The following is a 70759-nucleotide window of genomic DNA, read 5'->3' as shown; positions in this document are numbered from 1 at the left end:
CTGGCTGCTTGTGCATTTTGTAAGTCGAGAGAGCCAAGTAGCTGGGGTGGAGACTTTGGACCTTAGAGAGGGCCAAGGTGCTCATCACCGCAGAGGGATCTCAGGCATTGCCAGCAGCCTTGGGGGGTAGGCCTTTGTGTGGGCGAGGAGGGGTTTCCCCAGCACCCTCAGATTTCCCCTTACTGATGGCCTTAGCTACAGTAGCCCCAAGTCCAGGCTGGTTGGCTCTGGGATGGGTCTCTTCCCCTTCAAGGCTCCAGATTTGCCTATTGGCAGACAGGCAGAAGGGACCAGCTCTCCAAGCAACACTCATAACTGAAGCTGAATCAACACAGTTTTGGTCTGAACTAGAAGAGCAGACGTGATTCTGAATGTCCTCCCCCAAACCCCTCCCAAGGTCCCTCCCAAGTCTCTGGGGGGCGGCAGCTGAGCCCACCCTGCGTCCTCAGTGGGATGTTCTTTCATTGAGGAAAGGAGCTCTGCAGTCAGTGATGCGTTGGGAGGAGCGGGCGAGGATGAGGTCATTGTGGCTCAGCTGCCTGCTGATGAGGTGCATAGTGTCCTTAGGTCAGACAGACCATTCTCCAGCCGCATGACTTTGGTCAGAGCTCTTAACCTTCTTGAACTTCAGTTTCCGTATCTCCAAAGTGTTGATAATACTAGTACCCACTCTTGGGGGTTATTGATAGTGCGGATAAAATAAGAATTAAAGAGAAGTGTGTCCATAAAGCATTTGGGAGAGAGCCTGGTATGTAGTCAGCACTCAACAATGTGGCCTTGATGACAAGATAATGATGAGAGTGAGGGAGAAGCGCAACAACAGTTACGTCAGACAGCATGAGACACCGCCGCACCCTCTCCCAGCATGTGTGTGCTCTCTGCTTCCAGGCTTTGCACTGACTGCTCCTCCCTGGCTACCATTCCCGAGACCCTCCTACTCCGGTTCCAGAAATGCATCCTGAGCAAATGAGGGCCCTCGTGGCCCCGGGCCCTGCGGATCTGAGCCTGGATGAAGATCTCATGCAGATCAGCACCCAGCACCTGCGCCCAGGGCGAGTGGGAGCACCCGGTTTGGAGGAATTGGTAGTCGGTTTCCCAGGGGAGGCCCGAGTCTTGATGCATGAGTAGGAATGGGCTGGAAGAAGAGACTAGGATTTCTTTTCCCATTTAAAGGCATTCCAGGCAGATGAAATAACATGTGCAAACGCAGAGAGGTGTGAAATAGCAGGCTGAGCTTGGAAAACTGCAAGAAGCACAGAACGGGTGGAAAGTTGGAAGCAAGTGGGGAGGGGTGAGAGATGAGAGCGGAACGGAGAGGATGTCGGGGGCAGATGGTGCAGAGCTTGTGTGCTAAATAAGACATTCCACATGTATCTTGAAAGCAATGGCGACTTATTCTTTTCATCACGAAACAAACATCTCTGAGGATCTACTCAATTCAAAACGCCTTTGTAGTGGGCCCAGCTGCCTAGGCCTCTCCCCTCAGACTGGAGCACTGGTCCCTCGACTGGCTGACAGTTCGCAGATGAAATTCTGTTCCTACCATTGGCTTAGCCTGAAAAGATGCTCCCATCTAATGTCACTCCTCTTCTCTGGACAAGCCCGCATCCAATGATTGCTCTCCATGGGGGTATTAAAGCCAGCCTCTTTACCCCAACTTGGGACAACTATGAACAGTCATTTCAGCTCCAGAGCTCCCTGAGAGGTGGGCTGAGGCCTTTGTAGTCTGCATCACAGCCCCAATTGTCCCACTGCCCAGTCCTGCGTCACTCACTCCCCCACAGATATTGATCTTGAGGTCAATCCCCAATAAACATTCTATCAGCAAGTCTTCATCTGAGAATCTCCTTGCCTAAGAACCCCAGCCTGTGACAATCATCATTGAAGGCTGTCAACAATGGTTGCCATCTCATTGAGGGGCCAAAGAGAGACCCCTGCTTTTGGAAGGTAGCTCTGCCCACCATGTGAGACTGAAAGAGAGGGAGAGGCTGGAGCTCAGAGGCCAGTGAGGAGGTTGTTCCGATTTAGCAGAAGAATGATGAGGATACAAGGTAGGTGGGGATAGGGAAGGAGGGATGGATCTGGGGAACTTAGAGGACACAGAATTGCCTGACAGGGTACAGACTGGGAACGGAAGCCACCTGGAGCAGTTGGGCAGAGGTGGAACCAGTTCCCGGGATGGATTGAGCAGGGCTCAGCTCAGTTTGGGAGTGGACAGCATGCCATGCTTATGAGACATCCAGGTGGAGCCTAGGAGACAGGGCGAGTACCCAGGATCAGGAGAGGGATCTGAGCGGGAGGTGTGGCTCTGGGGGTTCACCAGGGCGGGCAGTTTACAAAGCATTTCTGCATAGCCATTAGATGCATATGGGCACTAGCCAATCAGAAGGGTCACCAGGGTCCTGGAGACCCCTAGATGTTCACCCTTTAGTTGCTGGAGTATGGTGCGGGGTGGGGTGCTGGATGTGAGGGGCCCTGCGGGGGATTCTGAGCAGGAGCTATTGACCAAGCAGTAAGTTAGCATCTTTGTATGCCCGCTGAATACCTGTGCTCCTCACAAAATCCTCCCAGGAATCTGCTGAGGCAGATATTAGAATCCCTTCTTAAAAGAGGAAACCAGGGCTCAGTGAGGGGAGTGAGTGTCTTGCCAGGAACCAGGCAGCTCCTAAGCCTCAGGGCTGCAGTTGAACCAGGTCCATCTGATCCTGCGTCCTATGCCTGTGGGGATCAGAACCCAGAATTCTTGTGTTGTTGTTGTCTTTTTAAATATGTTTTTATTGAATTCAGAGAGAGGAAGAGAGAGATAGAAACATTGATGAGAGAGAAACATCTATCGGCTGCCTCCTACATGGCACCCACTGGGGATCGGGCTGCAACCCGGACATGTGCCCTGACTGGGAATTGAACCAGCAACCTTCTGGTGCTTGGGATGACGCTCAATTAACTGAGCAGCACCGGCCAGGCACAGGATTCTTATCTCTTCAGTCAGCATTCTTTCCTCTTGTTCAAATTACCATTTCCGGTGCTGAATTCCAGAACTTCTATCACCAACCATTGTCTCCTTCCAAGAAACGGTGCTGAGAATGTCCAGGCCTGTGGGAGAGGCAGGGTGGAGTGGGATAAGCCCAGGGCCAGACACGAGGGAATTTCCAGATGTGGGGATCCCCCAGATCCTGGTTTGGAGCCCAGTGTGAAGGAAGGCTCATGGCCTTGCTCATGGGGAGTGGCAGGAGACCTGGGGACTTGGCTGTCCCTGCCTCCTCCGGGGCCCACCACCTCAGGCCTGATTCCTTCAGGAAAAAGAGCAACTTGTGAAGAAGTGAGCATCTTGTTCCTGAAAATGTTAGTCACTTGTTCACCCTTTATTTACTATGGAACAACTCTTTAGGAAGTACTCCCCATGTGACCTGTGCCCCCTGGTCCTGCCCTCACCGGGGTCCAGGCTGGTGGAGGATGTGGGTGCTAAACAGTGAGCCAGACTAGGGAGTCTCCGGGGCTGCTCTGTTTGTCCCTGTGTCCCGAGGCCAGCACCGCTATGCTGTCAGGGGCTGTTGATTATTGGATAAAGGAAGGGCTGAGGCTGGACAAAAGGGTTTCCTGCCCGACATGAGAGAAAGCCCTGCAGGGGGAGTTAGGGGCGGGTGGCATCTCCATCCCTGGAAAGCACCAGCCTCTGCACTCAGTGTTTGACAGACACCCATGCAGGGGAAGGAGGCCGGACTCCGAGGTGCCGGGGGCTTCTCACATCTGCCTTCTTCAGTTCTGCGATGGCTCCATGTGGCATCCAGCTGCTAAAAGAACATTTTGGGTTGTTTGCTCAGCTGTGGCCCAGAACACATTGAACCGACTTTCTTGTTCAGTCCTGCTCAGGGACCCCGGGAGAGAGCTGGCAGGGAGAATGGAAAAGGGAGAGGCCCCATCTGCAGAACTTGGGTCTCCTATCCCCAAGCCCACCAAAGCCCCAGGCAGGACTTACTAGCGTTGCACTCTGTCAGGTTTCCAAAAGCATGACTTGTTGTTTCTTTTTTCATTTCTTTTAATTTTTAAAACTTTTTAAAAATATATATTTTTATTGATTTTTTGAGAGAGAGGAAGGGAGAAGGACAGAGAGAGAAACATCGACGTGTGAGAGAAACATCCATCGGCTGCCCTCCTGCATCCCCCCTCCTGGGGATCGAGCCCACAACCCATGCATGTGTCCTGACCGGGAATCGAACCAGCAACTTTTCAGTGTCCAGGGCAACTCCCAACAAACTGAGACACACTGGCCAGGACTTTTACAACTTTTCTGAGAAGATGATTATAGAGGCTAGCTCCTTTCTCTTTTCCCATTTCTGTCACAATTTCCTCTTCGTCCCCACGGGACCATGGTTCTCAGCAAAGAGGTCAGGTTCCTTTTTGGCCGCAGAAGAAATGACTGCATGAGAAGGGGAATGAGATGGAGGACACCAAGCTTCAGTGAACACCCACTATGTGCCATTTTTGGGGATGAGGAGACAGAGATAAATATGTACAAGAGTACACAGTTAACGATGACTATGCTAATACAAATACAATGAATATTATTAGGTGAAACCATTATTTGAAAAACCAACAATTTCTGATGGTTCAACCTAATGCATGTTATTCAGGCACAACACAGGATGTTCTGTCTTCTCTGCAAGGAAGGTTATTATTCTGATTTCAAAGCTGAAGAAATGGAGGCTGAGAGAGTGTTCCAGTAACTTGCCAACACCTTCCAGCAAGTCAGTGGTGGGGCCAGGCCGTGAATTCAGGTCAGTTTCCAAAGTCCTCGATTCCCTGACCTCAAGCCAAAAGCCACTTTGTACAGTCCCCTGTCCTGAAACTCATGCTAACTCAGGAGTGGAAAGACACTGGCCTGGGAGCTGGGAGGAACAGGGTCTGTCCCAAAGCGCTGGGTGGCCTTGGGCAGGTCTCTGCCCTCTCTGGACGCACTGTTCACATCTGTAAAGGGAGGGATGGAGCTCAGCTCTGCCTCACTGTGGCCACCTCTGGCTGTGTGATGCGCACGAAGGCTGGGACCACGTCTGCCTCATATGCGCTCCCAGGGCCTGCGGTGGGCCTTGGTTCAGAGAGGGCTTCCGTGAACCTCCCTGACTGTGGGCAGAAGGGAGCACATGTGGTTGGACCGGGAGTGGGTGGCTTGCAGGCACTAGGGCTGCTCCTTGTGGTGAAGGGAGGCTGCCTTCCTGGTGACCAGGAGTCCTTCCTGCCCCGCCCTCAGGTCTCTGAAGGGAGAGATTCTGGGAAATCCCTCCCAGCCTCACTGGGATTTGCAGCCTAAGATGCCCCTCAACAGAAGGCCCACTGCTCTTGACCTTTATTGGATCTTCTGAAAGGTCGGAGTTGGAAGCTTGCTAGGAGGCTGCAGTGTCTAGAGGCTTCCCCTGAACTGCCACAGTCACTGATGCCACCAAGTACTCAGTCCTGTTCCTCCACCCCCACTCTGGAGAAAGAAGACCAAGCCCATGGTCATGACCAGCTGGAGACAGAGCTGTCTGCCTGCCAATCTCAGGTACCCGCCCCCTGCCCTCAGCTCAGAGGGGAGGAGTGAGAAACAAGCCAGTGCTTCCTCAGCCAGGCTGGGGGAAGGGAGGGAAGTCTGGTGGCCCCCAGGGAAAGAGCTCATATGTCTTGTACATCATGACCTGGGTTGACCTCCTGGTTCATGAACTTGAGGTGGCTCATGAGGGAGGCATTATGGGCCTTCATGCAACCATCTGACTGGCCAGCCATAGTAGCAACTATGACCATTTATTGAGCACTTACTGTGTGCCAAGCAAGATGCTCAATTCCTTGTATTTATTCTCACATTTGATCCTCACAACAGGCCTGGGAGAAAATTACGACTTTAATTCCCATTTTACAGCTGAGAAAACAAATTCTTTTTTTTAAAAAAATATATTTTATTGATTTTTCACAGAGAGGAAGAGAGAGGGATAGAGAGTTAGAAACATCGATGATAGAGAAACATCGATCAGCTGCCTCTTGCACAACCCTTACTGGGGATGTGCCCGCAACCAAGGTACATGCCCTTGACCGGAATCGAACCTGGGACCTTTCAGTCCGCAGGCCGACACTCTATCCACTGAGCCAAACCGGTTTCAGCTGAGAAAACAAATTCTTAGAGATACTATATAACTTGTCCAAGTTCAGACAGCTAAGATACAAATCAGGCAACAAAACTTGAACTACTACATCCATCCAACCAATCACCCATTTGTATTAGACAGGACCCCAGTAGAAAACAGATTCTCATTTAATTGGAGTTCTAAGAGGGCTTACCACAGGGATTATGCATAAAACTGGGGAGGGGGTGGTATGAAGGGAAACCACACAGGATCCTGCAACATCCTAGAGTCAGGAAAAGCAAAGCTGATATTACCCAGAACCTGAAGGGGTGAGGGGAGGAGGTGTTAATGGAACCTGGGGGGAGAGAGTCATGTGGGAGGGGCCTGGCGGGAGCCGTGCCCTTTGCCCAGAGGCAGCGGTCTGAGGCAGCACTCTGAGAGGGGGCCTGGGGAATAAGTGCCCTGGCTCCCTCCCTTCCTCTCTCATTCTCCCATCTCCTGCTGGGCTCCCCTTTGTTCAGACCCACCAGAAGCCAAGAGGCACTGGAGTAGTTGATGCAGTCCCTTCAGGTCAGCATCTGGGGCACGGAGCAGGGTGCTGAAAGTGGACAACCGATCTGGAGGGGCAAAGGGAAGACATCCCCCATCCACCTAACATGTCTCTCCCGGCACGGTGCAGTGTGAGGCTCTGCTATTGGTATGAGGATACTATTCAAGGCAAAACAGATGTTGTTAGTTCGTTCGTTCGTTCATTCATTCATTCATTCATTCATCATTCATTCATTCATCAAGTGTCCTTGAGGCCTCTGTGAGAAGCTAGGGGCCCAGGGAAGCGTGGGACCCAGATCCTGTCCTTGGGTTGCTCAAATTCCACTGATAAGTCCTTCTGAAATGTGATCTGGGCTGCCTGCTTCCTTGTGTAGGTCCAGGGGATGGGAGGTCAGATGGGATGGAAGCAGTCTAACCAGCAGAAAATCTATTTGCTGACTTTGCCAGTTTGACCAATTCTCCTCCTCCTCCTCCTCCCTCTCCACCTCCTCCTCCTCCTCTTCCTCCTCCTCCTCCTCCTCCTCCTCCTCCTCCTTCTCCTCCTCCTCCTCCCCTCTCCCTTCCTCCTCTTCCTTCTCCACCTCCTCCTCCTCCTCTTCCTCCTCCTCCTCCTCCTCCTCCTCCTCCTCCTCCTCCTCCTCCACCCCCTAACCAATTATTCTTAGGTTATATTTGTCTTTTGGGGATGGGAGCTGTAGCCAGGGCCAAGGTGAGGCTCGGTGCCTTGGTCTCATTAACATCACTATCTTATGTTGAGGAAACAAAGCCCAGCCATGTGAGAGCAAGTCACAGCCCCATACCTTGTAGGGTTCCTGGGTACACAGGGAGGTAGGCAGAGCTTATTGATCACAAGACCTGGCTTCTACTCCAGCTCAGCTACGAGCCCTTGAAGGAGCTTTGCCTCCCTCTGGGACTGCCTCCTTAGCTGTACAGAGGCTGCTGGGACCTCCAGCTCTGAGGTTGGCTGATTCTGGGAGGAGGCCACAGCTGTGGACTCCTGTCCCTTTCCCCACACCATCCCCAGAGCTTTGGACAGGCCCACATAAATGTAGGAATGCCTCTGTACTTCTGTTTCCCTTCAGGACCTTGAGGTTGCCGCCTCACTTCCCTGCACTCAGTCAGCACCTGCTCTCCCTTGGCCCTGATTTAATTACTGCGCCGAAACCCCTCCAATCTCATTACCTCTGGGTGCTTCACGTGCCGTGAAGTTCCTGGTGCTAGTAGTGCCGCTCCAAAGGGCCCAGGCGTGCTGGGGGCAGCTGAGAGTCCGCCTGGATATGTGTGTGTGTGTGTGTGGGGGGGGAGGGTTTCACTTCTCTGATGCTCTTTTGCCTCCTGACATCTCAGTGTGTCCCACACAGGAGTGCCTGATGCTCATCCGCGGAGCATTCTCAGCCCTGGAGTCTCTGGCCTGGTGGGGATGGGGGCCACTTGTCCCTTACTTCCTTCTCTGTTTTTTGTTGTTGTTTGCTCAATCATTTAGTGGGCTTCCAAAATAATTTCTTACAAGACTATACGTATCTACGTCTGTATTTCTGTCTTCGTGACATGCACGAGCCTCCAGAACACCAGGCCTAGTCAGGGGCCCGTGGCAGACGGCCGATGTGAGCGTAGGTACCATCAGATGGGAATGTGGGCCCTTCAACAGAGGCCAGTGCGGGCAGATGTTGGTGACCAGAGCCACCCGTGGGAATGAGAGGGCAGTGGGGGACTGACGTTATGGAATGAGAGTGACCCAGAACAGGTGGCCCTTGCCGTTGCCCTGGCCCTAGGCACCCTCCCCACCTCCAGAACTCCAGCACCCCAGATAGGAGGGCCGGGGGGAAGCCCTGCATTGTCTGAGAGGACCCTGAACGGACCAGAGTCGTTTCCATCAGTAGCAGACGTGAAGCCTCCAGTTTGCTCCTGTGCACCCATGAGCACAGCTGACGAGGCCCATCACTCTCTTCAACCTGAGCCCGGGGTCCTGTGTCAGGGGTCCTGCCAGGCCAGCACCTTCTGTTTTGCTCGGATGGCAGGGGCCTCGAAGCCCATTCCAACTGGAAGTGCCACTCCCTTTCTGGAGAGGGAGCTGAGCCAGAACCCCACTTGTGCAGACTTAGGACCTCTCCCTTGTCACGGAGTTCTGTATCCTGCCCAGCCGCTGCCAACCGCACTCCCTACTCAGTTGGCAGTAGCTGACGGCTTGGATTATACATCCTTGGCCGTGACTATGTGTGACTGTGAGCATAGCGAGAACGAGTTTTGCCTGTGAGGACGTGCGCCCACACAAGGAACCTCATCCACATTAAAGAAATCCGAGCACACTGAACCAAGACCGTCACGTGCTCCTGGCCTTCAGCTTTTGAGTCGAGGTGCATGTTTCAAAGGGGGAGTCAGCAGTCAGCTTGCTTGGTGGGCCAGTTCAGCGAGTTTGAGCCCCCAGACCGCAGTTAGAATTCCAGGGTCTTTGGGTGTCTGGGGAGGAGAGGCCCCGCAGGCTGAAAGGGGAGGGGGACACTAACGGCAGAGGCCAAGGTTAAGTTCTGGGTCACCCGAGGCAAACATGGCCCTTAGGTCTCACAGCAAAGGCCGTCTTTGGATCAGTCCACACAGAGGACCTGGCCTCTGGCGGGAGAGGGGGTGGGGAGGACCAAGCGTGGAAGAAGGAAAGAGCAGAGCTTGCCTGGACACTGCACTTGGTCCTTCGTGTGTAACTCAGTTCCCCTTCCTCACTGTCCCACTTTATGGAGGGAAAAAAAGCAGGCGCTGCAAGAGGGGGAGATAGCTTGCTAAAGGCCACACAGCCAGGAGGAAACTCCATCCTATCGTGGTGGCTCCCTTACCCCCTAACACACGACAGAACTGCTTTTGAGGAGCAGATGGGGAAGGGACAGGTCCTGCACAACGGAATGGAGTTCACATGTGTGACATTGCAGGCACAGGGGCTGACGGGTGCTCCTCTGAATGTCTAGGCGCAGCTCAGAGGGCACCCTACAGTTCAGAGGGCCACAGGGGGTGTCCTATAAGGAATTAAGTTGTATTTTCTTTAATGAGAGAAGTTATAGGGGGACAATCACTTTGGAATCCTCAAGTGTGGCCTTTCTTAGAACCCTCATTTTGAGAAGCTCCCTCCCCGGGCCGTCCTAGGAAAACGAGAGGTCCTGTGGGGAGAGGGGCAGTGGGGCAGGGTTGCTGAGAAGGCAGACACTGGAAGCAACCTGAATGCCTGGCTCTGGGGTTTCCTGGGTTTGAAAACTGAGAAAGCGCCCATAAGAGTTGCCACACTGTGGGCTGAGGCTGCCCCGTGTGAGGGGCTGCGAGGTGGGCTGGCGCATTCCTCTGTGCCCCGCTCTGGGAAACACAACCACCCTTTCACTGGCGTGGAGAAGGAGGTATGGAGGAAAGCCGGCCCTGGGTGGGACCAGCAGCGTGGTCAGGGAGAGGGAGTGTAATTAGAGTGTAATTAGCATGTTTTGTGGGTTGAAAAGGAAAAGCTGCCAGATCCCGGAGGAGAAAAAGGTACAATTGCAGGCCAAACCTTGTCTTGCTAGAACCGCCTGTGGCCACGGGCCCAGCACAGGAACCTGCCAGGCATGGACCCCAGGTGTGTGTGCGATGATCTGAGCACGGCGTGGAGGAGGCAGACTGGCCCTTCGGAGGGACATGAGGCCTGGCAGAGGGCCCTGCTCCTGCTGCAGATCGTGGGGGCCAGCTGTCTGTGTGGAGGTGCTGGGTGGTAGGCAGGAGCCGTGGGGGCAGAGGCTGCTGGGGACAGGTGCTCTGACACTGCTGGGAAGATTGGACTGTCCTTTGTGTGGGGGACAATTCAGGAGGTCCCTTCCCAGGAAAGAGAGACCAGATTGGAGACCTGAGCAAATTTTTATTTTTAATTTTTTTTAAAAGCTAATAGTCCTAAATATCAGTTTGCTACATTTGAGCAACTTCAATTAGAAACTTCTTTGTAACAAAAGGCAATCTAAGGTTAAAATGCAAAGGACAAATCAAGAGAAGTATTTGCCACGTGTATGAGAAGAAATCAATGTCTAGGAAATAGAAGGAACTACAAGTCAATAAGAAAAGTCAGACAAGCCGATAGAAAACTGGACAAAGTGAACAGGAGAGTCACAAAGAAAGAAAAAGAATTTCCTCATGCAGAGATGCCCACCTTGCTGCTCCGCAGGGAAAGAAAGCTTAAAATGAACATTGATTGGGAAATTAATTTTGCCTATAAGATTGACAAATTCTGAAAAATATTGATGATACTAAATGCTGATAAAGAGTTTCTGGCAATGAAAGTTGGCAAAGCTGTTTTGGCAGCCAACTGGCAGACTCTATCCGAATTTAAACTATACATGCTTTGGTGCATTTGACCTAGCAATTCAGCTCTTAGTATCTACCCCAGAGAAACACCTGCAGCTGTGCACCAAGAGGAAGGTACAAAGAGGTTTATTACAGGACTGCTCATAAGAGTAAACATTGGAGGAAAATGTACAAGAAAAAGGGATGGTACATTCACCCTATGAAATACCAGCCAACCACAGGGACGTGTAGCCTTGCAAACTTGGACTTGTAGGTGGTCCAAGAGAAAGAGGCCTGAGTGTTTGCTTCCCCGGGGCTGTCCTGCGTTCTAAGGGGCCTGGAGGCTGGATTGAGAGCCAGGAGCTAATAGAGCAGGAGGGTAAAGGCAAAGGCTGAGGGGAGCCCATTGGCAGGAGGCTAATGTGGTTCTGCAGGCATCCTGAGCCAAGGTGTGGCCAGGTGAGGCGTGTCCTGGGTTGACCTCACGAACTCAAGACCTCGCGTGAGAAGCTCAGCAACCAGGTAGGTACAGGATCACCCTGGAGGGATCTGGACTGCACCCGCCTCCTCAGGGCAATCCTGTCCCTGCCTGGTGGCTCACACGAAGGCCCCTCCACACATACACACCTGGGAGGCAGGTGGAGGTAGCAGCTACCCGAGGAGTAGGGCATTTTTATGCCAGACAGACGGAATCTTCCCTAGCCAGACAGTTCAAATGGCCAGGTCAAAGACCAAGCTTTAAACCACATTAGATGACATTATGTAATTTTTCCTGCCAGCCGAGGGAGGAGTGGTTTGGGAGGAAAGTCAGTTGAGTAAGAAACAAAACATTACCGCTTCCTTCTGCGTTTGGAGCTGCGTTCTGGGTCCCTGACACGGTGCACTCTGTTGAGTCCGTTTCCTCGGCCTGGCATATGCTCCCTTCCCTCCCCTTAGCTCCTGTTGGCTTCTCCATTTAGCCCTGGTTTCCTCCTCAGGGAGCTGCCCTTGAACCCCCAGACTGGCTTCCACACCTCGAGCTTCCCTTTGTCACAGCATTTAGCTCACTGTGTTGTCATGCTCGCCTCCCCCATCGGACGGGGAGCGCTGGGGGGCAGAGGCCATCCACTGGGCTTCACGGTACCCTCAGCACCCAGCACAATACTCAGCACAGGGCAGCTGCTCCGTCAGTGCTTGCTGAATAAAGGAGTGAATAAATGAATCCGTGCGTGAGAGGGGCTGCGTTTCTGGTAGACCTGACACCACAGGACCTTGGGCCAGTCATTTCCCCCGCCCTGGGCCTGTTTTCCATCTTCAAAGAGGTGAGGGTGGAGGAGCTGGGCTTCTCTCTGACAACCTCACCCACCCAGTCCTCTCTTGCCCGGGGAGCCCAAAACTTCCGGTGTTCTGTTCTGTCTGCCACTGAGAAATCCAGACTAGAGATCCCTGCCTGTGCAACCGCCCTGCCCCCTCCAAGGCAGGCCTTTGCAAAATCCTGCCGCTTCCTCTTTCCAGACACGGCTCACGTCTGGGTTCCTCCCCACACCGTCCTCCTTGAGGGACCCTGAAGCTTCCAGATGGGTGTGGTTTCTGCCTTTTTCCCGGAGTCCAGCAGGCAGCAGTCCAGCCCCCTCCGAGGAGCTGCCCGAAGCTTCTCTCTGCCCTGGCAGGGGGGTCCCTCTCCTCTTCTTAGACTCTTCCTCTTTCTCAGAGCCATTCTCCCTCCTGTCTGCGCCCCCTCCCCTCTCCCCTCTCCCCTCTCCCCTCTCCCCTCTCCCCTCTCCCCTCTCCCCTCTCCCCTCTCCCTCTGTGTGTCTGTCTCTTGGCCGTTGTGCCTCTGGCTTTGTTTCTTCTCTCCCAGCCTTTATCTCTACTTGCTCTTTGTACCTTTCTTTGCTTTGTTGACGTAAGAACATCCAAACCTGTAGAGAATTTTTAATTAAAGTTTATTTGAGCCAAACAGAGGATATGGCTGGAAGCAAGATCTCAGCAGATGGCAACATGTGCTTCTCAGGATGGCAGTTTGCAGCTTCTTTTGTGCATTTGGAATTAAGGAGGGAACGTAGGGAAGATTCCGTGAAGTGGGGAGAGAGCAAGGTGGGGATGAGAGTACAGGATAGTTAACAAGATCATGTGCTTTCTTGAGAGCGGTTTTTCTTTGTTAAAAAAATTTTTTTTAATTGAATTTATTGGGGAGGCATTGGTTAATAAAATTATATAGGTTTCAGGTGTACAGTTCTACAATACGTCATCCGTATACTGTATTGAGTGTTCACCACCCCAAGTCAAGTCGCCTTCCATCACCATTTATCCCTCTTATCCCCTTCCTACATCCCCCACCCCCTTTCCCTCCGGTAATTGAGGGTGATTTCTCCTGAGGGGTCTGGAAAGAGGCATGTCCAAGGTGTGTTAACCTTGATGTACAGAAACAATCAATGGACAGGGCTTGCTAAAGACAAAGGTAAGCCTTTTATCAGAGAAGTTATAGGTCTGGGATGTGACTACCCACCACGTCCTGCCCAGTTAGGAATTTATGATCAGATCACCCTGTGAGGTTACTTCCTGTAGAACTCCTTTTCCGTTCACACCTTTCCTGTCCCTCTCTCTGTGTCTTTGGTTGTCTGTGTTCTTTTCTCCTATTTCTTCTCTCCAGACCCCTAGCGGCCTTTTGTCCCTCCACAGGCCTTAGCCTCCCCGACTGGCTGAGGGCTGCTCTCAGTTTCTCCCTGAGCCCCTTCCTGGCTCCTGACTCCTCTGCCCCAGCCCTGGCCACCCTGAATCCCCACCCACGTTCCTCTGCTGGGAGGGCACTCCGGGTCGGCCACTGGCCCCAGCACAGTCTAGGGGGCATGCTGGGCTCACACATCCTAGCATTGCCTTTTTGAAGAAGAGGAAGGAGGTGTCATGACCCATGGCCAGGGTTGTCTGGGCATTCTGGCCTGGAGAGACCCTGCTCCCACCCTGTGTGAAGCAGCCTCACCCCCTTTCTGTCCCTGACTGCCCCCGTGGTCTCCCCAAGCAAGGGCTGCACTCATGGCTCCCTGAGGGGCTGCTTTCCTCTGCTGGCTTCTTCCCACAGAGCCTGCTGGGAGCTGGGCCGTTTGATAGCAGGACTGCTTCAGTTGAGAAGAATTAGACCCCAAGGCCCAGACACAGAGATGTAAGAGCCCAAGAACAAACATGAGACAGCGATGGTGAGACTGGAATGTGAAAACTGACGTGGGAATTAAACGTGGAAGATTCCACCAGGTTGGATCCTAGGCTCTGCCCCTTACCCGTGGGGCAGTCTTAGGCAAATCACTTCCGCTTTCTGAGCCTCTGTGTTCTTTCCTGTAGGACGGGACAGCCAATTCCCTCCAGGTGTGCTGTTATGAAAATTACCTGTGAAGACATAGATAAAGCATCCAACACGGAAGGCTCATGATAACAATAAATGCTACTGGGCATGGGATATAAATGTCTGACAAAGAAATGAGCTCGGGGTCAGGGGCTCTGTGTTAAAATCCCACTTATGCCTTCTGAGGCTGATGCAGGGGCTGGGAGGAGAGATGCTCAAAAAGGGCTGAAGAGTAGATGAAGGGATGAGGGGATGAATGACTGAATCTCAGTCACCGATCAACTGTGGCCCTGAAAAAAATCACGGGTCCTCAATAAAATGGAGAGATATGTTTTACCTTGCAAGGGTGTTGTAAGGATGAAATTAAACAAGGAATGTGAAAGTGCATAATTAGTGTTCAACAAATCTTAGCCTTTATACAAATTATAATAATCATAGCACAAGAATTAAAGTGAAAAATTCAGTGTGTATGGCCAATCCTTATTACAACATAGGCCAGTTGCCCCATTTAAGCTCACAGTGCTGAGAGCATGGACAAAGGGCCTGGCTTACTTTTTGGTGGCCCCTGTGCTCAGAGCAGACTGAGTGAAGATGCTGAACGTTGTTTTGGCGGCTCTTGACCAATGGCTGCTGAGGAACCCGAGCTCCAAATCCAGGGACACTACAGCCTGGGGGCAGACCCAAGGAGGCCAGGGTCTGGGGGCCAGTCCTGCCAGGGAGGGCAGAGGCCCAGCGGGGAGGCTGTTTCCATGACTACAGGCTTCATCCCATTTCGATACTGAGACTGGATACATCCTATCTCCAGGCTGGGCACCAGAACCCTGTCCCTGTCCCACCTGAGCATAGACCACAGTGGCAAGACCTGCCCTTACCTGATTCTGGCTGCCCTTGAACACGTCCCACGTGCTACTGAAGGGGTACAGAACTGGCTTCCCCAAGATGTGCCACTTTGGCATGTGAATTATTTTGAGCCGAAGGTAATTGAGACCCTGTGGGCTCACAAGAAACGTTTGCCTCTCCCTCAAAGAGTCTAAATTAGGGGCCTTGCCCATAATAAGAGTTATCACCAGAAATAACCTCGTATGGCCTACCTATAGAGCAAGGAAACATCTAATTACTGAACATCTGCTCATCCTGCAATGAACTTCCTTGCCTCTGAAGCCCCAAGGCAACTATTCCACATATACTTAGCTCAGAATTCCACATATACTTTCTGTCTATGAACCTGTCATATATGTGGTGGTGGTGGGGGGTGCTATCTCTGACCTTCTCATGTATGTGGGGTTTCCATACATGCATATGTAATTATATTTGGTTATTTTCTCTTGTTAATCTTGCTCATGTAGATTTAATTTTCAGAAAGAACCTTGAAGGGTAGGGGGACTTTTTTTCTTCCCCCACACCAACCCATCTGTGCCTTGGCTCCCACCGTCCCTGCCCCCTGAGACGTGCAGTCCAGCCTTCTCTCTCTGTTACTCTCCTGCTCACCTTTCAGCTGCCAGCTCTCCTGCAATCCTCTAAGATGTCTCTAGGTCAGAAGGACTCACTTACTAGCCTGACCTTGGGCAAGTTACCTGACTCACTGAGCCTCAGTTTACTCATTTGTAAAATAGGGCTGTTTATACCTACCCGTAGGTCTTATGAGCCTTTAGTGAGAAAACACTTAGGACAGGGTCCAACACGATTTTGGCCCACAAGTTCTCCCTTATCATGACACTTCCTTTCTCTCTCCAATAAGACATTTGTCTTGTTATTCCCCTTATGTTAGTTGGCATGTGTGCACCTTCAGAATGGGAAGTCGTTGAGGACAGAGTTGTTCCCATGCCCACTGCTTAATACAGGACCCAACCCAACACAACATGCACCAAGGGAAGTGGCCATGGCCCTGACCCTCATAAGATACATTAAGCCACATCCTCTGAGGACTTGCTACGTGCCAGGCAGCATTCTCTAAGCGTCCTTCAACCACTCAACGACTGATTTGGTGAGCATCTACCATATGTCAGGTTCCGTCCATGGCACTTAGGCAACATCAGTAAACAAGAGTCACAAATCCTGTGCTCATGGAGCTTGTCTTCTAGCAGAGGGAGCAGATGACAAGCAGCCGACAGTGGGTGTTAGCAGGTGACAAGTGCTATGAATGAAAACAGTGCAGTAACCAGGGGGAGTGTGGGGGGAGGAGAGTAGGTTACAATTTAAATAGGGAGGTCAGTGTGGGCCTTTGAGCCAAGATTGAAAGGGGTGAGGGAGTTCAGATATTGACATATCTGTGGGAGGCATGATCCTGGCCAGGGGAACAGCCAGGACAAAGGCCCTAGGTGAGCTGGCCTGACCTGTTGGGTGGAGAAGGGGAAGAGGGAAGATTACGTGACGGGTCCAGGGTGTTACTGGGTCAGTGCACCGGGGCCTTAGAGGCCATTGGAAGGACTTCTGCCCTGAATAAACTAAGAAGCCACTGGAGATTTTGAGCAGAGGCATGACACAATTTGACATATCTTTTTAAAGGATCGCCCTGCATGACTATTCTGTGGGTTTAAATCCAGGTCCATCTCTTTGTAGCTGCATCGCTGGGCAAGACATCTTACCACTCAGCTTCAGTTTCCTCTCCGTGAAAAAGCAGAGTAAGACTCTGTGTCTAACGGATCCTTGGCCGAAACTCCCTTCTGCTTTGAGGCCTAAGAATAGCAGTCTTTCCGAGCAGTTGGTTCGTTTCAATCTCACGAACACGGTGGAGGCATTTCTCATGCTCACGCTTGTTGGGAAGCTGAAAGCAAAGCGGGTGTCCATCCAGAGCCAAGGCATCGATCTGGAGGCAGTTGCAGCTTTATTCTTGCGCTTGTTCCTTTCCATGCCTGCTTAAAAAAAAGCCACTTTAAATGTTACATGCTTTAAATAATTTCCTTAATATAACAGATTACAAAAATAATACATGCTAATGTTAGATATTTTGGGAAATGAGCATGTAAAGTACCATGAAGAAAACATAGGTGACCCAAAGATAACGACTTAAAAAACACACACACAACTTTATTGTTGAAGGAATACAGATGTTTCCCCTTTTTCCCCATTGACCCCTTCTAGCCCACACCCTCCCATCGCCCCAGGCCTTCACCACACTATTGTCTGTGCCCATGGGTTATGCATACATACATACAAGTTCAAAGGTAATGACTTTTACTCCGTCATGTCCTCGCCCAGGCTGCCAGGGAATTGTACCTGCGTACCATGGTGGAACACAGATAATAAAGGCAGAAAACAGTTGGCTTTTGAGGTTTGAGTGTAAGCAACACATTTGAAAAAATTGATGAAGAGTTAGATTCCAGACCAGACAAGGAATGTTCTAATGGAGAGGAGAGAGGTGGAGGGAAGGTGAAGAATTGGGGGGGGGGGTGCTAAGAAGGGGCTCAGTATCATCCACACACACTCCCCCACCCCACCTTGCTTTTCCCCCAGAAAGCCAGTGTGCTGGACCAGCCCCAGGGAGGCAGAGGAGTGTGGTGGGACTCCATGAGCTGGGAGGAGGCCAAGACGCTTGACTTCTGGCCGAGGCTCTGGGTAGCAGAACAGAGATGGTTGCAGAAACCCAAGCAGAGGGGCCACGGGAGCCTGGCAGAATGCCCCAGGAGAGGCTTGGAGGTGTAAGAGGGAGGGCCTGGCCCCAAGGGTGTGTGTGTGTGTGTGGTAGGGCATTATGGAAAGCTCCCTGGGGTCCCCTTGGCTCACTCAGGGTCAAAAGTGCACCTGCTGTGTAGCTGTATCAGTTTCCTGCGGCTGCTGCAACACACTGCCACACATTTGCTGGCTTAAAACAACAGACATTTATTCTTTCACTGTTCTGGAGGCCTGAGGTCTGAAATCAGCTTCCCCGACCTGAAATCGAGGTGCTGCCGGCCATGAAATCGAGGTGCTGCCGGGCCATGTTCCCTCTGAGGCCCTCGGGGAGAGCATTCTCCTTGCTTTTCCAGCTTCTGGTGGCGCTGGCATTCTTTAGCTTGTGGCTGCATCTTCCTCTGTTCCACCTTCGTGTCTGTCCACTCTGCCTCCGCCTCTCTCTCATGAGGATGCACGTGATCACAGTGAGGACCCATCTGGATAATCCAGGATAAACTCCTCTCAAGATCTGTGTCTGCATCACCTATTTTGCCATTTCATCTCCTGCTATATCAAGTAGTATCACAGGTTCCAGGGGATTATTAGACAGTGACTATGTTTGGGGGGAGAGGAATTTTTTTTCTGCTACCAGTGCAGTGGCCAAGAAAGCTGCCTGGAACTGAAGGGCAAGGCCTGACCAGGCAGCACCCACTGAGGACTAGCAGCCGGGGCTCAGACAAGCTGACGGGAGGTCTCAGGGGACACCATTGTGGACAGATTGACGACACTTGTAAGAACAGGACCTCCCTGTAAGAACCAGGTAAAGGAGATGGGGTGGGTTGTGTGGGTGGGGGATCCACAAATGACTGAGATTAAGTTTTCATCTCATAAAATGGGGGTCGCAGTAGACATTAAATTAGGGGGGGGGGGGGAAATGAAGCAACCGCTTAGTTTTGCACTGCTGAGTCTGAGTGGCCTGCGATTGGAATTCACTCCATATACTCACCTACATGCATGATCACGCATGCACTCTCATCTATACATACCAATTTTTAGGCTCTGTTTTAAAACTTAAAATCCTGTAACCATATTTCCCTGTCATTAAATTAAATATTCTTCTACATCATCATTTTTACAATTGCCTTTAGCCTTCCATCGACTAGTATACAATCTGATGTAGACGCCATACAATTTTATAAGACTGGATTGAAAACAGGCCAGAGGTGCATGGGGAAGCCTCAGGACATCAGCCTTTATTTGGTTCAGGCTGCACGGGAAAGTTGGGTCCTTAGCCTCTGATGAGAGGGGGAGGCCACCCGGAGCCCACAGCGGCCACGGACAATCCACATGCAGACGAATGAGAGCTTACCCTGTGGCTCCGACTCAGGCAGGAAGGGTCTGAAGATGTATGCAAATCAGCGTTGATGCCAACTAATCTCCCCATGTATGCCTGACGATCTCACCAGATCAACAAGCATGCCAATGTTGGAACACTGCCAATGCTGGGAACTAAGTGAATAAAGGAGGGACTCATGTGTATCATGAGACCAGCGGAGAAGGCAGCTGCCTGGAAACTGGTGACTTTCCCCAGCAGCCCCGTGACTCTCTTGGACTCTGCGGGCAACACGCTGCGTGGCCTTCAGCCACAGCAGACCCTTCTGTGTCCTCTTACAGGAACAAATGTCATTATATGCTCATTAGAGCAGTCGGTCAGCAGCCATTTCCTGGTGCCTGCTTTGTACCAGGTCCTGGGCTGGGTCCTGGGACACATAGGTGCTTCAGACATGATTCCTGCTCTCAGAGGGCTCACCCTCGGGGTGCCTGGGTGGGAGACAGAGTTCAGTCCTGTGGTGGAGGGCAGCCTGGAGACCCTGAGTCGCTCGATGAGTCAAGGTAGACTTCCTGCAGGGGTGATGAACAGGATGGGTCTTGATGGATGAATAGGAGTTTGCTGGCCAGGATCGATGTGGGGAGGAGGGGAAGAGGGCATTCCTTCCGCTCCGTTTAGGGAGCACCTGCTCCATGTGTGAGCCCCGCTGTGAGGCAGTGGCTGTATGAAATGAGAAACACAAGAACGTGGTGCTGAGGGACCTGAGTCCCAGAGAACAAAGTGGCGTGCTCAGTCACACAGCACATCAGGGCTCAAACTCTCCACGTCCCAGCCTCACCCCACCCTTCCTGGGCATCACGCTGGAGGACAGCACCAGGCAGCTACCGGGGACAGGCTCCCCACTCTGAGGGTACCCACGCAGGCTGGCCCCGGGCCACCCTATCCCCGACTCTGCAGCACAAATGAATGTTGACTATGTCTTTGATTTCTGTTTTCTGTGCCCGTGAGGTTGGAGGCTGTGAAAGTGTCTGCTCCCAGGTAAGACCAAAGTAGGTCTCCAGGCCAGGTGATCCTGGGGGCAGTGGGGGTGGGGTGGGGGGTGCTGAGACAGCTGGAGAAGTCAAACCCAAGGAAACACTATCCCATTAGATATGGTGAAGCCCGGGTCGGGACCAGAAAGCAGCTGTGTCACCTGCCCAGTGCTAGGGGCTGGGGCATGGGGTGGGGGAGAGAAGGCCAGAGCGGGGGATGGAGGTTGACCTGCATGGCATTTTATGACCGAGCCTTGGAAGTCCCATCACATCGCTTTGGCTGTACTCTATTGGTCCAGGCAGTCACAGGGACCTGCCGGGTCCACGGGGAAGAGGGTACAAACTCCACTTCTTGATGGGGCGTGGCAAGGTTCTGAAGGAGCCCTGGGGTGGAGGTGCTGGCACCTCATCTTTGGGAAATGCGATTGGCTGTCCATACCACTCTGCAGCTTGTGTTTTCACTTTCTTTATGGCACCTTTTGATGGAGAGAAGTTCTAAACTCCATAGTAGTCAAATTTATTGCACGTTTCTTTCCCTTGATGTTTGCATTTTTTAATGTATCTTTTAGGAAGTCCTTCCCAATCTTAAGTTCATAAAGGAATGTTCCTATATTTTCTCCTAACATTCACAAGAACATTGGCCTTCACATTTCAGTCCTTGCTCCTTCTGGAACTGGCTTTTGTGTACGGTGTAAGGTGCAGATCACATTTCAGTTTTTTCAGGATAACAAGAAGTGTCAGCACCATTTTCAGTGAATTGTCCATTCTTCACCTGCAATGCGGCTCTCCTATATCAAGTTTTTTTAAAAATCACAAATGAACATGGAATTTTATTGACTCTCTTTCTTTTTCATCTGAGGTAAAACTATGACTTTTCTCCTTTAATCTACTATTGTTGGATATTAGTTAAGACAAGATTTGGCTGTGAATGGCAGAACCCCCCAAATAATAGTGGCTTAAACGTAAGAGGAGTTTATCTTTCTCCCATACAAGTCTGGAGAATGCAATTCGGGGGTGGTTTGGCAACGGTGCCCCAGAAAGTCCTCAATTTTCCAAGCTTCTTCACAGGAAACATACTGCAGAAAATTATTCATTTTTCATTTGTAATGAATAAGTATTATGTGGGGAAGTATTCTGAAACTATATAAACATTCCATTCCTCATCAAATCCTCCCTCGCTCCTCCTCCTTCCCTCCCTCCCTGACAGTTTGGATTCATGGTCTCTTACTTTATTCAGTGAGTTATAATCTGTTGCTGTCACTATTTATTTTGATGCACAAATCGTCCCAGATTTGACCAGAGACTTCTGTGTCCTTTTTATATATCCCCATCATTGTTTGAGCACTTCCTTACTTCCCTGACTAAGAATCATGGTGACTTCTGGTATCTGTTTTCCAAATTACGCCATTTCCTTCTTCGCTGTCAGCTCACGTCTCTTAAGCCTGCCAGCGTGCCTCCTCCAGCGTGCCTCCTCTGGATTTACCATTTAACCTGAGGAGCCAAATCACTAGGATCGATAAGAGCATGTGGAAATGAAAATCACTGTGTTCATTTTTGTTCAGCCTACACCACACTTCCGTTGCTCTGCCTGTGGCCAGGACCTGGATCAGGCAGAGGTTCTCGGGCCTGTGGCCATGCCAGATCCCCAGCTTAGGGAGAGGCCAGGTGTTCTCTGCTCTGGGTGTCCTGGGTCTCCCTGCCACAGCACCCAACCTGTGGGCCAGGTGCTGGCCCTCTCCCTCATCCCTTCCGGCTCCTCTCCCATTTGGGGCTTTCTTTCAGGCTCTCAACTTTTTGCCAAGTTTCTTTCTCCTCTCACTATCTCTGTTGCCTGTCATCTAAGCCTGGTTCTGCTACTGATTTGCTGGGCCTCAGTTTTCTCATCTGTAAAATGGGAGAGGGATGACGGTGGTAGAGCCTAAAGCCCCTGCTGGCCCTGCGCTCTCCTAGCTCCTGACTCTGGCACCGGCCTTTTATTTGCCCCTCTCTTGCGCTCCTTGTCTGACTTATCATATACTCTTCCCCTCTGCCTCTGATTCTCTTTAGTCTCTCTCCTTCCCCTTTCTATGACTTTATTTCCCTTTCTGAACATCTACTTCCTATCTTAACTTTTCTTTCTTGAACCTATTTCTCTCTTTCTCCCTTTCTCTGTTTCCGTTGCTTCCGACTCTGCAGTCTCTGTCTCTCTCTGTCCTCTCTGGCTTTCTACCTCTTCCCCATCTATGAGAAATTTGTTCTGAATTCTGTGTCTCCTTCTTATCCCATTACTACTTGACAACCGCTCCTGGATTCCTTGCCCAACATTGCTTTCTCAACCTATTCCTGAGTCAATGTTTCTGGGTTCCCACCCTTTCCTATTCCTGCCCAGAGTCCCCTTTCTCATTCGTGCCCTGGCCTGGGGCTGGGAGCCGGGAGCCCCTACCAGAGCCAGGTTCCTCCCTGTAATGGAAACGGCAGCTGCGAGACTGGCTCCAGGAGGCATGTTGGGTCCAGTTGGCTGCCTCTGTCTCAAAGAAGCTCAGAAAATCAGACGCAGCTCTCACTCAGACGCGGTGTCCCATTCTGCCAAAGCCCAAACCCAGGGAGCAGGCACCAGCTGCACAAGCAACCTCATCCCATGCTTGCATGCACCCGCGCCTGTACACACACACACACACACACACACACACACACACACACACACACAGCCAGGCCGTGAGCACTGGCAATCACCTGTCATTGGGAAATGCTGCTGGCACTCAGCTTCCTCTTGGAGGCTACTCTGGCCTGAATTGCCAGTTTCCAGCCTTTGGAATGTTCTCCACGTGGACTTGGATCAAGACTCAGTAGGAAGAGAGAATTCTGACCCATCCATGGATTAGGATCTGGCTTCGTTTCCATCAAACCCACAGGCTCTGCACCTTGCAGCCTGGCCCTATGCTTTGCAGAATCTAGATTTAACATTCATTTACTGGGCAACTTTCTACCAGTGCCAGGAGCCCCTGTCACCCCACACACACCTCACAGCAACCCCGGAGGCAGGCACAATGGCCCTCCATTCCACAGTAAAAAGACTTAGGCTCCCAAGGCCACAGGCCAGTCAGAGGCAGGATTTACAACCCACACACGTCTGATCTGCCCACATTGTCCGTTACCCACTGTGACAACCCAACAGTGGCCATTTGACAGTGGGAGGAGACGCGGAGAGATCCTGTGGGAGCCGGCTGTTGGCAGCCGGCTCAAGTCTTGGGAGAAGGAACAGCAGAACTGAATGCGGTCGGGTCTGATATCCCAGTGGGGGCCAGGCTACAGTCATATTTCTGACGAAAGGCTCTGCTCTGCATATCAGGGGTGAGGGAGTGTGGCCCTCAGGGTTGGAGGGCAGGCCCCATCATGGGTATCACACCCTTAAAGGAAGCCAGAAGGCCTCAGATGTCAGAGCGAGGAGTGGCAGTGCCTGTTTGGAGATGCCCAGCTGGTGGTCCGATGGTATAGGAAGGAGCAGCCTTCTGCTTGACTCACTGCCCAGACCCCTTGACATCGAGTCAGAGTGGGCGCCTCAGGCCTCCAGGGCTTAGTGTTGGCTCTGTGCACGCGGTCCTGCCCCCAGCCCGGGGTTAGTTCTACAGACACTGTGCGGCCTGCCCTGCCTGGGGCCCTGGGGCCATGGACAATACTTCGACAGTCTTTGGGCTGCAAACTCTCAGGCCCATGCCCTCCAGGGTGCTGACCAGGACCCGCCTGACAAGCATGGCTCACTTCCTCACCATGCTGCTGCTCAAGGTTTTCTAGATGCTCCCATGTACTCCTGCTATTTGCCGCTGGCTCTCTGTCAGCTGGTGGGTCTCGCCAGCTGCCCAGTGTTGCTTCTCTCAGCTCCGGCATTTTGCTGAGAGTGAGATGAAACGGCAGGCCAGCTCATCAGCCGCACACGCTTGAGGGAGGGCGGGGCTGAGGTTCACCAGACCACAGAATCCATTCCAAAGCGAGTTGTTCCCACCGCCTTTTGTGCCGCCACCTTCCCTGGGTTGCAACCCTCTCCTTCCCCCACTAGGCTACAGCAGGGGCCTTGGCCTAGTCGCCTGACTTCCTGGGAACTAGGAACAGAGTTGACATAGAGCAGGGGGATCAGAAACAGTTGAAGTCACAGATGAATGAAGAGGCGAATGTCAACAAGCTGGACTAATGAATGGGAGGTGCCCAGAGTAAGTTTATTGAGAATGAGTGCCAAGCTCCTGCTCGAGCTGGGACAGGGGAGTGGGCATGTGCTGCTGGTGGGAGAGCAGACCCCGCAGGTGCCACTCCACACTGTGCCAGCACTGGGGGCTGCTGAAGCCCAAAGGCAGCCTTGGGCCCCGGCAGCCCACGCTTGGGCCTGGCCTTGCTCGACCTGCAATAGCCTGCAGCACCGTGGCAGGCCCCAGACACCACCTTCTGAGTGGAAAAAGGGCAAACCTCTTTGGTCCTCTCCCAGTCTCGAGGCCTGGCCCGCGCATGCCACCTTCTGAAATAGGGACACTGGTGTGGACAAGCTTCCTCCTCAGGCTCAGGGCCACAGCCCAGGCCAGGGGCCAGCTTTCCATCTGAGGCCCACTGGCTCCTTTGTGTTCTGGGCTGGACACTCCCGCAGCCCAGCAAGGCCACTTGCTCCAGAAAACGTTGGTTTTCTGTTTTTTTGTTTGTTTGTTTGCTTGCTTGTTTTTTTTTAAAGTGTGTGGAACTGCGCCCTAACCAGTTTGGCTCAGTGGATAGAGCGTCAGCCTGCGGACTCAAGGGTCCCAGGTTCGATTCCAGTCAAGGGCATGTACCTTGGTTGCAGGCACATCCCCAATAGGGTGTGTGCAGGAGGCAGCTGATCAATGTTTCTCTCTCATCGATGTTTCTAACTCTCTATCCCTCTCTCTTCCTCTCTGTAAAAAAAAAAAAATCAACAAAATATATAAAAAAATAAAATAAAGTGTGTAGAACTGGGCTTAGCTTTCTGCAGGGTGCCGCCTGCCCACACACTCATTCCGAGGCAGTTTTATCAGACCTGGTCCCTGTGATGAATCCCTGGCAGAGATCAGGAATGACAGTAGCACATGACATAAACGCAGCAGGAAAAGTGCAGCCTCCTGAAACACTTCGTTCAGATGGCAAATTCACACCTAGTGGCCGGAGGAGGTGAACATCAAGTTCTACCTTAAAAATGTTAATTTCCCACATGAAGAAGGGGCACTTGCAGCTCCTGGGTGGGCTGTGAGGTGGGTATTTGGTATCCACCCAAGGTGGCAGGATGAGCTCACTGAATTCTGTCTCCAAGAACCTTCCCCGCCCCTGAGCAGCTGCCCCCACAGAACTCCCACACTGGCCCAGACCTGCCTTCATTCCCCAGAACCACTTGTATCCTAACTCTCTCTATTCGCCTAGAAACCCCATTGGGGACTTTAGAGGCCCCTTTACTTCCCCCCTTGTACTTGAAAGTCATACAAACCCGTCAGCCATGAATGCCTCACCTGTGAGTGTTGAGGGCCTCCGGCGTACTGAGCATTGTGTGGGGTGTATCTCGTTTCATCCTCATGACAAGACCAGGAGGTACACTTATTTCTCCATTTTACAAAAGGGAACTGGGATCTGGGCTGTGAAGTACCCTCCCCGAGGCCCCCCTGCTCCTGGAGGCAGGGCAGCTGGGTCTGTCTCTAAGCCTGTGCTTCTCCCCTGTCCCCCTGCTCCTCACAGACTCTGACCCGGTCCTCTGTCTTCGATTCTTTCACCCGCCAGAGCTGCCAACAAGCTACAGCCAGGCCCAGTGCTGGCTGCAGGTGCGCCCTCCTGCAGGCAGCTTTCTACGGCCAAGAAACTCTAGTCTAGGCCAATTATTGGGGCCTTGGTGCCCTCTGCTGGATAAAGACTTCTTCTGGCTCCGTGCACACCTTGTGCTCCTACCAGGACCTTCTCTGTGGAGGCGAACGCCAGACCATAGCCCCTCAGACACAGAAGTGTGTCTGATTGCAGGGTTGGGCCCCCAGGACAAGTTGGTTAGAGGCTAGGTTTGGTCAGATGAGCCCTGGCAAGAGCTGGACCTGAAAGGCCATGCCTACTGGGTGGATGGCAGGATAGAGTGAGTGGGGCTCCAGCTGGGGGTGTCAGCCTGGATGGACCCCTGTGAGTCGAGTCTGCTGAGGTCTCCAGGTGCCAACTCGGGAGGCGCCATGCCAGGAAGATGGACAGACTTCAGAAATAGGGTGTCTTCCAGGTGAAAGGGGACTTGAGCCCCGGTTTGACCCCAGGCCTGCCTGTCAGCTGCATGGGTTGACCCTGACCCTTTCCCTCCAGGCACACAGCCAACGTCCGGATGTGCCTGGCACTCTCTGGTCTGCACATTTGCTTGTGTTACCCCTTTCTCCTTAGGTGACCTCCCGAGCTGCTCCTGGGAAAACCTCCTCTTTGTCAAAGGCCTGGATGGACGAAAGCTGCCTTCCCATGGACTCTCTCAGGGAAAAATTGTGCCAATGTCTTCCATTTGCCCACCAGACCCTCTCCCTGCCTTTACCCACCCCTTCTGGGCCCCAGGAGGCTGCTCTGCATAAGCGATATCCCCGGGGTCCTTGCCTCACTAAATGACATTGAAATGCCAGAACGTCCTTGGAACTCTGTGGAGGAGAGGGTCTGAGGCTCAGGAAAGTGGACACATTGGAGTGCATCGGTTACATGCAATCTGCTCACAGCCCTGGGAGAAGCCGAGGACACGCCCTTCGCCAAGGCATTAAGGAACACATTCATGGTGGTGGGGGTACCTCACCACTCTTGAAGGACTCTATGATGCTTGTCCTCTGTAAGCCAGAGGTGGCCGGGGGGAGGGAGGGTTGTAATCCAAGTTCATGATCTCCATGTGGATAATGGGAGCCCAGATAGATGGCAGCACTTAACCGTCAGAAACAAGATGAACACAATGACCAAATAAGCCACAGATGTGGAGTGGTTCTTGGTTCTTGGGGTGGGTTAGGGATCTGTGGGGGTGGCTGACTAACCACAGGGTCCCCCGGGGGAAGTACATGGAAGCCTTCCAAGGTGCTGCTAGACACACACAGGGAGAAAACGCCTCGGTCTGCTGGGTGGAGACCTGGAGTCATCACCGTGTGGATGCATTGCCTTAGACCCAGGTCCCAGACTGAGCAGCTCGCAGGCTCAGAGCTCTGGACTGAGCGTCATCCTGGTCCGTTTGAGGAAAGAGTATGTCACATATCTTCCTCCAAGGGGTCCTGTGGTCATTTACCAGGTGACTGTTCTCTTGGGAAAGGGAAGCACCCAGCCCACCCAGGAGGTTACTAGGTTCTGGCTCTGTTGCTGGCGTTGATGAAGTGGGCTGCCAGGAATCCTACCGCCAACAGCCCGAGGGAGTTTGGAAGTGGATCCTTCCCTACTTGAACCTCCAGATGAGGACTTGCCCTGACTGGAGCCTCGATCGCAGCCTGTTAGACCCTAAATAGAGGTTCCAATTAAGCTGTGCGCAGACTTCTGACCTACAGAGACTAAGATGTATGTTGTTTAAGTCGCTAAGTATTGTGGTAAGTTGTTATACAATATGGAAAACTAATGCAATGCATGATATCTTAAAATGCTGGTTAAATTAAAAATAATCAGAATACTATATGCTGAGGAGGATATGGTGAAATTTTTACATTTTAAAATATATATATTTTTGATTGATTTCAGAAAGAGGAAGAGAGAGAGATAGAAACATCAATGATGAGAGAGAATCATCGATTAGCTGTCTCCTGCACGTTCCATACTGGGGATTGAGCCTGCAACCCAGACATGTGCCCTGACCGGGAATTGAACTGTGACCTCCTGGTTCATAGGTCAACATTCAACCACTGAGCCATGCTGGCTGGAGAAACTTGTACATTTTTAATGGTTATTAGTGCTATTTTCTTTTATTATGAAAGTTTTCAAACATACACAAAAGTAGGATGAACAGTACAATGAACCCAACTACAACCATGGCCTAGATTCTTTCCATACTTCATTTATCCCGCCCTCTTTTTGTATAATAATTTCAAACAAACCCCAGACATCTTGCCATTAAAGTATGCTTACTTAAAAAAAAGTCTAATTTTTACATAACTACCTTGCCATTATCATACCCAAAATACTTAAAAACAGTTTGTAAAGCTAATGCTCAGTTCATATTCAAATATCTCCATTATCTAAAGAATATCTTGATCCAATAGATTTTTTGGAACTTGCAATATGAAACTATATGCAAAAAAAAACCCTTAATAACATTTCTATTCTTTGATCCAGTATGGCTATTTCTGAGGAAGGAAAAAATTCAAAAGATTACAAAAGCATGGTATCTATTAAAAAGTTGTTTACAATGGAGAGAAATTGCAAACAAATCAGATATGTAGGGTATTAGTCGGGGTACATGCTGGAAAACAGAGTCCTCACCAGTAGTTCAATAGTGGGAAATTAGAATGGGGAAGTGATGGCAAAGGTGCTGGAATTGGAAGCAATTCAGAGACTGTAACAGCAGGAAGTTTCTCCCACTCCTGCTGGGCAAGGACAAAGGGAGGAAGGAGGTGGTGGTACCTGATTCTAGACATTGGGGCCACATAGGAATGGGTATCTGAAGAGGCCAGAACCAGAGAAGAGACCCAGCCCTTGTTGGCACATTGTCCAAGGTGCAGACACACACACACACACACACACACACACACACACATATATATATATATATATATATATATATATATATATATATATATATAGAGAGAGAGAGAGAGAGAGAGAGAGAGAGACATCCTGGCTTCTCCCTTTTTCGTGTCCTCCAATCTCCTGTGAGTGTCTCCAATTGGCTGAATCTAGCCAGAAGCCAGTGGCAGGGGATACCAGGAAGTACTAGTAAAGTTTTCAGGGTTAGCACCTGCAGGACACAGGTCCCTTCTTAACCTCCTTTTGGGAGTCCAATAGGGTTTGGGAAGGTCAGGGAAAAATATGAGAGAAAATAGGCATATGTATGGCACATCAACAGAGGCCCTAAAATCTTTCCAGCATAAAATAAGGGCTAAATAGAAATATCCAACAAAAATATCACTTCTAAGTTATGACACATCCACTCAATGTGTTCCTTGACCATATACACTAATAAAAGAGAAAGATGCAAATTAACCTTACCTCCATGATGCCCACCAGCCAATCAGGAGTGAGTATGCAAACCAACCCAACAAAATGGCAGGTTAATTTGCATTGCAGGCACGGAGCAAAGACTGAAGGCTCTGCCTGAGCGAAGACTGAAGACTGAAGATTGAAGACCGAAGGCTCCGCTGCGGCCAGAGCCAAGCCTGAAGGCTGAAGGCCTGGTTCTGCTGTGCCCCGGGTCCCGGGTGCTAGAGGAAAACTGGTGCTGGGCAGCCAGGGGAAGGAAGGCCTATTGCACGAATCTTCATGCAATGGGCCTCTAGTTAAATTATAATTATAAAGCTTATGTAGAATTATGGAAAACACTTATATGGATTATAATATGACACTATTACCAGTCTTTGCTTTTTCTTTTTTATGCCACCTATCACTTTCTAACATAAAAGATAAATCTACTTACTTATCATGTGTATTGCTTGTTGACACACACATCACTCTCTACTTCTGCTATAAAGCTAGCTCTGTATGGGGCAAAAACTTAGGGGTTTTTTGTTTTGTTGTTGATGTAGCTCAAGTGAACAGTGCCTGAAACATAGTTGATGCTCAGTAAATATTGCTAAATGGATAAAGTGAGGTGAAGAAGGCAAAATACAACACTCACGTCACAAGGTTGTTGTAAGGGTTAAGGGAGAGGGGGTATGTATGAGCCTACCACTTGGTAGATGCTTATTGTACTTAGTGAAAGCTGACTTCACCTAAGTAGAAGAGAGCAGGTGGGGGAGGAAGGGCTGGAGAGTGGTGTCTATCTACTCATAAGGATCCCCCCTAAAAGGGAAGATAGGAAAGCCTTCATGATAATTCCCAAAGAATCAATGTGTCGTGATGAGCAGAAACCTGGATTTATAATCACCCCTCCACTTACTAGCTCTGTGTTCTTGGTCAAATTACCTAACCTCTCTGGGTTGTACTTTCCTTATCTATAAAGTGGGAATCCTACCTAATAAAATGGTAATATGTAAATTACTATCACTCCGCTACGCCCACGATTGGGCCAGAGGGAGGCGCAGGGGGCGGGACTTGGGGTGGCCGGGGTAGCTGATTGGGCCGGCAGGACGCTGAGCTCGCGTCGCCAGTGGCGGCACGAGCTCAGCGTCTGCGCCATGGCTGTGCTGCGGTAAAGAAGGGGCCTCTGGGGCAGCGAGCTCACGTCCCGCCGCGGACCATCAAAAGCGGGGGAGCTGGGTGCCTGTCTGCTCCGGCACCAGGCCTTTCGGAAGCCTCCGCTGCGCCGGAGGCTTCCAAAAGGCCTGGTGCACCAGCGGACAGGCACCCAGCTCCCCCGCGATCGAAAGCGAAAGAGTGTAGGGGACCCTACACGTGCATGATTCAATCATGCACTGGGCCTCTAGTATAGTAATAATAATACCTGTCACAGTGGGTTGTATAAATAGTGTTGGCACATAGTGGGTGTTCAATAATGCTGGGTTCTTTTTAAAATTTTTTAGTTTATTTTATTGTTTAATGTATTACAAATGGTAGTACATATGTCTCTTCTTTTTCCCACTGACCTCCCCCCGGCCTCCCCTACCCTCCGGTACTTGCCCTCGTCCCCCCACCCCCAGTGTCTTGAGTCTGTTGGTTGTGCTTATATGTATGCATACAAGTCCTTCGGTTGATCTCTTACCCCCCCCCCACCCTCCCCTACCTTCCCGCTGTAGTTTGACAGTCTGTTCTATGCTTCTTTGCCTCTGTCTATTTTTGTTCAACAGTTTATAACGTTCTTTATTATCCATAAATGAGTGAGATCATGTGGTATAAGCGAAATGCTGGGTTCTTGGGTGCTGGCTCATCCTTCCTCCTGGGAGTCCCAGCCAGGTCTGGAGCTGTCCGGAGTGCTGAAGACATCTCCCCTCCCTCTTTTCCTCCCTCTCTCCTCCCCTCCCTCCCTTCTTCCCTCCCTGCCTCCCTCCTTCTTTCCCTCCCTTCCTCCCTCAGGTCCTCTCTCCTTCATTCCCTCCTTCCTTTCTGGCTTGGTTCCCCAGAGCCGTGGAGTCTGAACAGATCAAATTTTCCAAGTGGCTTCTTCAGGTTCCTGAGGGGGGCAGTGAGGGAATGAGCCATATATGAAGCCCTCAGTCAGGAGTCACTGGTAGCCTACGGCAGCAGGAATGGTGACACACAGGCTGTCGTGACAATGGGGGCTCCCCAGCCCTGAGCCTGTTTGAAGAGCTTGACATCGAGGACCCTGGTGCGGGAGCCTAAGAGCCCCCAAGAGGCAGGGAGTCAGCCCCAACAGCACACTATGGCAGGTGGGTCTTCAGGGATCTTGTCCTGAAGGAAGGCAAGAAGGGCCAGGGTGGGGGTCAGGAGGGTGACCCTTGGGTACAGAGGTGGAAGGAGCCTTGACTCTGACAGGAATCCCCCATCCCCATTCCCTGGGTTCCTGTCATCTTCCCTATTGGCGGGGAGGAGGGGTGTTTATCTGTTAATGTAGCTAAAGGCATCTTCATCTTTTTGGGTTATGATAGTATGGAGTTGACTAACTCCTTGAACTTGGCTCTATGAGCCAAGCAATCTGTGGTTAAAAATGCAAGTGATCTCTCTCCAGGAAGGTGTGCATTAGCCCATTGTGCCGGAGGTGGGGGCACTGGCAGCCCACACACTCCTGGGAGAGGGGACATTGGCCAGCCTCAGAGACAAAAGTCACCTGTTTTCTGATATTAACTACCTGGATATCAGAGCTGAAGGATCTTTGGAGACCTAAACATTTAAATTAAGCCCTCCCAGTACAAATGGAAAAACAGAGGCACAGGAAGAAATGTGAACTCCATCCCACAAATCAGCAGCAGAGCTGCAGCTAATGCTGGCTCCTGCTCTAACCCCCCCTCCCCACCCCCCACCCCCAGCCGGCTGACCCTGCTACAGGCCTCAGCCTTCTGTGAGTCCCTAGGGGCCATCAGATGCAGAATTCCCAGGCACTGAGAGTGGCCAGCAGGACAGTGGGGCCAGGGGAGCCTGCTGCTACTTTGTGGGACCTAGGGAAGGCCCCTCTTATTCCTCCTTTCTGTACCTCAGTTTCCCCACCTGTACACAGAGGACTGGGTTTAGATGTTTAGCTCTCCCAGGATATTTCAGTTTCAATGTTCGAGGTATTCAATAAAAAGAGGTGACTTTTGCCTTTGCCTGGGCCATGGGAAGCCAAACCCTATTTCAGCTCAGCCCTAACTTTTTGAGAGACATCAGTTACTGTCCCACTCAGTCATTTTGCCTCAACTCAGGGCCTCGGGGAATACAGGCAAAGCAGTGGGTCACAAGTGCTTTGTAAAGTACAAATTGAGGGCGAGGTGGCTGTCATTAGTATCAGCCACGTACGCTTACATTCCCACCTGGGAATGATTAGCTCTCTGTGAGCCCAGAACAAGCTCAGCTCCTCCCAGGGACTCGTCCTGAGGCCGGGATGCTAGGAGACCATGTGGAGCATCATGGCAGAAGAGGAGGAAGGGTGCAGAGGGCTCCCCAGAGGCTGGCGGGAGAGCAGCCGTCCCCCCAAGGCACCGAGCCCCGAGCTGGGAGAACCCTGGTATCACAGACCCGAAGGAGCCACATTTGGCCAGCTCTGCAAACTGGCTTCTTTATAGCTGAGAGGCCGAGGTTTTGAGTGGGGCAGAGGCAGGACTGGGGCTGAAACTCAGACGCCCGCCTCCCAGCCAGCTCTCTGCACCGCAGTGCACCTGCCTCCCCACAAAGACCCACAGATAGTGATGCCGGGGATAACTGTGCCGTTTAGCATGGACCTACTTACCTCCCTTCAGTACATGCTGCTCATCTACCTACTTACCGCAGCGAGTAGCCCCACTGTGCTCTCCACATTGCAGTCTTCACACACACGACCAGCTGGCTGATCTCAGCTCCATGTTACAGATGAGGACGCTGAGGCTCAGAGAAGTTAAGCGTCTTGCCCAAGGCTAGGGGCTAGTGAGTGATGAAAGTAGGACGTATTCATCCGTGTGATTCCAAGGCCCTTCTTATTCCTCTGCTCTGAACGTAATCTCTAAGGAGCTACTCCGCAGAGGCCATCCTCGCTGTTGGCACCGGGAGGGTTTACTCTTACTCTCTCGCTCTACACTTCCCAGGGTCAGCTAGTTCCCGCTGGGCCTCCCCTGGGAAGCCCTCCCTGAGCCTCCCCAGGAGGCCCTCAGAGTCTCCCCACTGGCCCTGCCTACCGCCCGCACTGTGGTCAGCTCTGCTCCTGGCTGGGACCCGCCTCCCTACCAGCCTGGCAGCTTCTGAAGGGTGAAGAGGGATCTCATGCCTTCCTGGGGTGCCCACAGGGGAAGGCTGCTGGCTGCATGAGCGGTGTGGGAGGACTTGGCCGAGGCCTGTGGTAGGGAAGGGCAATGCTAGGGATGCAGGCAGAGGCCAGGCAGGAGTTGCCGAGCTGCAGGAGGGCATCGAGGTCCTGGCACAGTAGGATGGAGTGGGGAGTCCCCCCCCCCCCCCCCCCCCCCGTCCAGAGGCCCTCCACTTAGTTCCCCTGCGCTTCCTCACCTGCACAGTAAGGACAGAAAGTCCTGTCTGCACAGGGCTGTGTGGGGCCAGAGCGGGAACGGTGCACATGCATTGTAAGCCCTCTAGCCGCAGACATGCGACGGGGGAGCTACCTGTCCCCAGGCCCTGCTTACACCGTGGGGCCCCTGGGTTCCAGCAGGGTCAGGTGCTATGGAACGGTGCTGGGCTTGAGGTAAGAGGCAGGGGAGGCTCCGAGGCACCAGGAGAACTCGGCCCACCTTGGAGGGCAAGTGCAGGGAGAAATAATAGCAATAGATGGACAGAGGGAGGATTTACAGAACCCCTGAGTTCCAGGGGCTGTGATAAGTGCTTCATATTATGTCCACAGTAACTCCATCAAGTAGCTTTCTTTCTTTCTTTTTTTTTCCCTTTTAATTTCTTTATTGATTAAGGTATTATATATGTGTCCTCATCCCCCCATTACCTTCCCAACCCACCCCCCTCATTCGTGCCCTTACCCCCCTGTTGTCTGTGTCCATTGGTTAGTCTTATATGCATGCATACAAGTCCTTTGGTTGATCTCTCCCCCTTACCCCCACCCTCGCCTACCTTTCAAGTAGCTTTCATTATCCACGTTTTACCGAAGAGGAAAATGGGGCTGGAAAACTTCAGAGACTGGTGTGGGGCCACGGGGATGGGAAGCAGTGAGCGAGTCTGGCCAGCTCCAGCTCCAGAGCCCACACGCTGAGCCACCGAGCGCCAGCCCAGGTCCAGGCGTGGGCATCATGGGGGTCTCCCAACATCATGGGTCCAAATCCCTTGTTTTACTAATGAGGAGGCTGAGTTTCTGGAGGCGGGGGGGGGGGGCAGTTTCCCTCCAAATTATGTCAAAAGTGCTGGCAGAAAATGCTGGAAACCTTGTCGTTATCCTCTTTCCCAGGACCGCAGGGGGGCTTGTACCCTGAAGGCTGGTACTGGAGGCTGCCGCCCGGGAAGACTTGCCAGAGTCTGTGGGAGTCCACGTTCATCCGTCCGAGGAGAGCCCCTTCCCTGCCGCTTTTCCCTGTGGTTCTGTGGGGTGCCCTTCTGTGGGCTGGCTCCCTCCCCAATCTGGCCTGGGGGGTGGGGACGTTTACCCTGGGGGTGCTGGGTCCCTGGGACTGTGACCCCATCTTTGCCCAAGCTCTCCCCAGAGTGGCCGCCCAGCTGGCTGTGGACCGGGCCAACCAGGACGCCTCACTGATGCTGGGCTGGCGGCTGGCTTCCGTGGTCCTTCCCACGGGCTGTGACACCCCTCGCGCCCTGGCCACGTTTCTGGTCCACCAGAACACCGTAGCTGCTTTCGTGGGCCCTGTCAACCCCGGTTACTGCCCAGCGGCAGCCCTGCTGGCCCAAGGCTGGGGCAAGACCCTCTTCTCCTGGGCATGCGAGGCCCCTCCGGGAGGAGGTGAGCTGGTGCCCACGTTGCCGTCGGCCGCCCACGTGCTGCTGTCCGTCATGAAGCACTTTGGCTGGGCTCGTGTGGCCATCGTGTCCTCCCGCCAGGACGTCTGGGCGGCCACAGCCCGGCAGGTGGCCGCGACTCTCAGGGCACACGGGTTGCCTGTGGTGCTGGTGACGTCTCTGGGACCCGGCGAGCAGGGGGCCACAGAGGTGCTGAAGCAGCTGCGCGGCGTGGGCGGCCTGAAAGGTAAGTGTACGCGGTGCCTCCCTCCCGTGGGCAGCCTGGACTCCATGTGGCCGCTGATGGGGCGTTTCCTCCACATCAGACCTGGGCTGAGCGCTTGGCCCCGTGTACAACCTCCCAGAAGCCCTGTGAGCTAGTCCTGCTGAGGCCTGCACTTTGCAGCTCAGAGGAGGGCAGTAACACGCCCAAGTCACAGGGCTGGCAAGGAGTTCGGCGGAGTTTGAGTTCTGATTCAAACATCAGCGGTGGAGCGGGAGCCCAGGGCTGTCTTAGCCCTTGCCTGGTACAGAGAAGGGGGTGAGAGCCAAGGAAGGGGGCCCCAGGGAGGGAGTAAGAGCCAGTCTTTGTTTCCCGGAATTAGACTCAGAACTTTCATGGACTCATTGATTAATTGATCGATCGATTGATTGATAGCTTCCTAAATTTATGAAGCCCCTGCTGTGCTGGGTGCTGGGTTGCATGGGTGCTGAACAGGCAGGTGCTTATGACAGAGAGGTCAAGGTCATCCCAAGAAGCAGAGGCCGGGAGGATCAGAGGGGGCACGGGGCTGGGCCCTAGGGGATCAGAGGAGGCTTCTTGGAGGGGGTGACACTTGACCTGTCTTTAAGGAAGTAGTTAGCCAGGGAGATGCCTGGCAGAACGGGCTATAGGGAGAGTTGTCACCTGGAAGGCAGAAGGGACCTTAGAGTTCATCTAGACTGGGGGTTTTCACACTGGGCCATTTGGGTCCATAAACTAGCTTAGTGAATCAGACCAGCATTACAACAATAAGAAAGAGAATGAAGTAGAAAGCGACAGAGAAGAATGAAACAGAATGGAATAAAATAAAATGGAATAAAAGTAGTGAGGGTGAGAGTGCATTGCAGATAGCAGGAGGAAGTCTCGCTCTTGGGAACCTCTCAGTTTTGTGAATGTACTCCAGTTTTATATGCTCAGGTTAAGAGCACACAATGTAAAATGTATTTCTTACCATTGGGCACAGTTTGAAAACCACTGGGACAACCACCAAGTTCTAGATCTGGGGCACTGAGGCCAGTTCCAGGGAGGAGGGGCGGGCTGGCAGCCGCCGAACGCTCGTGTGGCTGGTAGTGACTTAGAGCAGAGAGGAGCAAGGGACCTGGCCCAGGTGTTCCCGGTTTTCAGCAAGTGAAAGGAGAATGAGGAAACCACCTCCAGGGAGCAGATGTATGGAAACAGTGCTTTGTAAATGTTCAACCAAGCGTCACTGAGCACGGCTCTGCCCCTGCCCCTGGCTCAGAGCCCCTGACCCTGGCTCGGCTCTGGGGATGGGGGAGGAACTGGCTGGGTCCCAGCGGTTTGGAGCTGGAGTCTGGCAGGAGACAGATGTGTATTTAGACAACAGAGGAGCCCAGAGGCTGGGGGAGCTGATCTACCTGGGGGTGGGCAGGGCTTCACAGAGGAGGTGACATTAGGGCAGAGCCTGAAAATGAGAAGTTGATGGCAGGAGGGGGTGAGGGGGAAGGCATTCCAATCAGAGGGGTCAGCTAGTGCAAAGCAATGGAGGCAGTGTGCTAACGGGACTGGGAGAATGAGCAGTTCACCTCTGTGTGGCTGGAACATGGTGGCAGTCGGTGGGAGAAAACTCATCAGACTCCCTCTCTGACACTTGGCATTCCAGCCACTGTGCTGACTTTCAGGAGCCAGGATGCAGAGTGGTTAGGGGCACATTCTCTGGACCCAGATAGCCAGGATCCCACACTTGACCCACTTCCTACCAGCTGTGTGACCTCAGGCAAGTCACTAAACCTCTCTGTGCTGTAATTTCCTCATCAATGGTATGAACCTGATAAAAGTCCTTACTTCATGGGTTGTGAAGAGGAGATAGAGCACTGCTTACAATCAATGTAGGCTTTTACCCATGAACCTCCCCAGTTTTGTGCATTCGCTCCCTCATGTGGCCAAAGATAGAACAGCTCCAACTCCCAGTAAGAGAGAGGGGAGGTTTGGTGGGAAGTGGAATGGAAGCCAGGCAGAGGAAAAGCGTTTACAAAGGAAGCCCTGGTTCTGTTTCCCTTCAGTCCTGGTGGGTCTCTCTCCGAGGACCTTTCTTACTCCTCTGAGGCCACGATGGGGTGGCTCCCGCCCATGTCACCATAGCACGGCCACCCAGGGCTCACCAGAGAGAGGCTGGGCTTCAGGCTCTGACTTCCACATGACAGGGGTCCCCAGGCCCCAGCAAGGAGGCCATCGACCTTCCTTGGTGGCTCCATACTCCTGGATTTTTTGGAGAAAGGGATTGCAACAGGAACCTGGGGCCATTCCTTAACCTTTCTGGGCCTTGGTTTCCTATCTGAAAGTAGAGATAATGATAAACATACTTCTTAGTACTGTTGTAATATCAAATGACTAAAGGTTTGCAAAAGTACTTCAGGCTAACACAGAGCAAGCTGTCAGTAGACATTAGCGATTGTCAGAGACAGCAGGGCACAGGGAGGGTGGAAGTGGGTCATGATGATTGGGTGTGCAGGCTAGAAGGGAGCTATTCTCAGGTGAGATTGGGTGGTCCTGGATGTTAGGTTACAGAGGGAGCAGACAGAAGGGATATTTCTCCTTCCCCCACACTGATGGGGAGGGGGGGCGCTTGGCAGTGGCAGCAGAGGGTGGGGGTGGACCCAAGAGCTCTGGGCCACTGACTTCTGGGCTTTAGGGAAGGCCTGCAAAAGTGAGCCTGCCACGTCTGCCTCCAGTCGTGGTGCTGTGCATGCACTCGGCGCTCCTGGGAGGCTCTGAGCAGACGGCCCTTCTGAGACAAGCGTGGGCCCAGGGCCTGGCAGATGGGCGGCTGGTATTCCTGCCCTACGACACCATGCTCTTCGCCTTGCCCTACCGAAACCACTCCTACCCAGCGCTCGGCCAGGGTGGGCCCCTGCGGGAGGTCTATGATGCAGTGCTCAGCGTCACCCTGGAGTCTGGCCCCGTGGACAAGGTCGTCAAAGCTGCCGGGGCCAGTGAAGAGGGAGCCGCCCACCCGGATCCAGAGCAGGTAGGTCAGTGCAGACCCTCACCGGGTTCAGAGCACGGGGCCAGGGGCAGGTGTGCACGCGCTCCTCCCCCATGCAGGCCTTCCTGGCCTTGGCCAGCTGCCCACCTGGCCTGTCAGTCCCACCTCCCCTGTGGGCACCGGACCCATCCCTTATTTGACAAAGGGTCTTTGTCTGGTCCCTGGAATACTCTCTTTCTTTCATAGGGTGTGTGTGTGTGTGTGTGTGTGTGTGTGTGTGTGTGTGTTCTTTCTCATATTATTCACTCTTTTGGCCTGCTGGGTCACTTCTCCTCTTGAGTCTCTTTTGCTTCTATTTTTTAAATCTCTGACTCTATTCCTCTATTTGTCATTTCTGGCCCAGCTGCTCTTTCTCTTGCAGACGTTCTTCCTCTCCTTTCTCTGTATCTCTCCAGCAAGTTGTGCCGGTGAGGAGGAGAGAGTGTTGGCAGTGTGGGAGAGTGGGGAGGTTTTCTGGAGTCACCATGGTGAATTTGAGGAGTATTGGGTGGGGGATGTGGCTGTGGCTCGGCTTGGGCTCATAAGACTCAGGTGGCTCTGCTTTTTGATATAAGAACACAGTGGTGTCTAGAGGTGGTGACACAGATTCGGGTGCTGATGAAGGGGCATTAAGTCAGTGATTCATCTGACAAAAGTGAAGTGAGTCCTTCTCATGTGCCACTGTGCCAGGTGGCAGGGACACAATGATGGACAAGACAGTTCTGGCTTTCAAGCAGCTTCCATTCTGTTGGTGTGAGATGGACAATAACCGAGCAACCTGATAACAAAATTTTATAGTGATAATGTTGCCAATAAGATAAAACCGGGTAAAGTGACAGAGAGTGGCTGGCATGGATAGTGGGCAACAAGAGATAGGATGGGCAGGGAAGCCCGCTGAGGAGGTAGCACTTGAGCTGAGGGCTGAGTGATAAGGAGGCAGCCAGGTGAAGCTCTGGATGAAGAGCAGCCAGGTAGGGGGAATCAGCAAGTGCAAGGGCCCCAGGGCAGCGTGCGCTTCAAAGCCAGAGGAGCAGGTAGAAGGAGTGGCTGGATTGTCCTGAGTGATGGGGAGAGGGATCCGAGGTGAGCTTGGTCCTCATCACGAGGGTCATTCTAGGCCAGGGTTAGGAGCCTGAACTTAACATAAGAGAAACCATCAGTGGGCTTTAAGTAAGAAATTATTTGGTTTGTCCTTTTAAAAATCACTTTGGTTGCTTTATGGGAAATGGCCGGAAGAGGGCTAAAAAGCAAGGAGGCCCTTGGGAAGCTCCTGTGTGGTCCAGGTGAGCAGTGAGGGTAACACAGACCCAGGTGGCAGTCAGTTGAGTTCGGAACAAATTCTGAAATAAAGCCAAAAAGATGGGATGATGAACTGGAAGCGAGAAAGAGAAGAGTCGGGAATCAAGCTGAGGTTTGAGACACTAGGCAGGTGGCAGTTCCATTTCCTAAAACAAGTGGGGGAGGGGGAGGACGGGTTTGGTGTGGTAGAACCAGGCAGGACCTTGCAGGACCGGGAGTTCTGTTTGGGGCTTATTAGGTAGATTTGAGATGCCTGTGAGACGTCAGAGCTGGTGGTGTTGGTGGCCATGATGGTGGCAGTCATGGGGATTGTGAGGCTGCTGAGTGGGGACTGAGGTGATGGTGGGATCAAAGAGAGGAGTATGTTGGGGGGTGATGGTTAGGGGGTGATAATCCTAGCGATGGCTGCTGGCAGGAGGGCCAGGGCTCAGACATTTCTGGGAGCCTGTGCCAGGGGTAATGGGGTTGAGGGACCTTCTCTTACACAGGTGTCCCCGCTCTTTGGGACCATCTATGATGCTGTGGTCCTGCTGGCCCAGGCCCTGAACCGCTCTGGGAGCCATGGGGCAGGGCCCTCGGGCCACCTAGGGGCCCACACTGGGGCTCTGGATGTGGCCGGCTTTAGCCAGAGGATCCGGACGGACGAGAAGGGCAGGAGGCTGGCACAGTACGTCATTTTGGACACAGATGGTCAGGAGAGCCAGTTGGTTCCCACCCACATCCTGGACACAGGCACGTGGCAGGTGCAGCCCCTGGGCAGGGCCATCCACTTTCCAGGAGGGGCCCCTCCGGCGCGTGACTCCAGCTGCTGGTTTGACCCCAATGCACTCTGCATCAGAGGTAATTCATCCATCCATCCATCCATCCATCCATCCATCCATCCATCCGTCACTCATTAAGGCTCTCCATGTGGACAGTCAAGTCAGTCTCATGAGGTGCAGGAACAGGTACAAAGAAGAGACTTGGCACTCTGTTGAGAAGATTGAACCACCAGGGTCAGGTGCTATGGAACGGTGCTGGGCTTGAGGGTAAGAGGCAGGGGAGGCTCCGAGTTGTGAGTTACAGGGAAGGTTAGCAAGGCCTCCCCTCCGCTGAGCAGGGCTGAAACAGTCCCAGAGCACGTGGTCCCAGGCAGCCGCTTCTTATTCGACTCCTGACATCAAGGCTCGAGATTTGGATTCAGTGTAAGGAGGACTCTTCTGACAGTCAACGTGAATGACAATGGCGCTGACCGCCAGAACAAGTAGTGAGCGGCCCATTGTGAAGGGCATGTAAGAAGTAGGATAACAATGGACAGGGAGACACAGTTTTAATCCAGCACCTGCCGTGTCCAGGCCCTGTGTTAGCAGCCAGAGGACGCTGAGATGACTGAGACACAGGCCCTGCTGTCCAGCTGCTCTCAGTCCAGTGAAAAGAGACCTGAATCTGGCAGACAAAAGGCCATAGTGTGATCAGGACTCTGATGGGGTCTGAGCAGGGTCCTCCTGGCCAAGGCAGGGAGCCTGAGGTGAGAACCCAGACAGCAGTACTGGAATCAATATCTGTGTGTGATGATCTGGCCACAGATAGGAATTTCCTAATTGGGGGTCATTCTGAACCTCACCCCTGGGAGGGGGTGGGCAGAGGTTGGTGTCTCCATTTCCCAGAGGGGACCAAGAAGCAGGTGCAGGGCTGAGTGGGGGGCTGTACTCCTTGTGCGGTCGTTATTGTTAGGACTCACGTCTGCCCTCACCTCCCCCAGGTATGCAGCCCCCGGGCAGCTTCCTGGCTCTGGCCCTGGCCTGTGTCGTGGTGCTAGCGGGCGGGGCCCTCACTTGCCTCATCAGGTGAGACTGTGTGCCTGAGTGGGCATGCCCCTCTGCACCCCTAGCCCCTCAGGGCCTCTCTCCTGCGGGCAGAGCCCTGGCAATCTGCAGGGGGCTTTCCCGGTCATCTGTTCCCAGGACCTCAGGACAGTCCTGCCCTCCTGTCCATCCTAGAGCCTCTGTCAGACTCTGTGAGGCCAGGGTGCCCCCTGAGGAGGCCCGTGGGAGACTTGGGGAAGAAGCCTGGGCCTCACACGAGACCCCGTCCTCCCAGAGTTTCAGCCAAGCATCCGTGCAGTGGGCTTGGCCAGGGCGGCCTTCAGCTTTGGAAACAGTTCTTTCTGGGTCTCAAGACGCCTGTTCCCTGAGCCTCAGCCACACCCAGGAAGGGGCAGCCCTCCTCTCCCAGGCCTCAGCCCAGGCTCTGGCTGCCCCTCAGGCCTCCAGGCGACATGGGAACACTGAGGCTGAGACCAGCAGGCACATCAGGCTGGGAGTCCAGCTCTGAGCCGGGCTGAGGCGGGCACTGCTTGGTGGTGCCCTCTCAGCCCAGCTGGGACTGCAGGAAAGGGAACGGAGAGAGGACAGGTGAGGGCTCTGGGTCAGAGGCAGGTCAAAGGGGCCAGACCGACGTTTGTGCCAGCCCCTCTGCCCTGCACTTTCTCTCCCCTCCAGACTGGGTGTCCGGCAGCTGCAGCTGGTGCGGGGGCCCCAGCGGATCCTGCTGACAGCCCAGGAGCTCGCCTTCATCCACCCACCACTGAGCAGTCAGGTGGGTGGGCCAGGCGTGGGCTGGGGGCGCAAGCAGGGGACTGAGGCCCCGCCTAAGCTTTTGACCGTGCCTGCCCCCTCCAGAGGCTGCATACGGATAGGGAAAGTGCGAGTGAATCAAGAAGTGCGGCGGATGGTGGGAGCCTGAGGTCGGTGGCCCAGGGGTCAGCAAGGAGCCCCCAGGAGCCTACCAACGTGGCCCTGTACCAGGTGGGAGCCTCTGCCATTGCCCCTGCCCTGGAGTCACACTTCCAGGGTTTGGGGTGTCTGAGGCCCTGCAGAGTAAAACTGACCTTGGGGCCAGGAGCTAATGCCTTGATAGCCACCATCTTGTCAGCCTTGCATGGGGGTGGGCATCAGAATTGAAACGTGAAGCTCAGAGATCGGAAATCACCTGCCCAAGGTCACAGAACTTGAAAGGGGTGGAGTTAGGACGGGAACTTGAGTCTGTCCGCCAAGCCGGGCCCCTGGCTCTTTCCCAGGGCCACAGCCCGAGTCCAACTTTTGTGTCCCCTGGCCTGGGAGCACACAGAGAGAACTCATTTATGGGGAAAGCTGAGGCTGAGAGAGGCTGAGGGTCCGCCCGGGGTCACACAGCTGGGAACCGGCCGCAGCTGAACTCTTGTTCCTCCTTGAGCAGGGGGAGTGGGTGCGGCTGAAGACGTTGGAAGCTGGCACGGAGCTGCGGCCCAGCTGCCTCCGCCTCCTGAGACAGGTAGGGCTGCAGAGGGCCTGGAGGGTGGGCTGGGGCAGGGTGCCATCAGGAGGCCCTGTTGGTCTGGATTGGTCCCTACTCAATGTGGCAGCTTCTCGCCTCAGAACGGAAGTCCTCCTATTAGCACGATCGCCACCACCTGGCCACCACGTCCATCGCAGTTATACACCCTCACTGTCACCATCACACACCAGCATCCCAAAGTCATGTCACCACCTTAATGTGATCGTCACCATGGCCACCAGAGCCACATTCCCATCAGTCTCACCACCTGTGTGTATTCAGCACCATCCAAGGGCCTCATCCTGCACCTGCCGTCCCTCCCATTTTTTCACTATTTATTGAGCACCCACTCTGCCAAGCTGTGTTCTGGGTTTGGAGGATACAGCCATGGAGAAGAGACAGGATCCCTTCCAGTCACTTATCATCACGAATCATATAAGTCCCTTCACCCCTGAGATTGTCACCATCCTGAGAGGCTGGGGGATGGAGGAGGAGCCCAGGATCTGAGTCGGGGAGATCCCAGGTGGAATCCTGCCCTCACAGGACACTTAGCTTTCTTGTAGAACGGAGCTAATAAAACCACCCCAGGGGAACTCTGAGGATGGGAGGGAATATATGGAAAAACCTAGCCATATCCTGCCAAGTGGTACAGCTTTGATAAATTGTGAATTTTATTATTATTCCCAACATCTGAAATTAGGTTTGTAGAGATTAAGTGGCTGGAGGTTAGGCATTTCGGTGGGCATCTTGTAACCAATGTGCATAGATGTTTCCTAGAAGAAAAGGCTCGGTTGTGGTCAAATGAGTTTGGAAATTGCTTGGGTTAGCGATAGGACTTCTCAGGATTTTTAACATGCTGTTCTTGCTATCTATGCCTGGGGAACGATTTAGCCCCAAATTTACTGGCTTAAAGCAACAACTAAAATAATCCCCCAGATTATTTTATAATATCTTACAATTTTGTGGGTAGGGAATTTGGGCAGGGCTTGGCTAAACAATTTTCCTAGGGCCTCTCCATGTGGTCTCTCTTGCATGGTGTCTCTGGGTAGAGGGACTTCTTGTGGTCATTCAGGGATCCCACAGACAGGAAATAGAAGCTGTCAGTCTTCTAAGACCCAGACCTGAAACTCTCCAGACCACTTCCACCATGGCCTATTGGTCACAGTGTCACAGAGCCTGCTCAGACTCAAGGGGAGGGCACAGAGGCCCCACCTCTTGACAGCAGGGGTGTCAAAGGATCTGAGGCCATTCTTACCTCCCCATATCTATAATAATCTATAATAATAAAAGCATAATATGCTAATTAGACTGACAATCGAACCACCTTCTGGACGAAGCCGCGGGTGCAAGTGCTGAGCTCCTTGCACGAATTTCGTGCGTCGGGCCTCTAGCATGTTAATATGCCTGTGAACCTCTAAGGGGGAGAGTGTTCAGCGCTCTGTCTCTTAGTTGACCCCTGAACTGTTTTTGTGAGGAGGGCCTTCCTAGGCAAGGGTTCCACCTTTTTTGCTTGAGCAAATGCTAGCATCGCAGGTTGGACTGTTGGGCAGCCATCAGGGAGGCTGCTTTCTGCTTGGCCCTGATCCCTTCTGCACCTCTTCTCCTCCTTATCGGTCACTGAGTCTTGGGGTTTTCAGGATCATGGTGCCACTTAGGTTGGGAAACAGGCTTAGATCCCTCTACCATGGAACTGGTTACAGCTCATTCACTTATTCATCTATTGTGTTTTCACTCACTTACTCATCCATCCATCCATCCATCCATCCATCCATCCACCCACCCATCCATTTATCCTCCGCTTACCATACATCCATCATCCATCTACCCATCCAACATGTCTGATGCCTCTCTATGCTCAGCCCTGTGCCGATGTGCTGAGAGTTGTGGATTTCACCTGGTCCAACCCCTGGGGGCCCCACGATGCTCATTGCCCTGGCAGATGCGAGAGCTGCGGCATGAGAACGTTGCCACCTGCCTGGGGCTCTTCGTGGCCCCTGGGGTGAGGGCCCTGGTGCTGGAGCACTGTGCCCGGGGCAGCCTGGAGGACCTGCTGCAGAATGGGGCTCTGCGGCTGGACTGGACCTTCCAGGCCTCCCTGCTGCTGGATTTGATTCGAGTGAGAACCTCCCCTGGGCCTGGAACTGGGGGGTTGGATGGGGCCGTGGGGAGGGGAGGGAGACAAGATGCTCAGACTTCCCAGGCCCGGGCTCTCTTCACTTTGTCTGAGACAAGTCTGAATAGTGTGGCAAAGGGTGAGGGAGGCAGGAAGGGTTTCTGGGGTGCGTGGGAATTCTGAGAGTACCAGGGTCCCCTTCACTCACCACAGGCCTAATGGACCCCCGTTATGTCCACCCCAGGGCGTGCGGTATCTGCACCATCAACATTTCCCGCACGGCCGCCTCAAGTCCCGAAACTGCGTGGTGGACGAGCGCTTTGTGCTGAAGGTCACTGACCATGGCTATGCAGGGCTCCTGGGTGCGCGGCGGGCTCCCTGCCCGTGGCCCGCCCCGGAAGGTCAGCTCAGGGGTGGGCAGTTGGTTCTGAGGCCTCTGTTGAAATCGGGTGCTTGTGAGGCAGGGGAGAGGGCGAGCTCTGCAGCCCTCCAGCACGCCGCGTCGGGTGACCTGGCGGCTGTCCTCCCTGAGCCTCGGGGCCCCTCACGGTGAATGGGGAGGAACCAGCTCCTCCCGTGGCTGACGGGAGAAGGTGGTGACACCACGTGTGGGAGACGGCTGCCCAGCTCGGCCCAGCGTGGGTGGTTAGAGGGCGAGATGGTGTGGCCCGTCCCTGTGATTGCAGACCTGCTGTGGACAGCTCCGGAGCTGCTGCGGGGGCCCGGGGGGCCCGGGCGGGGCACCCTCAAAGGAGACGTCTTCAGCCTTGGCATTATCCTGCAGGAGGTTCTGACTCGAGGCCCACCCTACGGCTCCTCGGGGCTCTCGGCGGAAGGTACAGCATCCTCCTCCCCACGTGGTCAGGGAGCTCCGTGACATCACGAAATTCGGGCCTGAAAGTAACCACACAGACACACTTGCCTATTTGACCACAGCTGTTGGGTTTCTTTGGCTTAAGCCAGGCAGCCTTCAGCAACTCTGCCAAAATGGCAGCTGAGCAGTTCCAGGGCAAAAGACACTGGTTTCTGGGGAAAGCCCCAACCCTCCCAGCCTCTCCCAGCCTCATTGCCGAGTGTGCAGATGCTCAGGCGGAGCACCCCGCTGTTCAGCACACACGTTGTGTCCATGCAGACCTCGGCTCTTCCCCAGCTGTGGCATGTCCTTCCTGTGTGACCTGACACAGATCGCTCACCCTCTCTGAGCCTCTGCTTTCTCCCCTTTAGAACGGGAATCAAACTTAAGATGTGCCAGACAACTGTCCCATGTCCCATGTGGCCAGGCTGCTCAGTCTTGGGGGCTTGGTTCTCTGCTGGGTGGGGCTCCTTCCAGAGTATCTCTGTGCCCACACTTTGGGGTGTACAGGAGAATCGTCACACCTTTCCCACTGTCACCTGCTCTTAGACATTTTCTCACCTCTGACCCCAGTGCCAGGGCCCAACTTCAGAAATGTTTCCTCTCTTCCGTGTTCTCTGTCAGGGCTTCCTGGGCTCCAGGCTGCTCTTTCCACCCCATCCCAGGACCTGTCCCCACAGGGACCCCGGCATCTCAGCCTGAAGTGCAAGGCAGTGGTGGAGCCGAGCCCACCATCCCGTCCCCTCCTCCCCCCCTCCCCGCCCCCCAGTGGATAATCTGTGACTCACAAGGAGGCCGGCCCACTTCCTTTCTCCACCAAAGCGCTGCTCAGTGAATAATGAGCATTCCAGGCCCCAAATTTATGAGGTGGAGGAGTGGGAAGGAGGGGGGTTCATCGGGCCATTTGTTCAACATCCCTCAGCTATCCCCCCTCCCCCGCCCCATCTGCACTGATAGAGGGAAGACCAGCCAGATGGGACCCCCAAGCCATGCTGCCAGTGCAGGACCCTTCAGGCCGGGGCTCCGTCTGCCGTAGGTGCACAGACCAGGCTTGGAACCCCATGGCCACCCTTGGGCTGTGAGGCCAGGGTCTGCTACTTCCTGGGGTGCTTTTCCTGATCATAGGGAGTAAAATGTTAAGAGCACAGGCATAGAATGTTAGGGGTCACCCACCTAAGCCCAGCTCCACACCAACTCACCTCATGACTTTGAGTAAATCCCTTTCAGACTCTGAGCCTCAGTTTCCTCCTCTGTAAAATGGGACCGTCACGCCTGCCTCCCAGAGTAGTTGTGAGGACTCCGTGAAATACTTTAGAGAAAGTGCCTGGCTCCCTGTGGGCTCCCGGTAAAAATCTGCCTGGGTAGTTTTAGGGCTTTGCTAATGAGGCTCACAGGTTCTCTCCTGATTCTCCCGCTTGGACACAGACCCTGTTAGAAATAGCATCTTTTTAAGATCCTGTCTGTGTGGGGCACTTGGGAGGCGGGTAAATGCACTCTTTTCAGAGAGAGTTAAGTGAGGCTCAGAGAGGAGACTCCTCAGTGGGAAGCAGTGGGTCTGGGATTTGAGCAAAAGTTCCCTGACCCACGCTCAGTGCTTTTGCCCTGAAATCTCGCCGTGCCATCCACGGAGCATCTCCCCACGGAGCTGGATGTGCAGCAGGGCCCATCAGTCATGGTGACGCATGGGGTGGGGACAGCGGGCCCGGCCTGGGCCAGTGGTTCCCAGCAGGTTCGCCTAGGAGGACTCCGTTCCAAGGTCAGGAAAGGCTGGAGCCTCACATGCTCCTATTTGACTTTTAATATCCGCTGCCTGAGAGCATACCCAAAGACAAATCTGCTCTGAACTCGGCGACACTTTGAACTGGATTTGTATGTTAGTCATCACAGCACCAGCTGAGTACTTTTGAAAACGTGTTGTTCATGTGTGCGCGCGATGTATGATGGGTTCCATCTGCTCACACCCCTTTGTGAGCACATCCAGCTTCCAGACCCTTCCCTCAGCGGCCCTCGGGTCTGGGCCGCAGGCTGGGAACCTCTGGGCGGATGAACCTCTGGGCGGAGGAGATCCGGCCCAGTTCTGGAGTCTACTTTTTAGCGGCCCTGTGGCTGTGGGCGACTTAGGAACCTCAGTTTCCCTGTCTGTAAAATGGGACAGTGATGCAGGCACACCCCCCAACAAGGAGGCCAACTAAGAGATTGGGAAGGGGAGTGAAATCCAGAAAGACACTTCTCCTCCCTGGCTCGCAGGATGCCCTCCTCCCACCAGGGGAGGAGGGTCTCCTCAGAGGGGGTTAATCAGAGCTGCCTGGAAACAGGCCTAGCAGGTCTGTGCTGTTATTCTGCCCCGTTTACCGGTGAGGAAACCGAGGCTCAGAGAGGTGATGTAACTTGTAGAGAATGTAAACAAACAATGTCTAGGTTCCCTCCTGACCCGCTGAAAGCCTGCGCATGTGCCCAGCCCCTCTCCCTCCAGCGTCCTTGAATTTCTCAGCTCCCCGGGCTCCCCAGCAGCTTCCGGAGGTTCTTTCCATCCATTGTCAGGTGGAGAAACCAAGGCACAGAGTGATGCCAAGGGGCAGAGCCAGAGATAGAACACCGACCCATCTGACCTCAACTTAGTCTGGCGGCCTTATCACATGGAGGGGGGGCAGGAAGGTCCATGGGAGCGTCGTCTTGGGGAAATGATGATGATGACGACGGTGGTGATGATGATGAAGATACGGTTTTGCTTTGCACTTGTGGGGAGTTGGCACCGGAGAGTCTCCAGGAGGCAGGGCTGGTGAAAAGAGCCGGTGGCCATCACTGGCAACAGAGCAGCAGCACCTGATTCAGCATCTGGGGGTGGGAGAGCCTGCTGGGTGCCTGGCACCTAACCTCTACCATCTCCTCCCTCAGCACCCCTCTCAAGAGGGCAGTTTATTACGCTCATTGCACAGATGGGGAGACGGAGGCTCAGGCACGTCACTGCCCTGTCCACCATCTCACAGACAGGTGGTGGCAGGCCAAGAATTCAAAGCCCACCCTGAAGCAGGCCCTTTCTCTGAGACCCTTTCCCTCCCCACACCCGGGGCGGGCCCAGGGAAGCACGAGTCCTGGGTCCGCCGACCACCATGCCTCGGGGCCCAGAGCAGGGGCCAAGGAGCACCTTCCAGGCCCCATTCACATCTCCCTCTCAGGCCCCGGGCCCCGCCCGCAGCCCTCCTGGGGACCTCGGGGCCACCACCTCATGGTGTTTGTTGCAGAAATCATCAGAAAGGTGGCATCGCCCCCTCCCCTGTGCCGGCCACGGGTGTGCCCTGACCACGGGCCGCCCGAGTGCATCCAGCTGATGGAGCAGTGCTGGGAGGAGGCTCCGGAGGACAGACCCAGCCTGGACCAGATCTACACGCAGGTCGGTGCTCCCGGGAGGAGCCGAGTGCTCACAAGAAATGGCTGATCAATGCACCTCACTTTGCCCAGGGGGAACCCCACACTATCCCTGGGGCCCTGAAAGGGGGCAACAGGCCAGCACCTGCTCTCCCTACCCTGAGCGGGGCCTGAGGTACAGCCTCTGAGTGCCTTCCTGAGCGCCACGCCCCACGCTGTGCTCCGCTTACTTCATTTAATCCTCGTTATTATCTGGGCTTTACAGAGAGAAACGGAGGCACAGAGAGGTGAGGGGACTTGCCCAAGGTAACTGAGGGAGTGAAAGGCGGGGCTGGAGGCCAAGCCCAGGTTCTCTGTCTGCAGAGCTGGCTCTGGGAACCCCGACCTATCCTGGGCCTCCGGGCACCGGGGCAGAGCGGCTGTGGCTGTGGTGGCAGCACCGGCTCCCTGCGGAGTGAGTGGGGGATGTGAGGGGCACTGGGGCCCCCAGGCCTGCCCTGGGGACTGCAGAAGGAGGGGTGAGGCAAGTCTGTAGGAGCCTGTGGGGCAGTGGCGTGTGTGGGCCTGCCTGAACGGCTAATGGCTCCCACGGGGCCAACCCATCAAGCCTGAGGTGATACCTTCGTGCCTCTCCTTCCCAGCCCCCACGCCCCAGCCACAGCAGAACGCTGTCAAGGAGAGGCTGTGAGGTTGTTGACCGCACGGTTTGTAACCACACAGGCTGTCCTCACAGGAGACCTCAGGGAGGTACTGCTCTCTGCTCAGGGCCAGCAGTAGAAACTAGTTTAATGCCCCATTGTCTCGTGGACTCCGCGGATCATGTCATCTATATTTCCCTCTTTGCCTTGTTGCTAGGAAGCTCGTATCTAAACTTGGGACCAAATTCTAGTGTGCATTTTGCACACAGACCTCAATGCTAAATAGCTTAAAAAATAAACTTCATTCTTCATTGTTCCCAGTATCCTTATATGTTTATTATTTTATTTTGTGGCATTGCTTTATTTTTCTTAGTACTTAAAATTTTTTGGAGGATAGAGAGAAATCGAGAGGTAGAAACAGGTTATTATACAAATAAGCTACATATATTCTTTCTACCTGTCTATCTACCCATGTATTTATCCACTTATCCATTCATACATCATATCCACCTATCCATCTAGTACCCATCCATCCGTCCATCCATCCGTCATCCAACTTTGAGAAGAACAAAGAGTGCCTGTTCCACAGGGTTGTTGTAAGGACCAATGCAGCAGAGCCAGGGTTTGTTAACGGTAATGCTGTGCTGAGCCTGGGCTCCTTTGCAAAGTGCTTTCTGCCCACCTCACACAGAACTAACCCAGCGCCTCCCGGCCGCCTGTGTTTTCCCTCAGCAGAGCTGCCACCCCCTGTCTATTCCATATCTGGTCCCCACCAGTCCATTTCCTCCAGGCAGGCACTGTGTCTGGCTCATTTCTGTGAACCAGACTGTGAACAAGCTGCGGGCTGAGTGTGCTGACCTTCATGGATGAATTGGGAATTTTATTCCAACTTCAGTTCAAAAGCATCAACCAAGGCAAGAAGACCAGCGTTGCCGAGTCTATGCTGCGGAGGTTGGAGAAGTATTCCCAGAACCTGGAGGACCTGGTCCAGGCGCGGACTGAGGAGCTGGAGCTGGAGAGGCAGAAGACGGAACGGCTGCTCTCTCAGATGCTCCCTCCGTGAGTGGCCCCTTAGGACCTGGTTGTGCTCGTAGCCTCGGTGGCTCTGAGCATGGGACTGGAACATAGGAGGTGCTCAGTAAATCTGGGTCCCATGAATTCATTCAATTCATGTTTACCAGGTATTTATCCAACACATGTTCTTAGAGCCCTTACATGAGCTAGGCACTGTGCTGGGCACCCGGGTTTGGAATTTCTGCTACCTCACTCTCTTGGGAGCTAAGGGGAGGGTATAATGTCCCCTGACTCACTTTAGAGAAAGTCGTGTCCAGAGAGGGACAGGCATTTGCTGGAGGGCAGCCAGAACATCAGCAGACCTGTCCCAGATCTCCTAACATTCAACCCAGGATTTCCTCCAAAATATCCCCCCCGCCCGCCGCCCTTACCTCCAAACTGTGGGAAGGGGATCCTTCTACCTTGTGATCCATCCCATCCCTCCAGGTCTGTGGCCAAAGCTCTGAAAACTGGCGCGACCGTGGAGCCGGAGTACTTTGACCATGTCACCATATACTTCAGTGACATTGTGGGTTTCACCACCATCTCGGCCCTGAGTGAGCCCATGGAGGTGGTGGGCCTGCTCAATGACCTCTACACGCTGTTCGATGCCGTTCTGGGCAGCCATGATGTGTACAAGGTGAGAGTACCAGGAGGCTGGCGTTCCATCTCTCCTTCCTTTACCACTATGTTGATGTCACACATTTGCTTCCAGTCATTTCTTCATGTGTTTTTATCAGGTTGCTAATGCTGTGTCACAACCCCCAAACCTAGATGTGTGAAATGATAAGTATTGATTATTGCTCACAAGCCTATAGGTGAGCTGGAAAGTTCTCTGGACTCAGCTAGACTCAGTCATACATCTGTGGTCAGCTGTGGATGAGACAGGAAGCTCTGTTGATCTTGGTTGGACTCTCTTACATCTCTAGAGCCAACTTGATTCTGGTCCCCATGGCCTCTCAGCCTCCATCAGGCTAGCTGGGCAAGGGCAGACGAGGAGTGAGCTCCCATGCCTGCCTTCAGGGAGCACTTGGTGCTGTAGGTAAACGATGAAGGCAACCCAACCCACAGGGAAAGTGATGATCGGGGAGGCAGTGAAGGCCGGGAAGGTTTCCAGCCAGCCAGGGGTAGACATGCAGAATAAAGAGCAAGAAAGGCTTCCTGGAGGAAGTGCTGTCTTCCTACCTTTGCTCACTCTGGGTGTGGTGGCTCCCCGTCAGCAGTGGGGGAATGTGTACTGCAGCGTGAGGCTTGAGAGAGTGGGCCTGGTGAGCATGAAGGACGCTCACTGGGTTGTGATGGCTGGACATGAAGGGGGTCTGTGGTGGGAGTACGTGGATGGGTGGGGACCCTGGGGAGGGCAGCAGGGGCCTTAGCAGACCTGTCAAGACCCTTCATGATCTGTGCACCCCTTGATCCTGGCTTCATATCCCAGCCTGGCCCCCAGCTTCATGTGGCTTTGGGCAAATGGCTTCCCCTCTCTGGACCCTGCTCTTTATCTGTAAAACAGAAATAATGACTCCAGTCCCAGAAAGGGGGGCGGGGGCAGGGGTTCCCAGATAATGGTTGGATCCTACCGCCCTGTAGAAGGGCTCTGTAAGCTGGGGATAGCTTCCTGCCCCTCTGGGCCTGCTGGGGGGACTTTCCCACCCCAACCCTGCCCTTTGTTCTGATCCAGTTGCTGGGGGTCATGGATCAGCTTCAGACACAGTGGAGGAGGTGGGGAGGGAGGTTCCAGGAAAGGGCCATACTCAAGCTCCACGGGCCTTAGCCTTCGTTTGTGACTTCCCAGCCCCCTTCCAGCCGTAGCTCTCCCAGGACACAGGGCCGGGGCAGGCAGGCCTTGGGGCTGAAGCCAGAGTGGAAAGGCTGCTTGGACAGGAAGCTTCAGGGGAGAGAACTAAGTGCTTGGGGTGCCAGGCAGTCTGCTGACAGCATCATGTACAGTATCCCAGACAACAATGACCAGTAATTATTGAGTGCTCACTGTACACTGGACACTATTCTAAGTACTTTATATGTATTAATCCACTTAACCATCATAATAATCTGTGAGGTAGGTACTGGTACCCCTATTTTACAAATGAGGAAAATGAGATGATTGAATGGCTTGTCTAGTTACCTATTCCCAGTGGGATATGATGCTGAAATTTGAGCTTGGGTATTCTAGTCCCCAAACCCCCTTTTAGTGGGGCTCCCACCCCTGTGAAATGGATGTTCCTGGTGGCCCACAAGGTCCTCCGGGAGCCGATCCGCCTACCTCCCCGGCTGCATCTCTGGTCACTCCACCTCCACAGCCCTCTGTATTCCTCACACATGCTTTGCTGTCTCTAGCCACAAGGCCTTTGCACATGCTGTTCCCTCGCCCTGGAACGCTGCTCTCCCTCCTCTTTGCCTGGCTCCCTCTGGTCATCCTGGTCTCGGGTTAGCTTCCTTGTCATTCCAGACATGGTTAGGAGCTCCTGTGTGACGCTCTCGTAACTACCCTTGTACAACAGCCACACTTCATGGTTCCAACCTAAACCCCTCTGTCCCCAGTGCCTGGCAATGTCCAGCAGGTGCTAGGCCCTCAGGAAATAGGTGTTAGCTGGATGAGTTGCTCACTGAGGCCTGGAGTAGAAGTGACTTGCCCGAGGTCACGCAGCTGGTAGGTGGCAGAACCAGAACAGGAATCACCACCACCACCACCACCACCATCACCTGGCCCTGTCCACTGCGCCACACTGCCCAACCTGGATGCGGAGACCTGAGCCACGGACATTCCGAGGATGCAGCTTCCCTCCTGTTCCCTGTTCAGGACCTCACGCTCACGCTCCGGCCCCAGTTGTGATGCTGAGGTGTCATCTCCTGTGCTGGCTGAATTCCCCTCTTGCCTCCAGAGCTGCCCTGGCCCACGGCCCCAGGGAAAGATTCCTCATCTCATCTCGTCTGGCCTTGCTGAGCCCTGCAGCTTTGATCTGCCCTGAGTCACCCCGGCCTGTCTCTTCCTCCCCTGCTAATCTCATCTCACACATGTGTCCCTCCCAGCTCTGAATCATGCCTTCTGATCTACTCTGAACTGTGGCCAAGAGGTCTGCATCTTTCTGGCAGAGTGAAATGACATAAAACAAGGCCCGTACACCCCTCCAGATGTGGGGGAACAGGAGGCCCATTCCTCACGATGAACGAGCCCGTCTCTCATCACTCACGCCATCTGCCTTGGTTTCCCCTCGCCCCCCAGCAGGATCTGGTTACTGCTCTTTAATCCGGTCTGGGTTGGGAGGCAGCCAGGCAATCATTTCCTGGTTCCATGGGGGTCTGTGATTCCCGCCCCGCACGCGCTGAGTGAGCACTTTTATGGACAGAACTCCAGAGCAGAGCCCACGTGGGCTGCCCCAGGGGGTGAGTCTGGCCCCAGCCATACTGCCTGCCGAGTGACCCTGGACAAATCACTTCACCACTCTGAACCTCAAGCTCCCATTTATAAACAGACATGAAAGTATTTATGGTTTACAATTGTTCTGCGGACTAAGCTATGTCATTCATTCACCAACACATGTAGCCTGTAGCGCTGAAGGTGCAGCCACGAGGCCTCTCCCTGAAAGCATAGCCTGGGAGCAGGGGCACCGGCACTAGCTAAGCATCTACAGAGGGCTGGCCCTGCCTAGGGACTGTCACAGGGCCTCTCATTTAATCCTCGCAGTGCTCCTCGGAGGGACGGATCCTCCTCCCTACTGTACAGATGAGAACACAGGCTCAGAGAGGCAAGTGACTTGCCCAAGGTCCCTCAGCAAGCCAGGGGTGGAGTTAGCATTCACATCTGTTTGTCAGTATGGAAACCTTTGCTCTCATCTCTCCCCCGGCTGTGTTCCGCCATCTTTAAAAGGACCACAACTAGGTGCTCAGGGCCCTCCCTTGCAGCCATGACCTAAGATCTAACTAAGTCTTTGTGAGATCATCTTTATGAGGCCGAGTTCCTAGAGAGCGAGCCTGTGCCTGGTCATCGTTCTGTCGCTGGGGCTGTAGGGTGATTGCTGATTACACCACACTCTCCCTTCTGGTCAGCCACAGGCAGGTGGAGGGCAGGAGGTCAGCTTTAGCAGTTTGGAGAATGTGGTCTGGATGTGTGGCCAACATGGGGCTTTCTACTGCTCCTCCTCCCCTGTCAGGGCCTTGGGACACCCCTCTGAGGCCATGCTGGGTCCCCAGAGCAGGTGCACTGTCCCTGAATCGCAGCTGCATACCTGGAGGGCTGGTGGGGGGTGGGGGGCATCAAGCAGCAGGTCTCCCGGGCTGCCTATGGGAGACAGGACTCAGCCCAGACACATGAGCTAACCAGGTGCAGGGCAGGACCAGAGAGGGAAATGCCACACAGCAGGCAATGCCTCACTCCTCAAAAGAACAGGTAGACTTTAAAATCCCTCCCAATTCTGAGATTCTGTGATTCTATCTTCTCCAAACTCATTAGCCAAGGAGATGATGATGATGATGATGATGGAGACTGAAGTCTCCATTATTGGGCGTCCTTCATGAGCCTGATTCTTTGAATACTTTATCGTTAATATGCATTCCATACGAGAGGAAACAAGCTCACAGGTGAAGGGGTCTGCCCAAAGTAAATAGCAGGATCAGGGTTTGAACCCACATCTATCTGATTCCAAAATCAACATCCTTTTCAGTACATGTTGGAAGGCCGATGGGTTTGGAAAATAGGATAATATTCAATGTACACCTGCTCTTCTCCAGACCAAGCCCTGATCTGCCACTGTGGCACTGTGCAGAGGGGCACCCAGCTCTGCCACCGAGGGGCCCATGGCCTGGAGTCAGGGGAGATGGGACAGGCCTGGTGTCCTGCAATTCAGACAAAGGCGATCTGAAACATGCAGACCCAAGAGTGCTAGAGCGTCCGGAAGGAGAGGCAGGCAGAGATGGCCCCGAGGGCCACAGACCAGAGGGGTCGTCATGGGCTCCCAAGAGGCAGCGTGGTGTGGGATGTGGGCAGACCGGGGAGAGCGTGTTCTCAGGCTGGAGTGTGAAGGCTGTGATTTCTAGGTAGAGACCATCGGGGACGCCTACATGGTAGCATCGGGGCTACCCCGGCGCAACGGGAGCCGGCATGCGGCTGAGATTGCCAACATGGCCCTGGACATCCTCAGCTCTGTGGGCGGCTTCCGGATGAGGCATGCGCCCGACGTGCCCATTTGCATCAGGGCGGGCCTACACTCAGGTATGGGCTGGGGGCCGTGGGGGTGATGGGCCAGACCGTCTCCCAACCCTGCCTGGGGCACTGGCTGAGGCAACAACCCCAATGAGATGCTTCTGGAATTCAGAGATTCTAAAACTCTATAATCGAGAAATTTTACATTTCTTTTTTTCCCTTCTATTATTTTAAGGTTCTAGAATGTTATAAATCACAGAATCCATGTTTAGATTCACACTTTGTGTGTGTGTGTGTGTGTGTGTGTGTGTGTGTGTGTGTCTCAGCATCTGTCAAGAGCATCTAAGTCCATGCTGGGGAGCTGAGAGTCTGATGGGAGAGGCAGGACAGAGACCTTCTGTGGTCATGCAAACAACTAAACATTTGCTGGGATGGGTCTGGGAGAGACCTCAGCGTCTCTGACATCTCCTTCTCATGCCCCATTCCTTCCTCCTTGGCACCTGCTGCTCCCTGCTGACTCATTCTCTCATCCCTCAAGACAGCTCGTGCACCACCTCCTCTGGGAAGTCCTCCGGCCTGGCTCAGGGTTCCCGCTCTGGGTTGGCAGTCCTGGTGCTTCCTTTTCACAGCATCGATCCCCGTTCACACGTCTCCCCACACCGAGCTGGGAGCTCCCCGAGCGCAGAGTCTGGCTTCCACGTATCTGTGTCCCCCTGTCCCCACCCCAGAGCTTGACACAGATGTCATCTCCTCTCCGGAGAGCTTCATCCTCCCCCGCCCTCCCCCGGCTGGAGTCCAGAATGTGGGGTGGGGACGACAGCCGAGGAAGGGAAGGGCAAGACTGTCGTAGGGACTTCTCTGTGGTCCAGGACCTGCTGGAGCTCACTGCATGCATTTGGGTTTCAGGGCCCTGCGTAGCGGGGGTCGTGGGTCTCACCATGCCGCGGTACTGCCTCTTTGGGGACACTGTTAACACTGCATCTCGGATGGAGTCCACGGGGCTACGTGAGTGTCCCCTATTTCTATCCTGCCAAGCAAGGACTCTGTCTCAGTGACCACTGCAGCCGGGCTGTTGGGAACAGTGCTTAGTAACCAGATCACCACCTGGTGGCAGCGTACCCTCGTTGTTTGTAAAGCCACCGTAAGGGGATGAGGCAGGTCACTGGTTCTTTTAATTTTCCACGAGGTTTTTGTGATGACCTCATGAGAAAATTAGCAGATAAAACAACGACTGAAGAGGCAGGAAACCTAGGCCCTAGCCATGACTGCAACGGGTTTGCTTCGGGCCCTTGAGCAAAAGGCTCTTCCTCTGGGTCTTGGTTTCCCCATTTTTACCACGAGGAGACCCCTTCTCGTTGTTAAAATGCCATTTCAGGTTCTTGCTGGCAGCAGGAGGCACCCTGCGGTTTGGTCAGAGCAGCCCTGGCCTCTGCTTTGGGCCATGCACCTGTGTGCTCCGTAGGACCGCTCAGTGCCCATCCTGCATAGCCAGCCGTGGCGGCCCCACTGCGGAGTCCTGATTTTGAAAGAAAAAAACAAAAAACAACTGCTTATATGCTCTGCCTCCGCTTCCCTACCTGTGGAAATGATGTTCTTAGAGGTTCTGACTGCATCTTGGGTTCCTCTTAACACTCAATCTATGTAATGTGCTTTGCTTCGAGGCCTCTATTTTAGGGACCAATTACCCAGTAAAGGGACAGAAGAGCCAGGCGAGGGGTATCGCAGGAGTCAGAATTGTGGGTGTTACTGGCTAGAACAGGCACGCAATGATTTCACCGGACACTAGGTGTGCTGCCATCAGGTGGTGACATGGATTCCTACCTTTCTTCTCAGCTTACAGAATTCATGTCAGCGGAAGCACTGTCCAGACACTGCTCAGCCTGGACGAAGGCTACAAAATTGACATCAGAGGCCAGACCGAGCTGAAGGTAAGAAACTATTTCCACGTATTGGTGAGAATCGTTCCCACCGGCCCCGTTTCTGTGGGCAGCAGCGAGGTGGGGGGTGGGGGGGTGTCTCGTCTGACTGATGTGGCTGAAGGAAATGCCTGCCTGGTGCTGGGACGGGGCTGATCACCTTCACATGTTCTCTCCACTCCCCAAATTCTAAGGAAACATTTCTTCCTTGAGCCACTCATTTGTCTCCTCATGAGAAGGACTAGAGCAAAGACGTTACTTCTATAGATGATCTACCTGAAAGCATGCTGGTGCACAACATACATTTACGTATTATTGCTCACAGCAATGATGAAAGGGGGATCAATGTCCCCATTTGGTAGTTGAGGAAATTAAATTAGAGAGCCAAAGTGACTTGTCCAAAGTCTCATAGCTTGGATCCCAGGTCTGGTGGCTCAAAGCCAGTGCTTTCTCCATAGCACTGTTGGGCTCCTACTCATCCCTCAGAACCCTAACATAGACATCACCTGTCACTGAAGCCCAGCCTGAGCCAGGAACGCTCTTCTTCCTTTCCCCCAGCAGGAACTATCAGGCCTTGCCTGTGCACCCACCAGTCTAAAGACCAGGCCTCTGCTGTTGTAGGTGTAATATTGAGTTGACCTTGCCCATGAGCACCTCAAAGGCAGAGACAACTCTGTAACCTCTGCATTCTTTTTTAATGTTAATGTTCATGAAATGGTACAGCATTCCTATGGATGATTTTTCTTCCTACCCCACCTCCTCTCTTTCCCCCAATTCCTTGGCTACAGTCAGGCCTGGTGGGGAGACTAGAGCAGCCTCGGCATTTAAACCCCCGGGGCTGCAGCTAGGCCTCAGAAATGGGGTGCTCCGGGGGAGTCACTGCATTATGCTGTGGAATGTTAGAGTAGGAGGGTGCAGCTCAGAGAGGCGCAGTGACTTGTCCATGGTCACACAGCCTGGGAGGGCTGACAATGTGGAACCCTTTGCCCTGGAGGCTGAGGTGATGGGAGAGTGAGCTGGAGTAAGTCGGGGCAGGTGTGTCTTGTTTGGTGGAATGGACACTGCGTGTCCCGAGGAATAGAGGCGCTGGTGATAGAAGGGGACGCTGAGAGGGAATATGGAGGGCAGCAAGCCACCCTCAGGTTCTTCAGGCTGGCCTGGGGGCTCCAAGGGGCAATATCCTTCTCTGTGCCAGGGTGGGGTATGGAACCTCTAGACCAGCTAGCCCTGACCCAAGTGCCCCTCATGCCCCCCTCCTAACCTCTGGGCAGCGGCATCCCCATCCCAGGGGAGGCCACCTGGTCCTTCAGTAGTTGGGGGAGAATCCCAGGTCATAGAAGCCTGGTATCTTAGCATTCCAGATCTGCTGGGTCATCGAATTCACGACTTACCATTTACTTTTCTGACAGATAAATATTAACTCACTTCATCCACACAGCAACTTTATGAGGTGTTAGGGCAACCGAGGCACAGAGAGGTGAAGTAAGTCGGCCAAAGTCACACAGCTAGCAAGTGAAAGAGCCAGGATTTGGACCCAGACAGTCTGCCTCCAGGCTCCAGGCTGCCCTCCACCGAGCGGCTGGGAGTGGGAGCCTCTCTCCGCCTGGCTCTCCGCTGGGGGAGGTGGCTCAGCCCTCTTTCCTGTCTCCTCCAGGGCAAGGGCGTGGAGGAGACCTATTGGCTGGCGGGGAAGGCAGGCTTCCCCAGACCCCTCCCCACACCTCTGGACATCAAACCTGAGTGAGTAAGGGGAATTTCCCCAGAAGTTTGTGTGCGAGATTTGGTATTTCTTACTTTTCTGATTACCAAGGTCTTACCTGCGTAGTGTGTGAAACTTGGAAAATACAGAATTCTTTAACGATTACATAGTCGCCATCTTCCACTCCTGCGAGACAGCGCTGCTAGCCCGTTGGCACAGTCCTGCGGCCTGTACCTGAGGCGCTTGTGGCCGACGAGCTGAGCAGGTAGAACCTTCCCGTTCTGAGCTGGGCACGGGCAATGCGTCGGGCACTCATCGCCATTCACATGATTTCTGCGGAGACTGGAGGGCAAGCATCACAGGGGTTGCCAATTACTGAGAATTACAGTTTCCTGTAAATAAGAAGGTCCCCCGTGGGCCCACAGGTCATCCCGCCAGTGGGGCGGCTGAGCCTGGGGACGGGCAGGGCCTGCCAGGGTCCCCAGCATGACCACATCACAGCTCCCCGACCAGAGTTTTTCCGTTGTCAGCACTTCCCGCTGGCGCCTCAGCTCTTCCAGGCTGCCCCCTTCCATCTCTGAGGTGAGAAATGTGTGGGACACACCTGGGCTTCCCGGGAAAGGGCCAGCACTCCAGCAGCCCAGGCTGGGTGTCCTGCAAGCGGGCGGATGGATGTGGACGGGGTGACCGGCAGGGAGCCGGTTGCAGCGGCCATTTCCTTTCCACCCTGCCGTCAGGGCGCCCCCCACCCCCCGGCCTCAGGACCCCTAGGAACCAGAGGATGGGAACTGACCCCATCCAACCCCGAGCACCCTCCCCAGTGGGGTCCAGCGAGGCAGGGCGGGGGCAGCGCGTGGATGGGCACACACTGACCTACGCAGAAGCGGGCAGGTGTACAGAGCATAGATGTGCCCACTTTACAAGGGCACGCCAGCCTCCTGCGAGCAGAGCCAGCTGACGTTCACAGAAAGGCCTCCTGCCGGGCCGTCAGGTCTGCAGGCGGTCTCTGCTGGGACGGCTGGCTGGGGCGGCAGCGTGGTGTGAGGATGGGTCCGGGGCTGGCCTGTTGGTGTGGCCTTCGGCGGGTCCCTGTCCTCGCTGTGCCTTTCCATGTGCCGCAGCAGCCGTGGCTCGCCCGCCCCCAGGAGCGCGGCGTGGCCCTGTGCGCCCTTTGCCCACCATCTAGGTCCTCTGTTCCCACTCACCTCCCTGCCCCTCGAAGGGCAAGCCGTCCTCTGACCTCACAGGCCTCCGTTCTCCCCCACTTCTCGTCTCCACTCGGAGCTGCACTTCTCAGAAGGCCTGTCTGCTGATGCCGACCTCACTTCCTCACCTCCCACTCCCCGCCCGGCCCCCGCAGTCTGACTTCCACCCCCGCCGCCAGGAGCTCTGTGAAGGTCACCTCCACGGATGTCACTAGATCTGTGGGCAGTTTTAGTTCTCACTGACATTTCCCCTTTGCCCTCCCGCTTCCTAGAAACGGCTCCCGCCTCCTCCGCACTCCGCTGTGCTCCGTCCTCTGCACCTCATCCTCCCGGGCCACACCTCTCCCCAACCCTTCAATGCCGGGTGCACAGGCGCTTCCCTGGGCCTGTCTGTCCCGTCCAAATGACGAGTCCTGGTGGCCTCGGGCCCCAGCGCCCCTCTGAGCTCCAGGACCAGGCAGCTCACTGCCCCTCGTTGATTCCTTCCAGAGCCCTCATGGCCTCTCAGACCTCGGGGTCCACCTGGCAGCTGGGCCCTCCTCCAGAATTCTCTTCTCCTAGACGGCCCTGCCATCCTCCCTCAGCAAGCCGGGCGAGGTCCCGCTGTCCGGAGTCCTCAGCAATCCACAGCTCTGCCTCCATCACACCCCCAACTGCCAGCTCCCCACTCCACACCTCTCTTCTGGCCACTGCAGGGCTCCTCGCCATTTCCCCTCATCCACCGGGCCTCTCCATCCGTCTCCCCCAGAGTGATCTTTTAAAGAGAAAGCAAATACGATGGATATGAGAGTTCCCTGCTTAACCCTCTGGGGCCTCCTGCGCCTCTGAGGCTCCAACCCAGGAAGCTCCACTCCCTGCGGCCTGTGTCTCCCTCCCCTTGGCCTCATCTCACCGGCCACCTGCTGCTGCCAAGCCACCTGCTCGGGGCCTTCTCCCTGTTCCTTAAGCAACCCTGAGCTCTTCCCGCCCCAGGACAGCTCTCACTGTCCCCTGTCCCCGAACGCCCTGGCCTGGTCCCTTCCCCTCCCGCAGGTCTCAGCTCTGATGCTGCCTCCTGCCTGAGCCAGCTCTCGTCACACACGGCACACAGAGCCCTGCTGTCACCCTCTCCCCCATCTCCCAGCATTGCGACCCGTAGCACTCGGTACTCCCTGGTATTTCCTGTTGACACGTTTATGGAACTTTCCCCTGCATGGACCAGCCCGGATAGCCTGCCCCCATGTGCCGACACAGCCCCCAGTGCCCGGCGCCCAGCTCTTCAGCTCCGGCCTTTCCCCTGGTCCTGCAGGCTGAGCAGCCTGCTCCCAGCCCTCCCCGGCCCACCCTGACCAGGAGTGGGAACCGGCAGGTCTGGCAGCCACTTGTCATTCCGAGCTCCCTCAGCTGATGGCTTTTCCATTCCCGGACAGAAACTTTAGAAAGTGCCAGAAACGTTTCCATCTCCTTGGCTCAGGGAGGGAGGAGAGTAGAGATTCTCCCAGGCCTCCCGGCAGGCAGGGCAGAATGCCACACCAACCTGGGCCCACGGGCTCACACCCAGCACGTGGGCACACAGGAGACTGGGCACGCATGCACACACACAAGTGCACACACATGTGTGTACACAGGACACTCATCGTGGGCATCAGGCACATACACACATAGAAACACCACCGCATGCCCATCGGCCTGCTTGGAGATGAGATTGCAGACAGACGCACAGACACGGAATCTCTACAGGAAGGGCTAGGATGCCAGTTGGATGGGAACTTGTCTTAAGAGTTGCATTTAGAAGGCAGTTACCAAATTGTACTTGAACTGCGTGCTATAGCTTGATTTTTTTAAAGTCAAATTTTCTAAAGGTGCTTTTATCTTCACTTTCTGTATTTGTCATATCTGCATACGTCATTCATCCTTCTATTTGGGGGTGTTTGGGAGACTGGTGGGGATTAGCGGAAGGGGGTGAAATGCCCCTCCACGTCTTGGTGTAGCCACGCCCCAGGCAGCAGGGCCCGCAAACGTGCCTGACGTCACGTGTCACAGAAACCGTCCGTACAGTGGCCCCTTCGCCCCCCTCCGCTCCTGCTAACCAGGCTCAAAAGCGTCCCCTGCCAGGTTGCTGCGAGTCACTCAGAGCCTTGCTCGCTTCTCTGCAAAGGCAATAACCCCGCTCTACCCTCCTGTAGGCACCTGCGGGAAGTGAACGAGAGAATGAGTGTGTGGGGGGTGGGGGTCTTGTGTCCCTATCTAGATTTGCATAATACCCAGCAAGTCACAGAGCCCCTCACCCTCTGGCCTCCCAAGGTCATGTCCCTAAGTAAGGGACAGAGCTGGGCTGGCTCCCCGTCTCCTGGGAGACCTCTGGACTGAAGCCACACGTGCAGATGAGCCAGCAGCCCTGCCCCTCGCTGAGCCTCGGTCCCCTAAAGGTCCAATGGGGCGGGCACTGGTAAGCCACGGCCGGGCCAGTGCAGGGCCCAGGCGACCCCAAGGAAGGGAAAGGGGCTCCTTGGACGCAATGTGGGCGCTTACTCCCTCACTGTTGTTCTGGGCTTTTCTTATTCGTGTTTCTCCTCTTTCCCCAGGGATCCCTGGAAGGACCTCATAAACCAAGAAATCAGGGCGGCTTTTGCCAAAGTTCGCCAGTGCTCAGCTGGACCTTCGAGCTCAGGGAAGGCCTAGGCCGGGCCCCGAGGAGAGGGACAGCGTGGGACAGGGGCCTGCACCAGCCTAGACACCCCCAACCCCTCTCTCCGCTTCACTCCCCTCAGAGAATTCCCTTGCTGAGCCCCCTAGCAGCCAACTGAGTGCTCATTAGTAAGTGCCCTAGAGCGATATTAATTGATGTGTTCCAGTGTGAATCCTACGGGTAAACTTGCCTCTTGACACAAAAGCAATAAAAATAGACATATTCCCTTCCTTTCAGGCAGGGCTTTGTTCTCGACCAATGGTTTTGAGTCTGAGAGCTCGTTATTACAGAGCTCATTATCCCTCACACCAGGAACGCTGCCCCACGGGGCAGCCACGGGGCCCAGGCGCACAGGGAGGCGGTCGTTTCCCCGGTGGCATGGGCGGAAGCAAGACAGATGCCAGGGACTGGCGCCAGGCAGATGAGGCTCCAGGTTCAGCAGGGCCACCTACTCACATTGCATCTCTTCTCGGAGCCTCTGTTTTGTCATCTCTCAAACGGGAGTTGACAGGGCCCACACGAGCCTTGTTCCTAATGCAGGTCTCGGCCCATAGCAAATGCTCAACAAATGTTGCCTCCTTCCCGGCCTGTCTTCCCCAAGCCGGTCTAATCCTTAGGTCATCTGTGAGCACTGTGCTGGGGAGGAATGGGGGGTGATAATGCCTTGATTCTTAGGAAAATGAGATTTCTGTCTTACAGAAAAAAACAAACACACCCACAGCCAACTCATTAAACTGGCTTCCGACATCAAAGAGTGTTCACCAAAACCCTCAGGCAGACCAGGCACATGTGGAATTCATTTCCCCGGGCGGGGGGAGAGGGCAGGGGGCCAGGGGACAGGTTCAGCCCTAAACAAACTGGTCCTTCTTCAAAAGACCCCTTGGGAGTTGTTGGGAAAATGTTCTGCCCACAGGCTGGGCTCACAGAGACCAGGCTGTGTGTGTGTGTGTGTGTGTGTGTGTGTGTGTGTGTGTAAGAGAACGGCAATGGGAAAGGGATGGGGATGATGTGTTTGGAGCCATGCGTGTGAAAGTGCTGGGCTTGGTTATGGGAGATGCCACTGCCCGTCCCTACCTGCAAAACTTTGCTGTTGTTAATCTTCAGGAGAGAGACACATTGACCGGTTGTCTCCTGCATGCACCTCTACCTGCGTGAAGGGGTCGGGGACGGAGCCTGCAACCCAGGCACATGCCCTTGACAGGAATCGAACCCGTGACCCTACAGTCCATGGGCCAATGCCCTAACCACTGAGCAAATTGGCTAGGGCTGGACCTAACCTTTTCTTTTTTCTTTTTTTTTTAAATATATTTTATTGATTTTTTACAGAGAGGAAGAGAGAGGGATAGAGAGTTAGAAACATCGATGAGAGAGAAACATCGATCAGCTGCCTCTTGCACACCCCCTACCGGGGATGTGCCCACAACCAAGGTACATGCCCTTGACCGGAATCGAACCTGGGACCCTTGAGTCCACAGGCCGACGCTCTATCCACTGAGCCAAACCGGTTTCGGCTGGACCTAACCTTTTCATGCCTCAGTTTTCTCAAGCGCCAAACGAGGCCCGTCACCCTTAGCTTCCATGCCACCGTGAGAATTAATGCAGAGGACCGCGGGAACACCCGGGGGTCTGGTCCCGAGCGAGCCTGCGGGAGCGCTGAGAAGGGAGGGTCTGCACCTGCGGGCTGCGGGACACGCACACAGCCGTGTCTGTGCGTGGGCTGCGGCCATGGGGTGGGGAACAGAAGCATGACCCCGGTTCCTCCACTGACCTCCGTGTGTCGCGCTTCAGGCTTGTCGATTTTCTCTTGGGCCTCGGTCTCTCCATCAGTAAAAGGAGCGGCTGCTCTGGGTGACTGTGAGGGTCCTCTGGGTGTGCAGGTCCACAGCACACTTTGGGTAGTGGAGGCCCAGCCTGGTGGGCAGACACAGGAGGCCAGAATGCAAACCAGGACCCAGCTGTCCTACCATGAGCGGGCCAGTGGGCCTCTCTAAGACCTCAGCTCCTCACTGCACAAGGACCAGACCTTGCTCTGCCTGCCTCCCGTACTGGGTTATGTTGAAGGCAGCAACAGCTGTGCATGCGTGCTTCCAACTGGAGTGTGCTGCAGCCGCGACTTACAGTGCATATATACTGAGTGGCCAGATTATTATGATCTCTGAACACATAATAATCTGGCCACTCAGTGTATATCCTATATAATAAAAGGCTAATATGCAAATTGTCCCCTCGACCAGGAGTTTGACCAGTAGGCAGGCAGGCCAACCGCCCATGTCCCCTCCCCCTGGCCAGGCTGGCCGGACCCCATTCATGCACGAATTCATACACCAGGCCTCTAATATATATATATATATATATATACACACACACACACACACACACACACATATACATACACACACTGAGTGGCCAGATTATTATGTGTTCAGAGATCATAATAATCCGACCACTCAGTGTATATGTGACGACGTGTGTGAAGGCCATGTGGATGTCAGAGCTCAAAGTGCCCTGAGCGACATGTGACAGTGTACCTGTGCATAGCTGTGAATGTCTGTGTGCATGCTGTCCTCTGGGTATATGTGCATTTACGTGTCTGTGTGAGTCGTGTATATGCACTTGTGCATCTATGGGCTTTGGTGTGTCTGCACGTGTGCTGCTCTAGCTGTGTGTGTGTCAGTTATGTCTGGGCACCATTCCGGGAGCAGTGGTGGGTCTCCTTATCTTGGTGTCTGTGCACACCGTGTGTGTCTGCGTGTGTGGTGTGTATCCAAGTGCATGCTTTGTCCGTGTGTGGGTTGTATGTCGTGTGTCTGCATCCAGCCAAGGGTCTCCTGACCTTTGTGCCCTCTGAGAAGGACAGAGGCAGCTCTGTTCTCAGATGCCCCTGCTCAGACCCCCAGGGCAGAACTTGGGCTCCGGGAGGGAGCTCTGGCTCCAAAGCTGACACGCTGGATGTGAATAGACGACCACACACCAGGGCCCCCACCTCTCCCCAACCTTCTGTCAGCTGCGAACAAGTTCTCCGGAGAGCAAGGCCCGCCTGGCTCCTGTGTTGTACCCTTGCCAGGGGCGGGGCTGGATTCCTCTGTCCTGGGAGGCTTTCGGCTCATTGACTGGTATTCCACATTACCCCCCTGCCTGCTGTGGGACAGGCCCCTGCCTGGAGCTTCCACTCATATTACTTCAGCCACAGCACCCTCTGAGACAGGAGTTATTTGCCCACTTTCTAGACGAGGAAATGGAGGCTCAGAGAGGGAAGGGACTGGTCCATGCCGGCCTCTCTCTGCCTCCTGCCCTGAGGGGGCTGCCCAGTGCTACACAGCCCAGAGAGATGGCAGCGGTCTCTGGAGGCTCCCAGAGGGTATGGCCTCAGGGGCACACAGCTTTCTCTTCTGCAAACCGGGTGAGGACAGGTGAGGCTGAGGGGCTCTCAGAGCTGGTTCCTCTCATGAGGAGCCAGCCCAGCATTTGCATGGGGCTTCCGGGCACATGCCCAGGTGGAACCCCAGAGATGGGGCCCTCATGTCATGACTTTCATGATGAGTCAGTGCCAGCTGGTCCCTATGAAGTCCCCCTGTCTTCCCCTGCCAGCCTGAGATCACTCTCCTGTCCCTTTGGGATGGTTCCCAGCAACGGAACACTCCTGGCATCTCGAGGGGACGGGGTTCTTGTAATGACAGAGCGGGCCACGGGGCTCCTGAAGGTCCTCCCCGAGCCAGGTGATCGGGACTTGCTTGATCCGTGGTTCTTCAGGCAGGCACCATTGGGGATGGACTCCTTAGGAAAGTCCAAATACTTGAACTTGGCCTTCCAAGCCCTACACACGCTGCCCTCACCTCACCTGCCCCCTGCACAGCCAGCTCTCTGGCCAGGACAGACTGCACACTCTTCCCCAGGCCCCTCGTGGTGCCACACCTGGCTCTTGCTGTTTTCCCTACCTAGATGACCGTTTCCCTTTTTCAACATTTGGTGAACTCCTACACATCCTTCAAAGTCCACCCAAAAAGGCACCTCCTTCCAAAACCCCTTTCCAACGGCCCCTTGCATGTACTTGTTGCCACACTTGGCTCTCCCTTGATGGCAGCGGCCTTATCTAGTTCATTGCTTCATTCCCATGCCCGTGAAGAAGTGAGCAAGCTAATGAGCTAGTTAGCCCAAAGGCTTTTAACGAGCCATCTCTGCCCCTGAGGTCTCCCGCCTAGTTTCTCCTCTGCTGTTCTCTGCATCTGGGCTTGCTTAATCTAATGCTTAGTTGGGATCCTGTCAGCTTGTGGCTTTCCCGGCTGCTCTTTCTCTCCCTGCTGGCACCCTCCGGTGCTATGGACACTCTACCGCCAAACCCCCAACCCCTAAACCAGCCTGGGCGCTCTTCTCCACCCCCTGTGCTTCCCACCCCTTCTGGCTAGCTTCTCCTCACCCTACAGACCTCTGCTCCTTTGCTGCCTCCTCCAGGAAGCCTTCCCGGAAACCCTCCCTTCCTCTCCCAAGTGCTGTGGGAGGGGCACCTCCTTGTCTGGCTCCTCAGCCTCCTGGCCACCCTGTGTAGCAGACTTGGGCTTACCTGAGGGCCGGGCTGGGTGATCCTGGTAGGAGAAGAAATAAAACCGGGCAGGGGAGGTGAGGAGGCCACTGTGGTGGCAGGTGAACCTCACTTTAAGGAAATTCACCGACACGAATGCATGAAAACTCAGTTTTGCTCGCAGACCGTCAGAGCTACATCTTCACTCTCACGGGGAAGGGGAAGTGACACAGAGCAGGAGGAAAGGCCACGCATGTACTGAGCACGCTGCCTGTCCGTTGTCTCAGGAAGCCGTCCGCACAGCCCTAGGAAGGGGTGTCTCATCCCATTGCTACTGAGTTTCTGGGGCACATGCCCAGGTAGAACCCCAGAGATGGGGCCCTCATGTCATGACTTTCATGATGAGTCAGTGCCAGCTGGTCCCTATGAAGTCCCCTGTCTTAGGACACCAAAGCCCCAGGTCTTTCCCAAGGGCTGGCCAAGCTGCCTCTTGTCGCTGCTCTTCCCCTGGATTTGCCTGCGCAACACTCCTGCTCTGGGTTCCCATGAGTCTTCGAGACTCTTCAGAAGTCCACTAGGGGGCAGACAAGCTGTTCCAGAGAGAACCGAAGCCCTTAGCAACCTTGAGATTCCTGGTCTCCCCCTGACCTGGGGCTCCCCGGGTCCCACTAGAGGGAGGATGGTTCCGCAGCCCACAGAGCAGTCTTGCTTGGGAATACCCCCAATGACTGACGGACTAAGGACAGCAGGTCTCAGTGCCCTGTCCCCATCCGCAAGGCCTGGCCCAGGTCGGATGTGTCCGAGGTTTGTGCAGTCTCCAGCAATTTGCATTTCTGATTAAACAGCACCGAGGTGACACTCTGTCTTATTCAGCGCTCTCCTGGACCTTAGCGCCCATGGCCTACCACACCGCCTCCTAGGAGGCAGGTATAACGGTCCCCGGGCACAGCCAGGAAAATGAGGCTCTTGCTGGCAGTTCTCCTCCATTGCTCCCTTAGACCTTCCTTCTGGGCTCCAGGCTCAGCGTCTGGCTGCCTGCCAAGCACCTCCCCAGTGAGCCACTGCTTACCTGACTGAACTCTGGCCTGTCCTGGCCAGAACCAGGAGTGATCACCCTCACTTCCCTGTCCTTCCCACGACCCTCTCCCCCACCCCAATCAACCCCCATGTCCATCCCACCCACCACCACAGTCTCTGCCTTTGTCCAGGCCCCCCCGCCGGGTGCTCAGTGACAGTGCGGGCCTGGCCTCCGTGCTGCTCTCCTGCCTCCATTCCCCAACTGGCTCATGCCATCCTGCCTACCTGCGGCGCAGACCTCACCACGTCACTTTTCTACCTAGCACGCTTTCCAGTGCTGGTGGCCAGGGCCCTTCGTCATGATGCTCCTGCCAACAGACCTTCCATCCCCCATATCCCTGACATCCAGCCCTTTCCCACCCCCAGGTCTAGCCCCATTTTGTCCTCTCAAATTGCTCAGACCCCCGGTATGAAAATATACCTATTAGCAGTTATAATAACCCCCTCCCGCCCCCACCCCCACCCCAAGACCTGGAACCAGTGACCTGGAGACTGTATAACCTTCCCCTGTCACCATGGGGAGCAGGTGCAGAATCTTTTCAGCTGGAGGAAAATTGTAATATCCACTTGGCTCATTTCAGGAATTGTCGTTATGTTCATGGCCTGGAGGAAGCTAAGCAGTGGGGCCAGTCTTTGTTCCCCGTGTGTCCACGTTGAGCCCACAAACCAGACCCAACTTCCCGGTGGATCTATGAGAAATGGAGAGTTTGCTGGAGCTTTCCTGGGAACCAGAGAAGAGAGTGCAGCCAAGCTTCATGGACTCCTCCAAATCCCCCAGTCCTCCCTCACAGTCCCCTCCCTGGCAGCCCCCCTTCTCTTCCTCACCACTCGCTTACCTCCCAACCCCTTGTTGTCCCAAACCAATCAGACCTAGTCTCAGCTTCCTACTTCATTGAGAGTTACCCAAAGAGCAACTACAAGATCAAGTTAAGGCTCAGGGGCCTTTTAAAGGCCAATTCAGGCTTTCCCAGGCTATTGTCTCCAAGGCTCCCCCTGCAGGCAACCCATGGAAGGGCTTTTAATACATTGAAAAGAGGGAACGGATGGATGGATGGATGGATGGATGGATGGATGGATGGATGAATTATCTGAACTTTAATCCTCACCACACGCATATGGGGTAGACATTATTCTTTCATATTTTCAATGAAGCTACTGAGACTCAGTCCAAAGTTACCCAGCAAGCCAGTGACAGAACTGGACCTTCACTCCCACGCCCCCACCACGTGCCACCCTGGCTGCCTTGTGGGCCACAGCCACATACTACATGGAAAAAGGTGACGCAGATGCAGCAACAGACTCAGGCACCAGACACAGGGTGGGACCAGCCAAAGGAAATGGGGTGAGTTCTAGGGTGAGGTCCGGAGGAACAGGCAGGGGAGGCGGCGCCGGGGGAAAGCCAAGGCCAACGGCCAGGTGTCCAGCTGGCGGATGGA

The 70759-nt window shown here is 54.1% G+C and overlaps 1 protein-coding gene across 1 annotated transcript; it reads left to right on the top strand.

Moving 5' to 3' along the window:
* Positions 1-31594: 31594 nt before the first annotated feature.
* Positions 31595-63723, top strand: LOC307110144 (guanylate cyclase D-like; the record flags this gene model as incomplete). The annotated part of the gene is made up of 19 exons (XM_079789175.1): positions 31595-31601; positions 34742-35491; positions 38197-38492; positions 40277-40628; positions 41530-41614; positions 42269-42365; positions 42449-42574; positions 43005-43079; positions 45022-45198; positions 45440-45596; positions 45882-46031; positions 49291-49439; positions 50948-51111; positions 51553-51745; positions 56137-56311; positions 57149-57247; positions 58076-58170; positions 59813-59898; positions 63627-63723. The coding sequence occupies 19 exons, from the start codon at positions 31595-31597 to the stop codon at positions 63721-63723; spliced, it is 3330 nt and encodes a 1109-aa protein (XP_079645301.1).
* Positions 63724-70759: the final 7036 nt, after the last annotated feature.

This window comes from Cnephaeus nilssonii, assembly GCF_951640355.1.
Source record: "Cnephaeus nilssonii genome assembly, chromosome: 13".
Classification (NCBI taxonomy): domain Eukaryota; kingdom Metazoa; phylum Chordata; class Mammalia; order Chiroptera; family Vespertilionidae; genus Cnephaeus; species Cnephaeus nilssonii.
This window is presented reverse-complemented; position numbering and strand designations above follow the sequence as displayed.